The 72089-nt window shown below is 40.7% G+C and overlaps 2 protein-coding genes across 3 annotated transcripts; both read left to right on the top strand.

Moving 5' to 3' along the window:
* The first annotated feature begins 15514 nt into the window (after positions 1 to 15514).
* IFNGR1 (interferon gamma receptor 1) lies at positions 15515 to 36471 on the top strand. 2 transcript variants are annotated; one of them, XM_027888013.1, is made up of 7 exons: positions 15515 to 15607; positions 26468 to 26580; positions 26969 to 27155; positions 28596 to 28744; positions 29456 to 29627; positions 30649 to 30764; positions 35703 to 36471. In XM_027888013.1, the coding sequence occupies exons 1-7, from the start codon at positions 15517 to 15519 to the stop codon at positions 36204 to 36206; spliced, it is 1332 nt and encodes a 443-aa protein (XP_027743814.1). In that variant the 5' UTR covers positions 15515 to 15516; the 3' UTR covers positions 36207 to 36471. The 2 variants fall into 2 exon arrangements, with proteins under 2 accessions (XP_027743814.1, XP_027743815.1); XM_027888014.1 differs by having other exon boundaries at positions 26468 to 26582; positions 26983 to 27155.
* An 11445-nt stretch (positions 36472 to 47916) lies between these two features.
* On the top strand, positions 47917 to 53896 carry IL22RA2 (interleukin 22 receptor subunit alpha 2). The gene is given in 8 exon segments (XM_027888016.1): positions 47917 to 47997; positions 48314 to 48438; positions 48440 to 48515; positions 49455 to 49605; positions 50431 to 50609; positions 51612 to 51781; positions 52206 to 52384; positions 53465 to 53896. Coding segments are annotated over 6 exon segments (771 nt in total). The 5' UTR covers positions 47917 to 47997; positions 48314 to 48399; the 3' UTR covers positions 52362 to 52384; positions 53465 to 53896.
* The last annotated feature ends 18193 nt before the right edge of the window (positions 53897 to 72089 follow it).

Genomic DNA, 72089 nt, shown 5'->3' with positions numbered 1-72089 from the left:
CTTTCCCACAGTCCCGGGCAATGAGGCACAGCTCCCAGCAGAAAAAAGTACAAAAGGTACACTTACACAAGATGAAAACAAGTTGCATCACAGCAGTAATTTAAACATTCTGGGACTATAAATCTAACATCATCTAGCATCTCTCCATTGCCATAGCATCCCTCATCTCAAAAGTGGAATTCTTTTAAAAATTGGGGGGAAAAGCATACTCGCACACAAAGCCCCAACAACAGCAAGATTTTCTTCAGCTCTTTATATCAAAGTTAAAGCCAAACCAAACCAATACAAAGAACTTATGACAGAGTATTGCAAGCAAACATGATTTTTTCAGGAAAATAATATGCTCTGTCATCTGTTCTCCTTCCTACTAGAAGCCATTTAGTATTCAATATCAGCAGCTCAGGTCAAAAAGAGGCACCACAACATGGTCAGCGCTGTCAGGGGCAAGAAATAGATTTTATGAAAACTCTAAGGGTTCTTTGTCTTCTTCTCCCCGTGGTATGTAATGTCAGCTTATTTAGGAACAGAGGTTCCCTTCTATTTTTACAGTTCTGCAGACAATACAGAACAAGGGTTTCAAAACTCTTTGAGGGAAGTGGTAATTGAAATGTTCTCTATCATGTAGCACTCTTGTGCAACATGAGCCTTTAGCATTCTTTACCAGCCACAGCTGGAAATTTTTGCAGACTCTTATGTCCTCTTGTATAATTGAAGAGATGATCATGATCACTTAGTCCATCTTTCTGCACAGTGTGACTGCTTCTTAATTTCTCCATTACACTTAATAGTTTCTGCATTCATTCTAGAACTTCTGTTAAGCTATGGTCTATTTTCAATAGATTCTTGCTCTTGATTTCATATCAAGTACCAAAGATCCTGTCTGTTTTCTGCATAATTTGTTCTGACAGGATGTATTGCTAAGAAATGTATAGATAATTTTTTGCATTGTATCTGTTTAGAAAATTTCTCTATACTATCTATCTTCTATCAGAAACCTTTTCCACATCTAGGGAGACCACAATTTGCCTTCTGTCAGATAAACTGTACTAACCGACTTTGGTTTCTTTTTACCAATAGTAATTTCCAGATCTCAAATTATTCTTTCCTGGATGCTCTGCAATTTTTAAGCAATCTAGGCAGCATAAATATTCACAACATTGTAGTATCTACCCCGGTTATGTTATGGTTATAGCATAATACCCATTCTGTGTCCAATGTTCTCTTGCTTATGCAGGAGATTAACTCTCTGACACACAGCTTGCTATTGGGAGCTCACAAAACCCAGCATCCTAAGTAAAACAAAAAGTCTCTCCAGTCCTTATCCTCATGATGGCACTTAGGAAAGGGTATGTAGAAGCTCAGAATAGAGTATGTGCACATGTAGGATATGTGATACAGGGCACATACAGAGTACTCTTTTTGATAACACAGCCTAGACCTGGCCATGTACCTCCCCAGCATACTCAGGAGTTAAGTTTTCCTCATCAATCTGTTACTGGCACCATGTGATACTAAACAGGTAGAAGGTGTGATATCAATGCTTTTTTATTCACACCATAAACAACTTGATGTACACCTTGCCAACTGTAATTGATTTGAAGGAAAAGACAGAAAATATTTGGTATTGCTACTTTAAGCAGCATAGCAGCATTCTGAACATCTTCCTCACAAACAAGCTGTAATTCTGAAGTCACAGTTGGACATAGAGGAAGTGCTTTTTTCATTTTTTTTTCCCTTAAATTTGAACTTTTTTTTCCCTATAAAATAAAAGTATAAAGACATTTGGGTACAAGTAGTAAAACGATCACAGTTAAATAAAGCTCACCACGAGCATACGCTCCAAACAATAAGTTTAATGATAACACTTCTAAATTTTCCTGAATGCAAAGTGCATTCAGTTGATGGCCTCAGTCTGTTCCCATACAAAGTTTTGCTTTGACTCTGGACGGAACCAGTGTAACTAAATTTAGGGAGATGCTAGCAAGTCAAAATGTCAGACCTGCAAAGCTCATTTTGATCTGTGAATACTCACTAGCAGGATGAATCTCTGTATTTACCCACTGACTGCTCTCTTACAGAATTATCACTATGTATATTAATGAGACGACTCTGGCTCAGACAAAATAGAAAGCAAGTGATAAGAAATTAAATCAAAATAGGGTTGCTGTAATTTCAGCCAAACATAAGTTAACCTTCAGAAGACCATACAGATGGGATCTTATTAGTCTTCCAGTCTCTGGTTTGAGAACAGAATCTATTTCCTGAGAATGTTTATATGTTATTAAAATAATGACACTGTAGTCAGTCAACTTAAATGTGATGTAAAACCCTCTGTGTTAGATTTAGCAGTCCTTCAGTACTTGCAGATTTTACTATGTTAAAAAAGCACATTAGTGAAGTAGCTACATCCTTTTCTCCGTGCATATGTGCTTTTAATGCAAAATTCAGAGATACCCAGTTGTAGACAGAAATGTAATTCAATCAGTGGGTTTTCCACTGCCTTTCAAACACAGATTTGATTTCTTACACAGTTATTGCACGGCATATGTGCCAACAATAGCACTTATTAGTTACTCTCATTAGGAAGAGAGGAAACTGAGGAAGTGCTGGAATATTATCTGTAAAAAGTCATTTGACAAGGCCAGCAGCAGGACCAGAAATGGGACTCTGGTTCCTAAGTCTTGGCAAGTACTGTCATATTTCCCTTCTTCTTGTTACTCCTATACTCTCTAAATCAGGCTATTTATTTTCTATTTAAATACATTACAAATGCTGCAATGCTAGAATTGCAGAATTGCTAGAAATGACAGATGCCTCTGGGGGCACGAGTAGAAAGACATGTAAAGATGTGTTCAGCACACACTCACTCTCAGCAGCCTCAGATTTCACAGCAGGGCTTATGAATCCTTCTAAGACTAAACGGAACAGACTGCTGTAACAATCAGTCTTTCACGGCAATGCAGGAAGATGGGGTGTTAATTTGCAGGGTCTTAGTGCTAAGGGAAACAAATTTGACTTCCTTGAGCACTTGCAGCTAGTGGTGTGTGGCTGGTTAGCAGAATTATCTTGAACAAGTGGCAGTAGCAGCAAAGCAGCCCCAGAGAAAGAGTCACAAGTAGGGGCAAGATGCTTCAGCTGTACAGTTTCACACACCAGGCATGTTTCCCATAAAGAGTGAAGGTTTAGATTAGACATAAGGAAGAAATTCTTTTCTGTGAGGGTGGTGAAGTAGTGGTACAGGTTGCCCAGAGTTGTGGATGCCTATCCCTTGAAATATTCAAGGCCAGATTGTATACTGCTTTGAACAATCTCGTCTTGTGGAAGGTGTCCCTGCCCATGGCAGGGGATTGGAACTAGATAAACTTTAAGGTCCCTTCCAACCCAAACAATTTTACTATTTCCCAACCATTACATTCCTTAGTGCAGGTACATCTTGTAAGCTAAGCATATGCAGGAATTCTTCCCAAGAATGCCAAGGCACTGGAAGGATTAAAAAAACACGTTTATTTCCGATCAAGGATCCCTTTTTTACAATGCATCGCGCATCGGGCCTCCAGAGAAAAAAGGCAAGCTCCAGCCCCTTTTATCCTCTCTGTTTCTCCTCCGCCTTCCCAAGACATCTGTGCATGTCTATTAGAGATATCTCTCCTCTCACAGAGAGAGAGACTGAAAACTTCTCCTGCTACTCGGGGAGCAGGGGGCCAGGGGAAAGGGTTGAAACTGCCTTTTAGAAAGAGTTACTATTTAGGTAGAAAGCCATCCAAGTGAAAACGAAGTTCCTGATTTTCTGTTACAAATTCTTTTGAAATTGTATCTATCCCTACAGTCTAAACAACTGCTGCTGGAGATTAAAAACAAGCATGTTCCAGACATCACTACCTGAGCCCCTTGGACGTGAAGAAATAAAAATCGGAGTACTGTGTTTGTCACACTTGTCAAAGCAATGGGCTTTTGGAGCAAAAGCGGGAAACCACGGGGACTGGATGTGGTAGAAGATGCTGTGCAGGCTGGTAGCTTTGGAGGAGCAGGATGGAAGCTGGAGGGATTGAGAAGCAGTGCTGTGTAGATGAGTTGCCTGTACTGCATTAGGGATGAGGAGATCAAGTCAGATGAAAGGAGAGCTAATGAGCAAAAACCCCCATAATCCTTGATAAGTCTGTGCCTGTGATCCTAAAGTCTCTGACTTTGAAGGTCCCAGAGTCACCAGTCACCCCTTCACTTTGTAGTCAGATTCACCTAGGGATTTGCACCTTAACATTTGACACTGCTTCAGAGGGACTTGTTATCCATTTCTCCATATTAAAGCATTATTTATCCTTTCCCCTGAAGTTACAACACATGCAGGACTAAAGCAGGGAGCCAACAAAGATATCTACAGGTCTTCTCCCTTAAATTTTCTTATCGGACTGTGGCTGACATTCCTTATCTCTGGGGAAAAAATCCCCACAACCAAAGCACAAAACCCAATGAACCAAGACCTCCTTGACCGCTTACTCTCTTTTTACTGGTCATACCAGCAAGTTAGTTTTTTTACTGACACACTTGGGCAGCTCTTAAAATCCCATAAAAGATTCTGTTCTACACTATTGCTTCTGAAAGGGTGAAGCATTTTAGTCAATACCCTTCTAGCTGTTTTTATCTTAATTCTTCTGTGCACATGAGGCTGGCCTCAGTGTTACTGTTGGTTCTTGCTGGTTCTCTAGCAGGCTCTTCACAGCTTCGTCTGAATTAATTCTATTTGTCCTGAAATATATTAGACTGGCAGATGCGAATTTGAAAATTAACAGTAAATCCAAATCATTTGTCAAGTTCATAATGAAAAGAAAGCAGACATTGTGGCCAGTCATGGCAACAGCCACACAGAGACACATGTGAAAAGGCAGAGGCCCCTTCACCGCAGCCACTCAATTCTGTTTATCCCCCAAGATACACTCACATAGCAAAGCCCTAGTCATGGGAATTTTGTCTGCAAAACAGATCACTCAGTCGTGTTCAGACAGGAAAAAAAGAGTAGTTACTATGTTATACTCATTTTCCTCTGCAAATATGTGTTAGTCTGTATGTTGGTTTCAATAAATATGTTTTACCTGCTTGCCTCCCTTTTCCAACAACAAAGGTCAAGACTACAGCTCTTGGGGCATATATTACAACCACTCATTTAAATATAGAAGCAATTGAATAATCTACTTTATGATGGATGATTAAATCTAATAATCTGCTTTGAAACATACCAATAGCTAACATTTGTTTTCCAGCAGAAAACTTCGTACCTTTAGGTGTCAGCACAAAGAATAACATTCAGCCTCCTGACTCTGCTTTGCCAGCGAAGTCACTGATCTCTCAGAAAAGCAGCAACTGGATAGGCAAATGCTTGTTTATAATTTCTGTCTCTTGAAAAAATACACACTTCCTCTTAGGTCAAAATAATTCAAAGACTTGGCAACGAACACAGTCCTCTGCCACACCTCTGCCTTTAAAAACTAAGTAATTATTTCTGGCTCCCTTTTAGACCCACTCCACATTTCTGTAACCTACAGCTTTATTCATGTGTTATCAGCCAAAGACAATCCTCTCCCAGCCACAGCAGGCACAGCACAAACACCTCATGCTCTCCTCTTCAAAACTCTGAGGTATACAGTGCTTTGCTAATATATCAAGACTGGGCTTGCAGCTCATGGTGAAACATCTCAGCGCATGGCAGGCTGCCATAGAACAACAAATATCAAAACCTACAGACGCATTTTTTGGCCTCCATCCAGAAACTAGAGAAGTTAACAGAAGGTACAGGAACCATTTTGCAGGCCAAAATCGCTGATAAACTTCATTGGCCCAATGTATTTTCATTGACAAAGAAAATCCTGTGAAAGGCAGTCTCTTCATAAGTACTTTAATGTTATGGCTTAACATCTCAGGGGGCTTTCATTACATGTCTTAATATTTACCAAATTTTGCTCAAAATACATAGCATCAAGAGAAAAAGGATGAAAATGAAAAAAGGGCACTTTTTGCTTCTTACCATATTATTAGCATTGTGAAACCAATATAAAACTGAAGATTTCACCCTTGAGCTGTAATGCAAAAACAAAGTTCACATTTACTTTATGTTAACAAGATCCACAGTGTATGAAGTGTTATCTTGGGTCTTCATTGTTTATCTCACACCTGCTGTTCTTTACTGAACACAGTTACTCCTTTTGATTCTTGCAGAAACCTGTCATGATTTTGGTTTCCTTTGGGAGCAAAAAAACCAAAGATTGAGTCATATTTTCTTTTCTAACAGAATCTGAACACTGAAAGAAGCAAACAAGTAGAAGAAAGATATTTTCTATTACAGACAAGCTCTTCTTAGAATGTTCTCATTCATTGTTTTATTCCCTATTAATTATTTCTTCTGTACATTGTTTGGGTTTCTTTTTCTACTTTTTCTTCCTGTTGTCCACATGCTTCTGAGTATTGTTTTCTGCCACATGTCCCTTACTACCATGTTCACAAAACTCAGCTTCTGACTTGTATAGTGGCCTGTGTTTGAGCAGTAGCTCTGGTTGTTTCAGCTATAAAAGGTGTGCACATCCTTGGTGCACAACTGTAGTTGTGTCTGCCAGCTGCGGTGAAGTCTTGCAGTTTATAGAAAGTTGTTCTACCAAATAAAAGGCACTGGAATGCAAAAGTTACTGTTTTATTTATCACACTCTGGTAGTGTTACATCTACAGTACACACAGCCCTTTGTGATCTCTGGCTCCCACTGTCTCTCCTGGAAAAGTGATTATTAGCTCTGCAACTGAACATCAGTAGTTTAGAGAAAAAGCAATAAGAAACTGTACCTGTATAATCCAGATAAACCATACCTGTCTCGTCCTGGCAGCTTTACACTTTTTAGAGGAGTGGTTTTATCTTTACACATCATTTCAGAGATCTTCCTGTTGTTCAAAAATAGGTTCTTTCACATGGTGTGCAAGAGGATGATCCCCACATAGAACCAAGGTATTTGATTTATTTTCAGGTCTGTGCAGAAAGAGGTGCTGGGTGGCAAATCCACAAAGTCATCACAGTGACTATCAAAACTTTTCACTATTCATACATTTTAGCAAACAAAGACATTAATATTCATTGGCTACAAGTTACCTAGTTCTCTTATTAATTAGTGTTCTACCTTCTATTGGTTGAATTATTCCTCGCTTCTTATGTTAATTAGTGCTCATGCTCAGTCTGTCTCTTATTTTGAGTCGGTGGGTTTCTTGAGCTGGTGGGCTGTGAGTTGGTGGTCACAATCTCCCCATCAGAATTACCGTTTATCCAGGTGGAGCTGATTTCAGCACAGTTTCTGAGCTGGCTTTGTTAGTTTCTTTCTTGCCCTGGGAATTTGTGATAACCCACCCTCAAGGAGTAAGAGTTCTGCCAAATGTCCTTATTACCTGTAAATTTGCCATTCTTTGTGCCCACTATCAGTAGTTCATTCTTCTTCCCAAGCTTTGTTAACTTCCTGCTAGGTCTGGGGTCATTGAAGCACATCAAGCCCTAAACCTTAACAAAGAAATTGTGCTACCAAGTAATTTATTTTTCTAACACGTGGACATCACTTCCTGTTTCCTGACATGCATGATTTCGAACTCCTTGTCTTTATCTGGTTCTCCTCCCAGTAACAGAAAACCACAATAAGTTTCATGCTGTTCTTCAAGGAAAACAAAGAACTGTCAAGAGTTTATTGTCAGGAAAAATTCAGGAAAACAAAATCTCACAAAATACTAATTGGTTGGTTAGCTGCCTATTTGTTGAATAGTATGCTATGTAAGTTTGTTACAGATCAGTCTCATGCACAATTTTATCTTACAGAATCTAAACCATTCTTAACATCTTTCTTTTTAACAACTAATTTCTTAGTTGATACAGTGTATGTATGCATTCATTTATTCATTTTGCTATGTCAGAGTTGTGCCAGATCTTTGAACCGCCTAGCCTGTGTGCAGCTCTGCTGAGCATTTTGTTTCAGTACACTTAAAAACTAAACCCATGACTGGTAGAAATCAGAAAGACTCCTTATTAAAGCCAGTGGGTTTTTTCTCCTTTTACCAGGTTTTATTTCTCTTTTGGCACTACTATTTCAAATAATTGTCAGAAGACTTTTTTCTCTTATGGGGGTGTAGTTTGATTTTTGTCCTACAAAACTTTTTTAAAAAAAGGGTTGAAGGATATCCATAATACAGTTTACAAGAAAAACAAGCTCTAAAATACAATATTCTTAGCAGCTAATATTTATATACATTCTTCCAGAACACTTTCCACTGCTGTAGCAGGAAGTGTTGTTAAATAATTATTTATAACATGAATAACCTTCATTATAACTAACCACATTTTAATTCCCGTTACTTTTAACTGGAAACTGTTCCAAGCTCTAATCTCATGGAAATTAGAAACCTTCTTCTAATTTTCAGCCTTAATTCTGGCAGGAACATTTTGTATTTCTTGTTTTTGTGTAAACTTTATCTTTTGGTTTAAAAACCGCAAATATATTTACAGAGAGGAGGTTTTTCTTTCAGCCTTTTCGTTTATCAGACTGGACAAGACAAGCACTTTTAGCCTCTCCTCAGATGAGAGGACACCACTTTCAACTGTTGATCAGAAGATCTCCTTTCAGCCCCTGTTCCTGACTGCATTGTCCTCTTGGGAGACATGAGCAGCCCAGTGCAATGCTGCAGAAGGTATCTGCTTCCTCAAGTGTTGGAATTGCTCTTTCCCTCTTTCTACTGGATTCAACACATTTACGATTTATTAGCATGATAGCTGATAAAAGCCATCTGATACCATTGTCCACAGTCTTGTTAATTAGCACACAGCTCAGTAACAGCAAGTTTCCCAACAAAAGAAATTATTGCATAGAATACAGACCAGGTACTTGTTCTGATTTCAGTCAACGTGCCAGTTTCCTAACCCACTTCTAATTTATCAAAGATGCTGTAGTTATTTTTAAACAACAGAAGCTTAAGATGAACAAATTATATCTAACAAAGGGTCAAGGTAACAAAAAAAATTGTTGATAAATTTGGGAAGGTGTGTGCATATATAAAAGATATTTAGAAAAATTAATTGAAAACTAGTCTCTGTCATTTGAGATTTCTCTGAAATTCTCTCTCAGCAACACATGTTCATAGACAAGCCCAACAGCATCTGGGCTCAGGAATACCCCTTTTCCTTGTGGATCCTGAACAGAGGCATATTCCATCTCAACTTCATATAAGGGTAAAATCATAACATTGTGCACAAATGAGTATCTGAAAATCGTCATTTTCCTCTTCCTGTTGCCAATCAACTGTACAACACCTATTGCGATAGCTGTTTAAATTTCTTTGGATATTTGTGAAAAAGAAACAAAAGAAACAAAAATTAGCACCAGTATACACATTGGCATTTTAGTATATTGATGTTTTTATTTGACTCCACTTTCTTCCTCTGTTATTCTTTTCACTTGGCCTCCTCCCATTTCTCGTAATTGAGTTTGCTTTAGCAATCACGTATTCATATAACAAAACTTTTTGTGACCAGCAGAATTAATGAAGCCTAGTTTCCCATGGATTTACGTTGCTAATTCCCAAGTCTCATTCTTACATCCTGTCCCCTACAATACCCTCACTATGCAAAACCAGCATTTCAAATGGCTGATGTGAGTTACACACTTGCTGCTTGGCTCAGCACTCCACAGTCAGTCAGATATCATGTTCTTGTGGTTGTTGCCAAAGAGAATACATTGCATACCTTTCTCTGACTGGAAAATGTGTATTAGATTATTTTAGAATTAAAATAAAGAGGCCTCCAATGAAGTAAGAACATTAGTAAAATCACAACAAATATTATGAGCGTACACAAATTTGTTTGAATTCACCCAATCACAAGGATTGAAAAATACCTTATGGTTCTCACTTTTTTTTGCATAAAATACCTTATTCTGTAAAATGTGTATTGTCAAAAGTATCTGTGCCCATTCTCAGACCTCCTAATTATTTATAATTCCATTGTACTTTTGAATAGTCCCTACATAGATTTACAAGAAACAATACCTAATTTGGATAGAATGGACTAATGTTTATCCTGACTATACATGATGGTTCCGCTATGAATTTTTAATCACTGCACACCACGCAGAATTACAGTATCTCCTACTGTGATACTTTGCTAATGCTATGAAAACACTTTTTAGAATTTATAACTTTCATCAAAACAGGCAATTTCCATTCTTTAGTTTGGCCCCAGCAGTCTTACAATGGTGCGGTCCGTATAAGATTTATTTGCATCATGGAATAATTAGGGATCTTTAGGGCACTGTATGAAGTATCTCTAAAACATAGCTCATATTTGGCAATTATTTTGCATGGGACTTTACACATCAGATAGAGACATTGGATTAGTGAAAGAGAACAAAGGACCCAACATTTTTGCCTCTGAAGCAGATCATGATGCCAGCCTGTTTGACAAGGTGGGATTCTTTATCAGAAGACATTTTTGCACCCAGATTAGTCGCACCTTTTTCCAGAAAATTCCTTGCATGTTCAAGGAATTACATGTTCAGATATCCCTTCCCTACCTCTTGTGGTGGGTTGACCTTGGCTGGATGCCAGATGCCCACCAAAGTAACTTTATAACTCCCCTCCTCAGATCAACGGGGGAGAAAAAATACAAAGAAAGGTTCCTGATCAAGGTAAGGGCAGGGAGAGATCACTCACCAGTTACCATCACAGGCAAAACAGACTTGACTTGGGGAAAATTAATTTATTGCCAGTCAAATATGAGTAGGATAAAGAGAAATAAAGCCAAATCTTAAAACGCCTCCCTCCCCCAACCCCTTCCCCCTCCTAGACATAACTTTACTCTTGATTTTCTCTACTTCCTTGTTCCAGCATCACAGGGGGACAGGGAAAGGGGTTGTAATCAGTTCAATCACCCATAGTGTCTCCAGCTCCTTCCTCCTTAAGGGGAGGACTCCTCACACTCTTTCCCTGCTCCAGCATAGGGATCCTCCCATGGGAGACAGTCTTCCATGAACCTTGTCCAACGTGGGTCCTTCCCATGGGCCGCAGTTCTTCACGAACTGCTCCAGCATGAGTCCCTTCCACAGGGTGCAGCCCTTCAGGAACAGATGGCTTCAGTGTGGGTCCCCTGCAGGGTCAGAAGTCCTACCAGCAAACCTGCTACAGAATGGAGTCCTCACTCCACGGGTCTGCAAGTCCTGCCAGAAGCCTGCTCCAGTGCAGGCTTCCCACGGGATCCCAACCACCTTCAGGCATCTCTCCATGGGCTGCAGGTGTACATCTGCTCCACCATGGACCTCCATGGGTTGCCTCACCCAGGTCTTCACCATGGGCTGCAGGGGAATCTCTACTCTGAAGCATAAAGCACTTCCTCCCCCTCCCTCTTCACCAACCTTGGTGTCTGCAGTGTTGCTTCTCTCACATGTTCTCACTCCACTCTTTTCTGGCTGTAACTGCCCTTGCACAATAACTTTGCCGCTTCTTAAATCTGTTATCCCAGAGATGTTACCACCATCGCTGATGGACTTGGCCTTGGCCAGCAGCAGGTCCATCTTCAAGCCAACTGGTACTGACTCTATCAGACACAGAGGAAGCTTTTAGCAGCTTCTCATAGAAGACATCCCTGTAGCACCCTTGCTACCAAAACCTTGCCACACGAACCCAACTCACCTCTTAACCGAAAAGGTGGATTAGTCTCATTCCTGTAACAATGCTATTTTTGCCAAGCAAGGTGGTTAGCCTTTTACTCAGACTTGTCTTTGGGGATATGACTAGCAACCATACTAACACACAGGAAGATTTGTGCTTAAGGTTCACATATAAAGCACAACAGACTATTATATAATGAGAAAAAAACCAAACCAAAACAAAACAAATCAACAAACATTCACCTCATAAATGCAGTAACTGTCTCTAAGTTACTGTTTCTAAGCTTTTGCTTTTCTTAAGGGTCTCAGAATATTCAAATTTAGTTAAGAGAAGCTTCTGTTTTTGATTCCTGTACCTTATTTACAGCTCCAACTAAATTTAGGCCCTCTCCTTTTATTGATGAATGTTAATTTTTTTTTTTTCAATCCCAAACCATCAGGGTACCTGCCCCAGTTTGAGAGCAGTCTGGCTGCCATCCAAAAAGCTGGTCTGCATTACTGCCCATTATGCTAGTTTTGTCTCAGGGTGCATATCAGATCAGCCATGCATTAGACAAACACAAGCAAGAGAGCATGAGAGATCATCTGCCAATGCAGCAGCTACAGCTGAGCAGCCGTCACGCTGAAAACACTGCAGCTTTTTAGAGACTTGCTCATTGGCACAGAACCCCATCTTTCTAATCTATTCATGCTGCCTTTCTCTCTTTTTTTTCTTTCCCCTTACAATTCTAGCAGGTATCTTCCTCAGCCTCATTTAAACCTGTTGCCTTTCATTTTATGGTTGACTTATAAGTAGAGTTTGTTGTTGCTGGAAAGGCAGCCACCCTAGTAGGCTACCACCAGACTAGTAATTGGTGATACCACAAGTGTCACAGTGCTTTATTAATCTTCCTTTAGGATTCAGTGCAAGGGTAATTACAGGACATGAAGAATGGGCATTTAAAAGAGCTCTAATACTAGGACAGAGATAATTTCCTGAGTAGTGGGACATTTTCTTTCTCCTCTGGAGCGAACGATAGAAGTCTGAAAAGAGCACAGCTTAGACTGCTTCAGGGCTCATCGACTCAGTTCTGTGGCTCCTGGAACTGTGAATTTGGAAAGAATGGGTAGCTGAGGAGAATAAAAATGGGCATAAATTTGAAGTGACTGTTAGAGAGCTAGGAATGACAGTCCTGGAAGACAAAAATGCATATTTTTGCCATAGGTCTGTATGAGAAGATCAGTGAACTTCCTGAAAGATTAATGGGATGTATAGAAGCAAAATGTTCACTAATGAGCACTTTTTTATTTTATTTCTTTTGCAGGAAAAGGTGATGTCTGTTTGCTTTTACCTTTTGAAGGTAAACACAGGGAGTGCTTTTAATCATCGGGGAAAGTTCTCGTCAGAGATAACTTCTTTGTGTCTGTGATTTCTCTTTATTATGACATTTAAGGAAAAGGTGGTGCAAAGACTGTCATAGTGAATCAAAGGAGCAGGCATTTCAGACTAAGTGAACTGAAAATCCTGTACCTACTTCTGCAAGGATAGCAAAAACGCTGCTGCGGGTGCATGTGAAGGCACAATACCTGTGACACAACTAAGTGATAGCTCAAAAAAAAAGCAAGCAAACAAGCAAGCAAAAGGCTGTGGAAACTTGTTCCACAATGTGTGAAGTTGTTTATCTTGTCAGGACCTTTTCTGACAGAAAGGCACATGACCATCACTTGGGCTGAGCATGGGAAGAAGTACAAAGGAGGAAGTTACAAGATGCTTTACATAATGGCCATTTTTTTTCTTTTCCAGTATGTAACAACTCAAGACAAAGAAAAATTTTATCAAGTTTGCAATGTTTTGGTGGGGATGGACTCCACTGATTGCATAGGGGCTCTGGTGGCACAGGCAGCAGGTGTGCCAGGAACAGCTCTCATAACTGGAATTACATTTACTGTTTCCATACAAACCCAGTTTAATTTTTATTCATTGCTTTCACCTTTCATGTTTTGTCAAGTGTGTGCAGTATTGAAGTATTGCAATATTATTAAGCTCTGTTTATGTGACAGCTACCTTAGCACACTGTTAGCCTTTAAAATGACTGTTAGAACACCTAACCTCTATCCAGTGCTAGTGATTCCTTTTTCCTGCTTAGCTTTGTGTAAAATATAATTTCAATCATAGAGTCACAGAATCACATAGGTTGGAAAAGACCCTTAAGATCAAATGAAACACTACCAAGTCTACCACTAAATGATGTCCCTAAGTGCTACATCTACACTTCTTTTATACATCTTCAGGGATGGTGGTTCAACCACTTCCCTGAGAAGCCTGTTCTAATGTATGGTAACCCCCTCAGTGTATAAATTTTTCCTAATATTCAATCTCACTCTCCTCTGATGCGACTTGAGGCCGTTGCCTCTCATCCTGTCATTATGTGCCAGAAAATACATTTTGTGTTAGAAAATATCAGGCAACCCTATCACCACCCAGGAAGTTATTCACATGCCAGTGATTGGTCAATACTTCAATAAAGATAGTTAAGTTCTTGTTGTACTCAAGTTTTTATTGCACTTGTACTGAGCACAAAGGTCGGGCTGAGTGTAGTGTGAATACATAATGTCAGCGTAGTTTCACAATCCATTTTCTTCAGCCTTAGCATGGCTGGTTTAGCTCTCTATCCCACACTGATCCTACACCCCACAGCACCACCTCATCAGCTGTGGGAACACCATAATTTCTGAGGCTGTAACAGTGAGGTGCTTTCTTCAGCATCTAGTGCTGGCTTGTGATCTCCCCTCCCATTGCTGCTCATTCCTCCCCATACAGCAAACTGTGAAGTCTCCTCAGTTTTGCAAATATGGATGGTAGGTGAGAAAAATTCTGGGACAGGAAATAAAGGCAAGGGAACAGCTGACCTTTTTCCAAGAGAGGTATGAGAAACGGTAAGAGTAATAGCTCTGTTTCCTCCTGTCTCCTTGAAAGCCTGAGATGTGTGGGTGTCAAGGATCCCTCAAGGTGCCTCCAGTTTAGGTCTAGAAGAAGTGTTATTTGTAGAATATATGACAAGGGCTTAAAAGATTGCTTCATCCTCCTCACAGCTGGGGTGATGTGTAGCAGAAGAGGTTTCTACTGTGTCCATCTACTCATCTGGCCCAAGGTGGCCTCGAGTCTGAAGCGTTAAGGTGCAGAATCACCTGGCACAGGGACACTGGATAGGAGACATAGAAACAGGAGGGTGGAAAAAGTTGCAGTCTCCATTCTGCTTTTGCAGCACTTCAATTTTTTGACGTGCATACACATTTGCAAGAATAGAATAAAGCCTCTCAGCATAAATTAGGATTCCTCTACATGTATTAATTCAGAGTACTGTTTCTGAAACTTTCCACAGGGTAAACGCTTTGTGTTTTTTGTTTTTTTTTTTTTTAAATGGGGAGAGAGCACAAGTCCCAACATGACGAGGCAGAGGAGGACGATACTTTTCCAGCGGCTAGGGCTGACAGATATGGCACAGCACCCGCACTTAGAACACATCATAACAAAGTCAGGGCGGGCATCGTAGAAGGCATCCGTGTTTATCACTTCGACCAGTGGCCAGCGCCAAACCCCAGCCCCCAGCCGCATCCGCCGCTCCGCAGGCCCCAACTCCTCCTCCTCTTCCCGCGGCGCCTCTCAGGCGCTGCCCGACAGCGACCTCCGCACCGCCCCCTCGCTCCTGGCATCCCGCCCCTTCCCGGCCGGGCGCAGGCGCCGCCGCGAGGCAGGGCGGAGGCGAGCGGGGCGCGGTGGGGCAAGAGGAGCCGGGGTAGCCTCTGCTCGGTTCCTCCCCCCCCTCCTCCTTCCCCCCCGAGCCCCTTCCCCAAGCCGCCACCGGGCGCCATGCCGGTGGTGCCGCCGCTGCTCCTGGCGCTCACAGCGCTGCTGGCGTCCCGCCCAAGCGCGGCCTCCCGCGGGGAGCAGCCGCCCGCAGGTAACGGGCGGGTGGGGGCGGGGCGGGACGGGACGGGACGGGAGGGGCAGGCCGACCGACTGACCTGTGTGTGGTCTCCTGAGGGACGACGAGGCCGGCACCGGCTCCGTGACCGAGCGCTGCCGGTGGGGCCGCCGGCCCGTGTCCTGCCGCCGCCCTCTGCGGGCGCCGGGGAGTGCGAGCAGCCGGGCGGCGCCGGGGGCGGGGGGAGCTGCGCCCCGCTTTGCTGAGCGTCGCCCCCCGTTCCCGGGGCGGTGCCGCAGTGCCTCGCCGAGCAGCCCCGGCGCCGGGCCGAGCTGGCTCTCGGTTCAGCTTTACCGGAGAGGCCATCTCGTGGCGCCCGCACCGGCCGCGGGAACGCGGCGCTGCCGTCCCCTTGTTTCGGGAGTTTGGGCGTCTTGTCCCGCAAAGCCTGAGCAAGGTGTGCGTCGGGCAGGCCATGCTCCACTGTGCTTTATAATTTCGCGTGTCCAAAGAGGCAGAGAAACTGGGAATTTCAGTGCGAAAATGGGGAGCACGAGACTGGGGAGTCCAAATAAGGCACCGGGCTCGTGGCATTAAAAAAAAAAAAAAAAAAAGGCAGGATTCATTTACCTAAGATGCTTCGTGCACTAGGCCACAGAAATGCTGGCTGTGTGCCCAGGTTCCTTGGATTCTGCAAATGGAGGTTTCCTGAAGTTTTAGAGCCATGCCCACATAAAGTGACTAAACTTGATTGCCCGTGGGGATGGGCCACACCATATGGAAGTCTGCTTAAGTTTGTCTTATGTGGACTAGGAGCAGTAAAAATGGTAATCTGCCTGCTTTCTTGTCCCTTGATAGTTTACATCTTGACTGTCTAGTTTGTATGAGTTGGTGGCTGATTGTTAACCTGTAAATCTTGCGAGGGAAACTCCCCTTTTTTCCACATTTGAGTAGTAAGGTGACTTGGTATGTTAAATTTTGTCTTCCGTGATCTGAATTAACTTCTTTTAATGGTGTGCTTTTATTGCTAGTAAAATATTCCACTTTTACATTGTATTAAGCATTTTTAAGGTAAAAACCACAATGCCAGTGAATCACTTGTAAGAAAACTGCTATAATCCAGCACAACACATGAACAATTATCTCTGTGTAAGAGTACAGGCAGTGCTGTGGTGTAGATGATGTAGCAAGCTTCCTAGAAGCAAAAAGCTCATCTTTCTGCCCATGAGCGTAGCAAACCCTCAGCTCAAAGGAGCAGAATATGCTTCTGAGTTACGTTTTGAAAACAAGCATCATTTTCCTGGTGACTTGCGTATGACTGAATTGCAGACTCCTGACTTGATGGACAGAAATCGCTTTATTGCCCGTGATCCAGGGGTTTTATCTCATTCACTTTCAGCTGGGAGTGGTTAAGCAAATTAAGACAGAAGACAGCTGCAAGTCACACATCCATCACTCTCTCAGACCGGCTCATCATGCACACCACAGACACAGACCTCGGAGTTTCAAGTTACTGTTTTCATACGATTCACATGGTAAATCATAAACCAGAGTTTAGCTCTCCCTGAGCAGTAAATTATGGCTTAGAGAAAACAACACAAAGTCATCTGAACATTCTTCAGGCCTTGCTCACGCTTGACTGCTACACTTGCACTTGGGTTGGTCTCAGCCGGTATAATCATGCCCTTCAGAGACTTCATTGTTTAAGTAAAAATTTAGGTTTTCAGTGAATAAAAACATCATGAAGTGAATTCTAATTGATACTGCTGTGTGTTAGTTGAATGAAAATGTTGGTTGTATGTGTAATGACTAATACAATGTTCTTACTTCATAATTATATTGATGCAAGCAGATTTGCTGACTTACAGTGGAAGAGTTGACGTAAAAGGGGAAGTCTGAAGGATGTTTATGATGCTTTCACACACAGAATCACAGAATGGGTCAGGTTGGAAGGGACCACAGTGGATTATCTGGTCCAACCAACCTGCTCAAGCATGGTCATCCTAGAGCACGTGGCACAGGATTGTGTCCAGATGGTTCTTGAATATCTCCAATGAGGGAGAATCCACAGCCTCTCTGGGCAGTCTGCTCCAGTGCTTGGTCGCTAGCACAGTAAAGAAGTTTTTCCTCATGTTCATATGGAACTTCCTGTGCATCCATTTCTGCCCATTGGCTTTTGTCCTGTTGCTGAGCACCACTGAGAAGAGCCTGGCTCCATCCTCTTGACACCTCCCTTCAGATACTTGTGAACATTGATGAGGTTTCCTCTCAGTCATCTCTTCTTAAAGGGTGAAAAGACGCAGTCCCCTCAGCCTCTACTCATTTGAGGGATACCCCAGTCCCTTGAACAGCTCTATAACCCTCTGCTGGACCCACTCCAGGAACTCCATGACTCTCTTGTACTGGGGAGCCCAGAATTTCATTGGCAACAGTTGAATGATTTTTTTTTTCTTAAGTCTTAGTAGGGCTTTCAATATTCCAGTAGTGTAATACTTACCTCAGTGCTGAGTGTGTAATGGGGAAATGCCCAGTCATCCTCACATTCTGTTGTAGGACACCATTTTCCTTAGACAAGCCAGACAACCTAGCAGGCGTTTCCTACAGCTGAGCATCTAATGCGTCTGCAGTGATAGGGCTGTGAATCCTCAGTGAAGCTAGGCACTTGCTGATGGGAAATCTCAGTCTGTATTTTAGTATCTTGCAAGAGGAGGTCTCTGGTCAAGACTACAGTATTAGAAGCAGATTTGGATGCTGTGGTAGCAATTCAGGTGCTTTTTGCACATTGGAAGCCAGATTTCCAAGGACATGTGTAGTTCATTTGTGCAGCTGACTTCCTGTTATATGTAATAATCATGGTGGTCTTGATTTGTTCTTTTATGGTTCAGGTTACTGACAGTCATAGCCACTGTCTGTCCAGCTGAAAACAAAAATTAGATGGTAGAAAGTTATGTGTTTAGATATCATCTATTATAATGACTTCTCATCTATAATAAAAGTGAAGAATAGTTGTAAAATAGATAAAACTATATTTAGCTTCTACTATTACATCATCTTTTTTTTAGTGTCCATTCTGTGCAACTTGCTGTGGTTTTTTTAAGATGGTGATCTGAGTCTGCCCCTCCTCTCCATACAGCTTGTGGAGATTTTTATCATGAACAGATTTTTATCATAAACAATGCTTTTAAAAGCTCCATAGAAGAGCGTCAAACCTTTGAGTCCTAAGAAAATAAAATCCTGTCATAAATAGAAGCTGTAAAAATGCTCTAAATACTATGTGTAGTGTTCATTCTTATGAAATGATTTATGTTCATTTCACTAAATATTTTTTAAAAATTATAGCTTTAAATTTTATCCCTGGTCATTGTACTCCCTTCACTTGTAAATTAATTCCTTTTTGAATTTAGGATCTTTTGTGAACTTCTGGTAGAACCTTCTGCATAGAATTGCCATTTCATGCATTAATTTAAGCTCGTTTGTAGTAACTTTAAGTAAGTACTGTCAAGGTACAGGAGGGGCATTACGAGAGTAATGTATGTCCTGTGTTTCTTTTGGAGGGATTGATAAAAGCAAGTGAAGGCAAGCACATGCAAGCATTTCCATATACACTGCATGGCTTCTGCCGCTTAGGAGAAGGCTGGGCAAATAGCAGGCAGAACATTTCTTCAGCACTTTACTGCTTGGTGTGTACCAGTCGGCCAAGCTCCCCATCAAAGCTAACTGACAGGCAGTCTACTTTCCAGCAGTCTAACTAGAGCAGGAATGGGCTGTTTAGTGCCTGGCCTGCCAGAAGTGCACACAGAAGGGGTGGGGTGCATGCTAACCCAGGTGTGCTACCTCAAAGGAGAACATGGCAGAGGGCAGAGCCCCTGCTCTCTGTTGCAGTTTGTGTGGTTTCTAGAGGGTCTCTCCTGGCCGCTCTGTGAAGGTTTCCAGGGCTGAGATCACCCCCCCCACCCCCCGCCACCCATCCCTCATGGCAGGGACAGGCGGCAGAGGCACCTATGCCAGGAGACAGACACCACACAGCACGCAGGGAGTCCAGCAGCAAAGAGAGTTTATTCAAATCTCCCCCCAGCTTATAAGGGCTGGTGGGGAAAAGAGGGGATTGGCCATTTGGCTAGCCAATGCAGGGAGACAATATAATAACTATGGCAACACAGGAACCAATGATAGGCAAGAAAGTTAACAACTTCAAACCCCTGCAGCTCTCTGACAGCCATTTTCCACTTCTTGCCATGGCAGGTGCTTTGTGCTCCTGTAGCCTGTGCTGAGGTCTGACCTCTTCCTGCCTATGGTTCTGGGCAGTGCTTCTGGCTGTCTTCTAGCCCCCAGATGGCTGTGCTCTGCTTTAGTATAGACCAATTTTGTTTGATTCAGAACAGACAAAAGTGAGGATCTAAATGATTAGAGGACCATTTGTCATGGTATTAAGCCCAGCCAGGCACCAAGCCCCAAACAGCTGCTTGCTCACTCACCCACCAGAGGGAATGTGGAGAGAATCAGAAGGGTGAAAGTGAGAAAACTCATGGATTGAGATGAAGTCAGTTTAGTAGAGAAAGCAAAAGCTGTTCAGAACAAGGAATTAATTCACTGCTTCCCATGGGCAGGTAGGTTTTCAGCCATCTCTAGGAGAGCAGGGCCCAGTCACATGTAATGTTTACTTGGGAAGGCAAACATTATCACTCCAAATGTGTCCCTCCACCTTCCTCCTTCTTCCCCCCACTTTATATACTGAGCATAATGTCATATGGTATGGAATATCCCTTTGGTCTTTTGGGGTCAGCTGTCCCGGCTGTGTCTCCTCACAACCTCCCATGCACCCCCAGCTGTCTTGCCAGTGTGGCAATATGAGAAGCAGAAAAGGCCTTGGGTTTGTGTAAGCACTGCTCAGCACAAAGGAAAACATCTCTGTCACATCACTGTGATGTTCAGCACAAATCCAAAACCCAGCCCCTTGCTACCACTGTGAAGAAATTTAGCTCTACCCCAACTAAAACTAGCATATTCTACCCCATATCCATAATACCATTTACCTCATGCCCAGGTCCCACACTATCCAGTACAGCTTCATTAACCACCAGCACCCTTCTAATTCTTTGATATAATGTACGGATATCTTTCCCTTAGCCTCTGGACCACCCCTGCAAAATGTCCATAAACCTCATGTTGAACTCATTTAGTCCATGACTTTTAGGTTCTGTTAGGATGGTCACTTGGTTCAGGAAAGGTCATGCATTGCTTGGAGTTAGTGAGCACCAAAGCCAGCGCGGAGCACTGCTGCATTGCGGCTGTTTCTTGTAAGGCTTCTCCCTTGTTTCTAGTGGTTCTTGTTATAGTAATTCCTGTAACACAAATCATGGCTTAGAACAATTTAAAGGCACATTCATTCTGGTCTTCAGCCTTGTCCTTTTGTGCCAGGTTGTTGAATTTAACATTGCAATGAACTCCTCCCCTTGTCCAGAGCCTGGCTGCAAAAAGGGGTTCCTGCTAGAGCCCACAATTAGTGTAATCCACATCATAGTCCTCCATGGGCTTCATGGGCCAGCCTGCTTCACCACGGTCTTCACCATGGTCTGCAAGGGCATCTTTGCTTCCTCTAGTCCAGTATGGTCTCCCACTGACATTCCTCTTTGAACTTCTCTAGTTGTGGGTCCTTCCCACGGGCTGAAGTTCTTCACAAACTGCTCCAGCATGTGTCTCCTGTGGAGTCACAGGCCCTGCCAGCAAACCTGCTCCAGAAAAGGTCATATCCTCCTTCAGCCTCCACCTACTCAGGCATGGGGCCCTCCATGGGCTGCAGGTGGATCTTTGCTCCATCGTGGACTCATTCACATGTAACAGTACCTTCAACTCAAGTTCACATCAAAGTTCCAGCCTGTCTAGTATAAGGACATTGACAGCAGCAGCAATACCCTGGCTACCTGCCAGCCCTGGCTATTTTCAGAATGTTACCAGGAAAGAAATACAGAAAACTGATAAGCAGTGAAAGCAACGAGTACTAGACTCTGATATACTGTCAGAAAAGCAAGCCCTTTGGCAAGCACAGGGACTTGCTCATTACTAACTAAACAGCACTAACAGCTATAAATTCAACCTAGTACATCCCAATCAAGTATGTCACTATCTCAAACCCTTCAAGTCCCATACTGTGCACCAAAAAAAACCAAAGGAAATGGAGCCTCCAGAGACACACTAAAATCTTTTTATGTGCTATTTTTCATTCTTAGCATTGACTTGCTGCTTCTGAATCCACTTTTCAGAGTATTGGCTGCCTTTTTGTCGCCTTTTTTTTCTTTTTTTTTTTTTTTTTTCTTCACTGTGTATGGCTGCAGAGTCTTGCAGAAGCATTCTGGGTAGTGCAGATTTCTCTGATCATTTATCCCTTGTCTTCATTTTCAGTGGGGGTGAAAGCTAAGGAGAAGGACTTTTTTTACATTTGTGAAGTCATCTTGAAAACTACTACCCTTTCTGAGTGGAGTTAAAGTGGATGTGTGAGGTCAGGTAGAGCCCAGGGCTGGCACAAGGGAGGCACGCTGTTTTCCCAGTCGGAGGCCCAGAAGGGACTGATCTGTTAGCATTGCAGCTGGCTGTCTTTAAATGATGAGTTACCCACTTGGCATGAATCCACAGTAAAGTTCAAGCTGTTGTCCCTCTTGGCCTATTGAAGTGGCTTAAAACTGTTTTCGTATGATATATCACTTGGGGATTGTAAGGATTAGTTTGTTTTTAAGGGCAATCTAAAAAAAGAGCAAGATGTTTTTGCTTGTGGTTTTTTTCACAGTCTTTTTAAGCTTTGAATTTGTGCTTTCTATCTGTATTTCAGTGTCTAAATGATGTTTAGAAGGCACATACAACTTAAATGAACTCTGTGGCTCTTAGGGTCACTGTTGTCTCAGATAGCTGTACAATAAAGTCTGCATTTAGATTTATCAGACCCTATTCTATTACGTGTGTTATTGCACTTCCAGTTAAATTCCGCTTCCGTGAACAGTAATGATGAAAGCCTCTGAGTATACAGTAATGCCTCTGTGCATTATATCAAATTCTTCCTCTGCCAGAATGAGAGAAGGAACTTCAGAGTTGCACAAGATATAAACATCAGCTGAAAGGCTGTCTCATTTTTACATCTCTGAATTGTCCACATTTAAATAATTTTTGCTGTTGGGCAATGAATTGCTACGGCTCAATGAATAGCTAGAATATCTACATATGTAAAAAACATTACATCCTTCTGTATATACTTTAAAAATATATTTTATTGCATATATGGCTGCTTCAAACTTGTATTTCATAAATACTTTCCATAGGTAGTGTTCAGAAGTGAAAAAGATAGTCGAATTTCAAACTAGGATAGAAATCTTTCTTTATGTCTACGTGGTCTGCATATGTCTGACACCACTGAGATTTGTAAGAGATGTGCAGCCTGGTGTTCTTGACTTGGGGAAGTGAATGTATTAAACAAGACAAGTTAGACTTGTTCTTCACAAGTTACTCTTGTAGATAAAAGCAGGCATTTTCTGACTTGGCAGTGGATGTTTTTAAAGCAGAACTGCATCATATACTATTTGCAAGTAGTGAATTAGTGCTAAGTTGTTTTAGTTTTAGAAGATACCACTAGCTACGCTTGTTTCTGTTACTTTAAACAAAACCCAACCCAACATCCTCCTTATTTCTTAGCAGGCTGAAATCAAGCAGCAGCAGATACTTGAAGTAAAAAAAGTCTTTGGTGGAGTTTGGTGTTAAATTTCCTCCCACATGTATTTCCTTCATGTCTGCTGTGCAAGTTTGCTAAATATGTAAATGTGTACTTAATTTTAAATAGATTAGTTAGGATAATTGCACATTGAGAAGATGTTTGATTATTTGTATACAAACATTGCACAGTAGTCACACCTGCAGGGGTCTTTGGCACCAATATGGCAGCAGTAGTCTGGGTTGTTTATATATGGACAAATAAATACATTTATTTCCAAGTTATAAACTGATGCAGGTGTGAGTTTGCTAAGATAAACTGTGCAGTTACATTGCCACGTCTGTTTTCTGTTAAATACTCAACTTCTAGGTCACCCTGTGACCGTGCTTGTCTTTGCTTTTACCCCTCTCTTACTCCTGCCTTTGCTTTCCAGCATTCTAGTCCTTTATCCTCAAAATCCAAGCATGTGTAATGTCTTTTAGTGTGCTTTTAAAAATTGGAACTCTGACTGACCTTCTTTTGTCTTTTATTCCTTTATTTTCTGGATGTAGAGTTGCTGTCTGGAGTTCTTTCATGTTGTTTTATAATGCAAAAATACAATTCCATTTCTGTGAATAAAGTTGTTCTTGCTGCCATATCTGTTGACTTCTTGTCAGTCAACATTGCTGTCTTACAAGGCAAGGTGAAGTTTGGATGGAAATCACTTTATTTGAACTGGAGGCAAACTAGGACTTGTTGAGTGTTCTGTGTAATGCATCACAACATGAATCGCTGATCAGTTTTCTTTTTTTTCCACCCTTACTTTCTCACTGTTTGAGTTTGCACCTTGAGTGTTGCTGCATTTATGTTTATTATAAATTAAAAGCAGTTTTATGTTTAAAAGTGGCCTTTGTGTCATAGCTGATGTCATCATCTTCCAGTTTTGCCTGCTGAACAACATAGAACATGGTCTAATGTTTAAAAAAAATGAATGCTTCATCATGGGTTAAGTAAAACAGTGTTCACATAAAGTATTATGGCATTATAATTGGCATTAGGCAGAAGTACCATCTAGAAAGATTAGATATCAGAACTTTGAAGGTCTAGACTCTTGATGCTGGAAATGAAATGAGGCTGGGGTGTCCCAAGACTCAGTCTTTGGACTGGCTGGAGGAGAAACCGTTAAAAGTCAAGCAGTCTGAGTTGAGCTGCTTGTGAGCTGGACAGTAAAGAGCATTTGTTTAGATCCCTCTGCAAGGCCTCACATGTCTTGCGAAAGTCAACGGCATCTCCCATTACAGTATCACTGGCTAATTTGCCAAAGATGCATTCAACTCCTGCATCCAGATCATTGGTAAAAATACTGTACAGAACAGTCCCTAGAGCTGAGCCCCAAGGGACACTGCTGGTCACGAGCCAGGTGCAGCTCCATTCACTGCAGCCCTTGGAGCTCTGCCCTTCAGCCAGTTCTTCACTCAGTGCGCTGTGAACCTGCACATCCCACAGCTTATTCAGAACGTGGTGGGGAACACTATCAAAAACCTTACTAAAGTCACAAAAAAGTACATCTACTGCCTTCTCTTCATCCACTAGGCAGGTGATTTTATTGTAGAAAGATAATAAATCAGTTAAATAGGACTTTCACTTTGTGAACCCCTGTTGACTGTTCCTGATGATTGTCTGTAGTTTCCTGGGTCTTTCCTCATGCCCTTCTTGTAAATTGGAATAGTGGCTAGTGTCCCATCAGCAGGGACCTTCCCAAAAGTTTGGCAGATGATGGAGGGGTCCTACTGTAACATCTACTACCTCCTCCAGTGCTCTGGGGTCAACCCTTTTTGTTAAGCAGTTTTATTTATATAATAGTACACAAAAGTTGCATTTAGTAAGGCTAACTACACTGTGCCTTAAAATTGTGTGTTTGAAGTAACATTTGTGTGCTTGACACCTCTTCTGTCAACTTGTCACCTTTTTTTTCATGTGGTTGTGAATTTGATGATTGTGTTTCTTTTTTTCCAATAGCTGAAATACCACTTTTGTATGTACTAAAGCATAAACCACAGAACCATTTGCAGAGTATCTGTGTTACACGTATCAAACCTTGGTGGTTGATAGCGTATCTCAGCCTCAGCGTATTACTTTTGGTAATGTGTTATGTTTGTGGTCTTGCTCTCAAGATGTGAAAATTGTCTACTTTCTCTCAAAATATCACAGAGTGAAGTTGCAGCACTTGGTTTGTGAACAAGCAGCAGCTTAGAGCAGATCAAATATGGGCTACCTGTCAACATTTCATAAAAGCTATATTGAGAATACTAAAGATGCCAAACCAGGCATTGAGAAGCTGAGAAGTAACAGTTAAAATCAGTTGAGGGACCTTCCTTTCTGTTCTCTTCCTGTTATGTGACAGCTTTAGTAGTTAAAGGATCCTGTAATTTTCCTTCCCTGGCAACTGCTTCCTTGATATCGCTATTGATGCTTAGAAGAGATACTTGCTGCACAAGGAAAACTGTCAGGGCTGCTTTTTATTTTTGTACTGTTTTACTGCATTACCTCAGATGCTGTTTACTAAGTATACTTTGAATGCTTTCTTGTATATGGAACTACATTATAGCTTTCAGGGTTCAAATTCCTTACAAACGTTTGTAATTTATTTTTGTCATCACGTGTTACTGAAAACAGTGCTGGAGTGGTAGAAGTCATTGTTAGAAATTCATGTTGAATCCGAGCTTTCCCCAGCAGGCCTGTTGTCTTTTGGCCTTGATACTCCAGCTTTGGTGTCTCCCACCTCACCCTCCACCCGCTCCAGCTGAATTTCTGAACAGCAAGAGAAACCTACAGGAGCTGGGCTAATCTCCTCTAACTTGAGTGAACTCATACTATCTGTCGTGCTGATATATCTTTAAAATACCAACATAGGGGTGTAATCGTCACTGCTTATGAACTTGGTATGGGCAATCTCATGGGCTTGCTTTCAGTGGGCATGGGTTGTTTGACATTCTGGGTTGCAAACAGGATGAAAGCTGTCTCTGTAGGAGAGAGAATAATAAATCAGCTTACAGGGCTCATATGTGTTTGTACCGGTGACAAACTAGTTCATTGAGGGGGACGTATTTGTGATTTTTTTTGCCTACCATATTGCCTTTTCTGAATAATTTAGGAGAACATTTGACTGTTGTTGTACTTCAATAGATCTGTTTATCAAAGTGCAATTGTTCTCTTTCTTCTAGTGCCTTCACCAACAGAAATTGTAATAAGATCTGAAAATTTCAAAACTCTTTTGCATTGGCAGTACCCACCTGTGTCTGAAACTCCTCATTTTATTGTGGAAATCAAACCTTACGAGTAAGTTCTTACTATTTTGTCATTTCCTGTACCTGATATTCTCTGAAGCACATGAAAGCAGTCAGTCATTAAATTTCAGTCAGTTTTGTGTCTATGTAGTGAAGTCATATAGGGTGAAGGTTGTCCAGGTGTAAATTAAGGCAAAATCAAGTCAAGTAACAGGATGGTTGAGGTTGGCAGGGACGTCTGGAAGTCATCTGGTCCAATCCCTTTGCCCAAGCAGGTCATCCAAGACCATGTCCAGTCAGCTTTTGAATATCCCCAGCGAAGGAGACTGCACAATCTCCCTGGGCAATCTTTCACTGCCTGGCTACCCTTTCAGTTTTTTTGTTATAGGAAATGTATTGCACAGGATTGTACAATTGAAATTGTATTAACTATTACTTGATCTGTTTTACAGTTTTGGTTCCTATAAGACCGTCTCAACTTGTGTGAACACTTCAGCTTATTTCTGTGATCTCTCAGGGGAAATATGTGAGCCTTATTTGTCTCACTGGCTTCGACTTAAAGCTGTTATTGGGTCACGACAATCTGAATATGTTGAGACGAATGAGTTTATTTTGCAAAGGCATGGTAAGTTGCATCATAACCTAAATCTTATAATTTTTTTCCCAAACTTTAGAAAGTTAATAATTAACTTTTTTTGTTGTATTATTGTATATCATTTGGGAATATCTTAAATCCAGGAGTCCAGGATGAAACCAAGCCTGGTGATTGTTTAGTAGGATTCCATAGTACTTGTTAGCCTTGATGCTGTGGTATCTGAATATTTGTTTCAAAACATCTAAAGGCAAGAAGGTGATGCTGGTGGTGCACTCTGTGAATCCTTCCCATATTCTTCCCTGTTGCCCCAGACACCAGTTTAGGGCAGGAAGCTGTCACTGGACACTATGGACCTTTAGGCATGACTGAAGTAGTTAATGCTTTGGTTGACACTATAGTACCATGTACTTTGGTACTAGATTCTATCTAGAAGCTGTAGGATTTCACTGTAGCTGGATATCTAAGTTACTGATTCTTCATGTTAATCCTTTGGGCTGCTTTGGGAAAAATCAGTCTTTCACATCAATACTGTAAAAGTAAATTTTGTGTCTAGAATTCAGGCCAATGCAGTACAGTGTGGCAGGCCCTGGCATTTTGCGGGTGGTGCAAAGGAAATGCAACAGAGTGAGGAAAGACCAAGAGAATTCCTCTCAGGCTTGCTCCATTCTCAACGTACACCTTTCAGGCAGAACATGGCCCATGAAATTCTCTCTGACTTGGGCTATGCCTTAAATAGAGCTGGATTTCTGCAATACTGGAGCTGAAGAAGTAGAGTCCCTCTTTGTTTTCTGCTATGATTCCTTCCCCATCCAGTAGTCCTATGACTTGAAATAGGGGCTGATTTCTAGTAGGGACAGAAGTCATGGTGATAATTCTGAGTTTGACAGTTTGCAGAAAATTGGTAGCCATGTGTGGAGAAAAGAGAAAAAATCCTTTTCCCATTGAACAAGAAACTTGTGTTTGGTCAGATCATTAGACACCAAAATTCCACAGAGGCCATTGCCATGGGAAATCAGGTTTCCAAAGTACTGTTGCTCAAGATGAGATGTGTTTGGCTTTTTGTGTAGTCTTTGTTTCAGTACAGTATTGTTTTTAGCTGAGGTGATTTATGGTGAGATCTAGGCAGCAGTATCGTGTTTGGTTCTTGTTTATATGTATGTTGAATTGCTGTTAGTCTTTTCTGTTGTCAACTGCATTTTTATGGCCTTATGTGTGTGGGAGAGTTGAATTTCTTAACAGTGGAATTCTTCATGGACAATCTGTTTCATTTTAGAAGCCAATTCATTAATGTATCCAAATACCTTCATTACTTCTAAGCAACAGACAGGTCTGAGCACAGCTATAGACGTTAACAGCATTGAAATAGACATGTAATTCTCAAATCTCTGACAAAGTTTGGAAAGCTAACTATAAATAACATACTTTATGTTAAAAGCTTTGGCCTAATAGCTATGGTGCAATGTCTTGCAGGAAAAATAGGACCACCAAAACTGAATCTCTCAAGGCATGGTGATAAAATCATGGTTGATATTTACCATCCTTTATTCCCTCTTTCTTGTATTGAAGACATTTATTTAAAGCTTGAGTACCTGGTGACTTTTCGGAATAGTACAAATGAGGTAAGTTCCAAAAACAAAACTTCAAATTAAAAATACTTGTTTACCTTAAATGCCTAAACAAGAGATTTACTCCTGTGACAAATGGAACAAACAGATACCAAGAAAAAAGTTGAAATCCCAAAAATGTTGAGTGCATTACAGTGAGATATGTGACTGGAAGGTCTGGATTTTAGTTGTCTAAAGGAATGTAAAAAAAAAAAAAAAATTAGATTATTGCATTAGCTGTACACAAGATAGCGTTACTTGTTTCCATGCTACTGTTTCTACATATGTGCTAAAACATTGGTAACTTTACTTAGACCCCTTTCACTTGTCTAGAGAGACCTTTCATTTAAGAAATTTACCTTTCAAGGTATTGATATTTATTTAGCAATCATGAAGGGTGAACTTGAAGAAAATTACAGTAGATATGTTTACTTACAGTTACCTTTTCATATACACCCAGGTAAAAATTTTGGAAGTGAATTAGGAATGTGAATCTAGACTATGAACAGCACAAATTTTAGATCGAAAATACCGTGTTCTGGTCAAATATAACATCTTAAGGTAGCCAGTAAGCTGATAGCTGAAGTTCACCCAGCTTTTGCAAGGGATCCAGGTAATACAGGAAACATTAAGCATAGTGTTTTAATGTTTTTGCAAGTGTTGGAAGGTGCTGTAACATTGTTCTGTTGAGTCAAATCATACGATGTGTCTTCTGGTTTTTTGCAGGCTGAAGAGTTCTATGTAGACAACTGTACAATGGAAAAATGTAGCCTCATTATCCAAGTTCCTGCTGAAGGTTCCACTTACTGTGTTTCAGCGAAGGGAATTTTTGATGCACTGATGATTGGCACCCCATCAGAGGAAAGCTGCATTCTTGTTCCTGTCAAGCAGACATTGAGTAAGAGGATTTTAAAACTATAGTAAGAAAATACTGAATCTGACCAGAGATCTGATCTAGCAAGTATTTGAGTTCCAGTATAGCCATGGGATGCCTATGGGAGAATAGAAAAGAAAGGGAAGTGTGATCATTCGTTTCCAAATGCACTTTGACAGTTCTAAAGACCTTTAAAGATCACATGTGATTTTCAAGTAATCCTGACATTTTTTGGGTGCTTTTTCTGCTTCATTAGTATCACAAAACCTGTTTCCATTGTGCCTGATCATTGGTGTAATAAATAACGAATGCATCCTTCACTGAGTTATGTGGGGTTTTTTTTGTCTCTTCTGAAAACTCACTTTATGTTCAGTCTCATCACTGTATGCAGACTTTTAAGTTTGAAGCAAATATAAACTTGTGGCCATGAAATTTGTCTCTTAAGAGAACAAAAGGCAGCTAGTGACCCAACTTTATATCTCTGATAACCTCTTGCAAAGTTTTTAATGTTACTTTATTATGGCCTGAAATTTCAGTAGAGAAAAGAAAGAAAATTGATAGAAGCAGCTGTGTTTTTATTGTACACATAAGAGGTGCAGTATGAGTGGGGGGGAGGACATTAAGGAGAGTCAGACCAGTGGAATCTTACTGGTAGAAGTTAGCAATTCTGTTTTGGAAGATTTTGCATTTTAATTTTATTGTACATAAACTATGTGTAATCAGTTAATATGCTATCACAGGGAAAAAGTACAGATCTCCCCATCTCTCATGTCTTAAGGAACAAAAAATTAGTTATAAATTTCCTTTATTTCTATAAAAACATGATTATGTTTATATAAATTGAAAATCTGTCATGCTAATTTTTTTGTACGCAATAAAAGTTTAATCACTTAAGTTTTCTTGAGTAAGAAAAAGTAGTAAATTGACACATTCACATGTTGCAGCTAAGCATTTTGAGCTACTACAATTTCTGAAGTTGTTCTAAGTGATACAGCAGGGTCTTGTTTTTCCGAACTTCCTAGTAGATTTTGCATTAATTTCTTAGGTGTACAATGGATCGTCATGGTGTGTGTTGTTATTGGGAGCCTGAGCGTAATAGTGATGGTATATTTTGGCTGCAGGAGACTAAGGAAAAGGAACATAACGCTGCCTAAGTCTTTGGTAAGTTCAGACTTCTTATCTGCATCAGGTTTTTAATATCCAACTATTTAACTTGTATCACTACCACATCTTTATGCCTGTCTCTTTCTTTGTTTGTTTGGGAGTTCGGGGGTATTTTTACCATGGTGTAATAGATGTTTAGAATTTATGCCAGTCTAACCTGATAGGATCTGCAAACAGATGCCTTTTATTTTTTTTTAGGGACAGACTTCAGTCTCTTTTTGACTGAAGTAGCAGTAGTTGGTCTAGTTTGAGAATTTAGTTCTTAAAAACTCAGTGTGTGTGTGTACCTAGGCAGGTTTGTGTTCATCCTAGTAGCAGAGACACAGAACCACAAAATTGCTGAGGTTAGAAGAGACTTCTTGAAATTGTCTAGTCCAACCCCTTTGCTCAAGGAGGCTCAGCAAGAGCAGGTTACCCAGAATCGTATCCAGATGGCTTTTGAATACCTGCAAGGAAGGAGACTCCACAGCTGCCCTGGGCAACCTATTCCAGTGTTTAACCGCCCTCACAGTTTTTCTTACATTCAGATAAAATTCCATGCGTTTCAGTTTGCCCCCTTTTGTCCTGTTACTGGACAGCTGTGAGATTCCTTCATTTAGTATTGCAATGCTGCTAACTGCTAAAATGTTCTTAGAGTTATGCAGAGTAAGGGAAGGAAGGGAGTAATAGAGCTGTAGGAAGAGGGAAGAAGGACTAGAGGAAGTCTGTTCTCTCACTGAGCAGTCACAGGGAAGAGAGGTCAGCAGCTGCTCTATCTTAAAATCTCCTTGTAGCTGTCCTTAGGAAACAGTGGATGTTCCTTAAGGAGCAGAAGTACTTCTTGATTTCACATCAGGCAAGAGTGGAGTGTCTAACAAGTACTGTTATAATGTCCTCCTGGTGTCCCAGTAGTCACGGCATAACAATCACAACTTTAAAGAACTGCCATGTGAGGCAAAAGTAAACAGGAATCAAAGCAAGTGTATCTTCTCAGTGGGTGTAGGAAGTCTCAAAAGGCTTATTGAGAGAGTAGCCCATGATCTTTGATTCCATGTTCTTCAATTTCAAGACCCTTTAAAATGACTTGTCCATAGTGCAGGGCTGGCTCAATGCCTAAGATCCCCCTGTACCCTGCTTCCATCAGAGGAAGACTCAACTTTCATTTCAGGCTTATACTTAAGTCAACTTTTCTGCTACCTGCTGGTGCTTTTTCTGATTCTAACCAGAATGACAAGACTGTGTTCTCTCTTTGTAGAATGGTTACAGATATTCAGGAAACATTTGAGATTTTTCTTTGCAATTCTTTTTTTTTAGTTGTACAAGATATATTTTTCATCTGCAGAAACTGTAATTGTTCCTGTAATTTTTGACTTATACTTGCCACAAATAATTGTCATCTTACAAGAGAGAAGCTGCTTCATTATCTTTTGTGAAAATGTTTTGTTTGTTTTTTTTTCTTTCCTGTAAGCATCTATAGGGCAGTAACATGGTCTTCTATTTGTAAATTTACACATCATTAATCTGTTGTGAAATCATGCAAAGGCCATGCAGATTTTTGTCACGGTCCTGATAAGATTTGAAATGGACTTTTCAAACTCTCCTCCAGAAAATGTGCACCTGAAAATTACTGGGAATTCGTACATGGACAAGTCCTTAGAAAAGAAAGTTAAAAAAGAATCTGTTGATTACACTAACTGTTACAGATTGCTTGGGAAATGTTATTTATCTGTATTCTTGAGCCGGGCTTTCAGCAGCATATCTTACTCATCTGTTGATACAGGGAAAGTCCTGAAAGCTCAGGTGTTCTCACTGGAGACAGGAAGTTGCGTTGAGTGCCTGCACATGCCAGGAGATACTGCTGACATCCATCTTAAGCTCACTGGCTGTCATATTGCCAGTATTAGATGACGTGAAAAAAAAGAAAGATGTTAACTTACCTATGGCAAATACTTTTCTTCCAAGGGCAACCATATCTTAATTACTCTTGTTGCTTGAGATACTTTGAATGACATTCCAGTTAGTGCAATAAGATATGATTCTTATCTTTGAAGCCAGAAACAACTGTGTGAATTGCTAAGTTTTCTTGTAGTCATGACTCAGTGACTCTAAAAACCCTTTGGTGCTGGGAAATTCCCAGGAGTTTTTCTTCTGATCACTTCCTTTCATGGATGGGAATGGGAGTGTCTTTGCACCATCTTGTGTTGGTCAGGAACTTGCCAAGAGAAAAATGTGTTTCTTTTTTAAAAAGTCTTGGATGTAGTTGTACTGGGAATAGGTATTTTATCCTCGAAGTCTCTATGTATATTCACTGTGAAATGCATGCCCTGTGTAAGAGTACAAGGCAATCCCTTAATGTGATTTTTAGAGCCCTGTGAAAATCCTAAGGGAACAGAAACAAGTACTCATTGGTTTAAGATGGAAAGTTGTAAATGCAGGTTTTAGCAATAGTTTGTACAATTTTTTTTTTTTAAAATTCACATTCCTCAAGTATTCCATCTCACACAGACAATTATCTTCTCTTGTCACTTGCTGTGATTTTTGCTATATTTTTGCTACCCACCCCCTCACCTGGAAAAATATAGATGCTGGTCCCTTCAAGGTCAGTGTTGTATAGCATGAATGTCCAGTATTTTTTCAAATATCTGTATAAAGACCTTCTAGAAAAGTACAATTATCCCACCAGCTGTTCTTAGCGTTTTCAGTATCTACCCATTATTGATTGTATTCTGGTTTTTGCAACTAACTTCTAAGCATCTACATCTTACAAATTAGTGGTTTCCATGAATTCTCATGAAAATTACTCTGAATATTCTTTGTATAGGGTTCTGTCTCCACATAACAGAAAATGAAGATCCAGAGACAGTGATGGCAGAATGGCAGTTAAGTTGTAGTGTGTCAGAAGCCACCTTAAGGCACTTAGGGTGCTTACCGAGTTTTTCAGTGGCAGCCCTTGATTCCCCAGGGGTTGCCTCACCTCGGTGGTGCTCACACAGCTGTTTGTAAAACTCACTTAGGTGACAAATAACTGCTCTCCAAGGAGTGTTTGGTTTTTGGTTTCTGGTAGTTGTTGTTTGTTTGCTTGTTTTTTCTAAATTGCAAGGGTTTCCTCAATCCAGCCTAAAACACAGTTGCATCAACAGATAATCAGGGCTACTGAGGGGAAGGGTAAGGGAGCTGAAGTGAGAGATGAAAGCAAGTTCTAATGAAGTTAGCACACTGTCAAGGTATGAATGTGAAGCTCAAGTCTCACAACCTTTTAATCAGGGAGGACTCTTGAATAGCACAGTTAGATTTGATCATCTGGTTTTGATGACCCTCTCAGTTCTTAGACTAATACAGACTGGAAGGTTCTTTATGCCTGTCTGGAACTTTTCTTAACATTATCTTTTTTTCCCCATTCCTCTTCCTACTTACATCCCTTTCTTCCTTATTTACCTCAATCTGAAATTTCAATGAGATTATTTTTCACAAAGCATCTAAAAAAACGGTGATTGTGTATTTTTTTAATAAATTTGCATATCTATAATACTTGATAATCTCTGACATATGGGGAATTACAAATTTTGGAAAAGGGCACTATTAATTAATTCTTTCTCCCTAGGCATTCTGTTATCTTTAGGGAACACCATCAAACAGCTGAAAATTTAGTGTACTTTGGTTTTCATATGTATATATTCTTGAGAACTCATTAAAAAAAAATTAGAAGAATCTAAACAGCCTGAAGGCATATCATAATTGCTTAAAACAAGTTGGAGCCTGACCATTGAAGGAATTCATATGATCGTCCTGTGGAGGGATTTCAACGTGAAACATTAAAGTTTGTTGCAACATTTGAGGGAGTGCTTAGTGACTCTGTGAAATAACTAGGAAAACTTTGTCATAGATACAGTTACTGGGTATGTTGTCCTGAACACAGGCTCATTACTTGGTGTGCAGCACCAATTCATGCACTGAGGTATTTCAATTTTTTATTCAAAGTTATGCAAAAGTAATGAGCTAGGTGGTAACCCACAAAAGGCTGGCTCACCGATCATCAAAAATTTACAGTATTTGTAAGTTTTAACAAAAAAAGGCATCAGCAGTCATTGGTTACGGTTACATAACTATTTTATTAATTAGTACTTCGCCCCACGTTTGCTAGTTCTCTGTCTCCCTTCTCGTACTAATTAATCTGCATGTGCAGTTCTTCCCTCCATGTGATTTTGGGGTCCGTTTTGAGTCGGTGGTCACAATCTCTCACTGCCGGAATTACCTTTCCCCCAGTTACTGCTCAGCTCTGCTGACCTCAGTCCTGGTGGCTCTCATCCAGACAGCCCAGTTATTTTATGATTGTCTTCCCTTTCCCTTAAAACAAAAGATTAGCTAAGCCTACAATGTTCACCATGCAATTGCTTAATCATACCTGTCCAGCTACGGCTACTGAGTAACAACTAAAGTTTTATTCAAATCCCGAGAGGCTCAAATCTTGAGGGGCTTGATATCAGGTACACATAAAGGTTCTTGTGCCATTTTAAATCTCTTTCTAAAAAGTTCACTCCCCTCCCATTTGAGACAGTTGTCATAAATTGTTACAGTCGTTGTAAGTTACACTCATTAGCTATAGAGTATGAAAGGTTTCCCTGGCTAGTTGAAGAATATTATGTCTTTTTCTTCTTTTGCAATTTTCCTTTACATTGAAAACTTCAAATGATTTAAAATACAGTGGGTGACATGAAATGGATTTGGTTCTTGCAAATGTTTTTTCACAGAGAAAGCGTTTTTCAGAAATTGCATACAAGTTTTAATGAAACAGTTGGAAAACATGGATATGGGCTAATGACCATGCCCGATTCTAATTTTGTGATTTCGTTTTGGGATTGGTTATAATGACCTTAAATTTGTAGGATCGACTTGTATCTTTTTTAACCTCTAAACTGAAGGATTTTGTTTTTTGCTTTTGTTTTTTTTCCATTTAAGGTCAGTGTGATGAGGAACCTCAACAAAGACACCTTACTTTTAGGGCCAAAATCGGAGGGAAAGTATATATCTGTAATAAGCTTCATGTCAGGCCAGTCAGCATTGCCAGTGAATGGTGAAGTAACCTTGCTGGAGATAGAGCCAGAAGAAGAAACTGTTAGTCCTAAGAATTCCGGTGATGGAGAATCTTCTGTACTTACCCTGGAGGCACCAGCCAAAGCAGAAGAGGAGTTTGTGCAGGAAAGCACAGAGGAGGTATCTTATGATGCTGATGAACAGAATTATAAAGTAAAAGAGAGTTATTTCGTTTCTGACAGTAGCCAAATGGATATATGCAGTAACTCTTCAGGTACAGAGGTTTCTGCCACAGAAACACAGCAAGAAGTCATTCCAAGCAGCTGTTTGAAGTTTTCTGGCTATGACAAGCCTCATGTTCCATTAAATATGTTGATGATAGATGTTGGTGAAGAACAGCCTGTGAATACTTACAGGCCAACTGAGTAACCAGGATAACAAAAGTGTTTAACCAGAACTCAGGAAAAACAGCATTACTGAAGATTATGGAAAATCTGGGTTAAATTGTGAACATCTGCAAGTTGTACTTGTTCTGATCCAACCAAAGTAACCAGTGCACAAGTGAGAGTAGTGCCTGAAAACTGCATAAAAAGTGTGGGGAAATTTCATAATAACCACTTTTGAGTTTTTGTATACGATATAATTTAGTATTTCCTATTTGAAGTAGCAGTGTGTGTTTTTTAACAATACAGGAAACATATTTCATGGACTATAAAACAGCAACTGTGCCATTAGTCACTTCTGTTTCAGATCCTTTTCAAAATTAATTTGATGAACATAGTAGTTAAGAAGTCCTTTATTTGTTTATGGTAGAGATATGCAAGAAATGTTTGAGAGTTTTTGCCATTATTGGAGGTGCCCTCTTGATTGCCTTCTTCTCTTGAAGGTATTTTTATATTAAATTAAATGCTAGTGTTTCTTTTAAGGAAGAGTATGCATATAAGCTCTTCCTGTATAACTTAAGAATTTGATTCCATGTTAAAGAAGTAGGGAGTAATGGCCATAAACTAAAAATGCCCGAAATTCCACCTCAACATGAGGAAGAACTTTCTTACATTGAGGGTGGCAGAGCACTGAAGCAGTCTACCCAGGGAGGTCGTGGAGTCTCCCTCTCTGGAGACATTCCAAACCCATGTGGACACATCCTGTGACTCCTGTCCTAGGCGACCCTGCCTTGGCAGGGGGATTGGGCTGGATGATCCTTATGGGTCACTTCAAACCGGATTTCATAATTATGGGAAAGAACCAGTTACTTTTAGTTTTTCCTGTGACTAGAAATATGTTATTAGAATCATAAAATACCTTGAGTTGGAAGGGACCCATAAGGATCATCGAATCCCAAGTCCTGGACCTGTACAGGACACCCCCAGGAATCACATCATGTGCCTGAGGGCATCATCCAGACGATTCTTGAACCTGTCAGGCTTGGTGCTGTGATCACTTCCCTGTGGAGCCTGTTCCAGTACCCAGCCAGTTTTCTTCTGGGTGAAGAACGTTCTCCTAATATGCAACCTAAACCTCCCTGAAACAGCATCCTGCCATTCCCTCAGGTCCTATAACTGGACAGCACAGAGAAAAGATCAGTGCCTGCCCCTCCTCTTCCCCTCACAAGGAAGTTGTAACTGCAGTGAGGTCTCCCCTCAGTCTCCTCCAGGCTGAACAGACCAAGTGACCTCAGCTGCTCTGCATACAGCTTCCCCTCAAGACCCTTCACCATCTCTGTAGTTCTCCTTTGGATGCTTCAAGGACCATCACTTTGTAGATTTCAGTTAATTAGCAGGAAACCTTTTTCTTTTGTAGCTTAAGTCCTGTAACCAAAAAAAACCTACCTGTTTTTAAGACTGTTGTTATTTGAGTATGGCTGCATCAATTTGGATCACCAAGATACATTGTATAACCATGTCATATTCTGGATAACTCTGGAATGTATTAGCATGCTGGCTGATCATCATTGAAAAAAAGTGTCTGATGGCTGTTGCACAAATTCTTAGGAAAATTTTTTCAGAATTCATAAGCCTGTTTCTTCTGGGGCATTTTAATTGTAATTCTTAGAACAACATAATCCTTAAACAGAAATCAATAGGACTTCTTCCAAACATGTTTTCTAGCAGGTTGAAAATTACTACCATTTTTCCCCTTTTTATGACGTAACTCAGGAGCTACAACGAAATCACCTGCCTCTAAAAATACATCTCAAGACAATAGAAAAACAGTGCGGTAAGTTGTAGTTCATAAGCTATTGTCATCTGACAGCCCTCTGAATTTTGTAGCATAGAGATTGTAGTTTTGAAAACTGTAAGATAAGGATCTTTTTATATTTTTTGTTATATTTAAAATCCATTCAATCCATTTATTTCCTCTTAGTCAATATTTTCTATTTTTAGGATATGTTTTCTTCAGAACAAAAGAATGCTGTACAGACACAAGTTGATCTATTCATACAGAATTGTATCTTTGTTTTAAAAGATATTTTTGTAGGATTATCAGAACTGTTAGCATGTTAGAGCAGATGGTTTTGAAAGAAAACCAGTGTCATAGTACTTCTCTCCTTACATTTCTCAGTGATATGAGTATTCGTAAGATGAACTTACACAGCAGTTTCTGGACTGCTTCCATTCCTGCATATATCAGATATTGACCACAGTGGTACAAAAGATTTCAAGACAGTAGCTATTTTTCCCATCACAAGCCACAGGAAGGTAACAGATTGCTTAGCAGGATTTTGATAATTATAGGAAAAGCCAAATCAAGCATGTGAATTTTGTATTTATGCTGCAGTGGAAAACCCTACTCAAAAGACTTGAGCATTTGTCAGCTGGCTGTGATTTGTTTTTGCATTATATTCAAACACAGTGAGACCACCTAGCAACTTTTTCAATGTCATGGTCTGGGCTGAGTTCCTAGAAGGCAATGCTTAGTGACTTACTGCTTGGGATCCATTAATGTGTAGGTATCTCCATGGCAGAAGTGCAGAAAGTAACTCTGTTAGTATTACAAGAAGCCTTTTTGAAAATCAGCATTAACTTGCATTTGAAACTGCAACTGAACTGACTTTTCAATTAATCATAGAATCATAGGATCAGCCGGGTTGGAAAGGACCTCTGAGATGATCAAGTCCAACCCCTGATCCACTACCACCACAATTACTAGGCACTGAGTGCCACATCCAGTCTCATCTTAAAAACCTCCAGGGATAGAGAATCCACCACTCTCTGGGCAGCCCATTCCAATGCCTGATTACCCTCTCTGTAAAGAATTTCTTCCCAATATCCAACCTAAACCTCCCCTAGCAGAGCTGGAGACCATACCCTCTTGTCTTACTGATAGCTGCCTGGGAGAAGAGACCGACCCCCACCTGGCTACAACCTCCTTTCAGGTAGGTGTAGAGAGTGATGAGGTCTCCCCTGAGCCTTCTCTTCTCCAGGCTAAACAACCCCAGCTCCCTCAGCCTCTCCTCATAGGACTTGTGTTCAAGTCCCTTCACCAGCCTGGTTGCTCTTCTCTGGACCTGCTCCAGCACCTCAATATCCTTCCTTTTAGTGATGTGGTTCATATCTGAAGCTTCTAGCTGTCTGTCTGCTAAGGAGGTGAGCAGCTGTGTCTTGTGTAGAGCTTGATGTAATCGCTTTCTAAGTTTGGAGGTTTGTTGATAAATATGAATTGTAATAAATACCTCAGGACTTTATAAATGTCACATAACTGTTTAGGTTAAACTTGACTCAGAAGGGATAAATAGAAACTGTGAAGTTGCCTTAGTTTTGGGAAGAAGTTTCTGATCAGACAGTTTGCTGAGTATCTTCTTTGCAACTGCTCAGAGTATTATATCTTCTTGCAATTAGTAGTTTGTTTTCCTTCTGTCAGTCTTGTCCAAAAAAAAATATGTTGATATTCTCCAAGGTGGTCATGAATTACCTGTAGCAGGCATGTGATATATCTGCCTCAAAGCCAAGATCCTACCAGAAGTATCTAATTTCGTGTAAAATTAGATTTACATTCTTAGCAGTGCATGTGGAAACCCTGGTGCTGTTAAGAGCTAAGACTCAGCATCTTAGATTTGTGTGAGCATAAGGGATCACTGTGTTTTATGTTCTGGAAGGTTCTCCTTTGCTGCCACACTGGAAGAGGAATGCAGATAGATGCATTTTAAAACCAAGTGACTGTCTCAGATTGTTTTCTCTTCCCCTTGCAATACATTGTACGTTGTTCTGAATCTTTCAAGTTACAAAGCACAGAAATAAATCATAAACATATGGGAAAAATTTGGCATGGCAGATAGTCACATGTAATGGAAAGGCGCTGTTATCTTGTAAGCTGAAAATCAGGAACAGTAACATTGTTACATACAATAACAGTGCTTGGTACTGGACCACATATATATGTATACATATGCACACAACTGACCTCGTCTTGTAATATTACAAGGTTAAATGTATTTTTCAATGAAAATTCCTGAACTCTAACTACAAAAGCCACTGAATTAGCACCATCCGTGCAGGTCTGTCTTCTGTATGCTGTGTACTTAACAAGTAGCCAATAGCACAAGGATAGTTTAGATGTTTAAATTGTTCTAGCCAGCTTACAGGTTTTTAAATTGTGAAATAAAGTTTAAGGGTGCACAAAGCATGGGATTCTTTTATTAGCTGTGACTTCCCCAAAATGTGAGGCCACAGTGAGACAAGGATGTCTTTCCCGGTCATTAAGCTCTGTTTCTCCCAGTCCTGTTTTTAGCAGTTGCCAGTGGGCTACAAACAGGGCAAGTGCCTCATACTATTTCTGTTAGAATACAATCCAGCAGATTGCAGTGTGAGGACTTCGTGGGACAAGGAAATGGAAATGTCCTTCTAGCTCCAGCTAGTTAGCATTGCTTCTGCAGTTCTGTAATACCAAGTACCTAAGCAATGTCCATGTAGTTGGGAGGCTGTCAGGGAGTATTTATCTCTGCGTTTTCACTTAGTTAGTTAGTTTATTTTAATAAATTAATATTCTTGTGATTAAGAAGTAGTTTGCTTGAGCTTCTGGATATTTGTGCACAGCACCTTGACATAGGATATGAAAGTGCCTAACAGTTACACATTCAAAATAATTTAATATTCATGCCTTTTACAGACCTATCAGCTGTTCAGTATGACACACTTAAAAGGTTTCACCACTTCAGACTTTTTCAGGTGATTTTTACTCTTGTCCTGGCTTCTCAGCGTTCCTCCCTTCCTCCCTCCTAAAGGCAATTTGGGAAATGATGTAATATATGATTATATCCTATGTAAATATTATATCCTATGTAAGAGAAATATTATATCCTATGCATTATATAGTATATTATTATATCTTATATAATAGGATATTATATATTATATAATTTAAATATATATATATACAATTTCTCTTACATAGGATAAAATATATAATTTATATATAATATATATAAATTATATATTTTATCCTATGTAAGAGAAGTTGCATCACAAAAACTTGGCCTAACACTTGATGACATTTCTAAGAACTTCTTTAGTTCTTGTTCTTGAGTAGACATTTCAATTTTTTATCATTAGATCTGCAGTTAACAGTGAAGTAATGTGGCAGTACTGCGTGCTGGCAAAGCATCAAATCTGCTTTTATGTGGTTTTCCACATAAATCAGCAATGTAGTTTAAAAAAATTTTTTTTTCATGAAATCTACTGATGTCTGGAAACAAGACACCATGGAGGGTCCCAGTTGCCTAGAACAGACATGCACATTTATCTGTAATGCTTCAGTAGAAGATTACAGGAAAAGAAAATTGCATGAGAAGACCTGTTTTTCTTAGGGATAGGAGTAACCAGTTGCTCTGAAGTGTTGCCATCTAAATAGTTGAGTATTAATAAGTAAAAGATGTTGTACTTGGTTCAAATTAATAGTTTCAGCATGCCTAAAAAACCCTCAAAAAACCAAAACGCAAAAACACGCAACCAAAACAACCAACCAAATACAAAGCACCTTTCATCTCATGAAATGACTTGCATAGATTTCTCCATTATTTTTTATAATTCAGTCCTCTAACTATGAAGTCCTTGTTTATTAATACTCTATGTTCTCTAAATGGATGCAATCATTGGGCTGAAGTGTGTAATTGAACTGTTGTAAATACTGTACATTTGAAATGTTCTTATGTGAAAATATAACCTCAAAAGAAGAATGTGTCCTTGCCTCTTTATTACTGTTAGCTTTTGTTCTGAAGAATAAATCTGCTTTTGAAGATAGCTCACTTCATGTTACTTACATAGTATATGCTTGAGCATTATTGAAAATCAAAACACTGTTTGGGGGAGATGTGTGTGGCAAATATGTGTGCCTAATTAAATGTAGCCAGTTACTGTACTCTGTTTACCAGCTACACCATCAGCTTTGCAATTTCTTTTTTGCCCTTTGACAGTGTTGATGCAGCCTGCAGTAACTTCAGTCTAGTTCTGGTGCTTGAGCCCAGAGACTCTCCTTATGTTCTATTTTGAAATTATGGACAAGGATTATAATCAAGTGGTTGCACCATTTGAATGGATTAGTTGCTGCAGAGTAAGGAAAGTTGACCTTCCTTAAAACTCTTACTGATTAACGGAAGTTGAAATGATCACAGAAGTCTTATTTGTGTGATGTTTTTATTTCTACTGTCCAGCCCCACCTTGAAAGAGGAAAAGCATTACAAGCAGAGCAGATGATGAGCAGGCAAACCAGGTGGTTCTGCCAGCCAACTCGCTATGTGTTCTGCAAAATTAATCCTGCAGTTGTCAAATACTTGCAGTATGCACAGTAGAATGTCAGGTCTGATCTGGCTTTTTCCTGTGCTGACATCACTCGAATAACAGACTCAGAAAGGCTGCTTAAACAACTTACAGCCCTTCAAAAATACCCTTCCACGGAGACAATCCTTTCAGACTGAAAATAGAGAGTGAGAAGACTAAAAATAAATACACTGTATTTTTTTTCTGGTTATGGCTGTTTTGTGTTATGTTTTGAGTGTTTTGTGGTGTATTTTGCAAATTAATAGCAGCTCATTTAATTACAGGAAGGGTGGAGGGCACATGCAGTCCCATTCCAGAAGACAGGAACCATAACTAGTGTTGTGTGCTTTCTGTTACTGGGTTTGGTAGAGTTGAGGCCTATAATAATGACCTGCTGCAAATGCGATGAAATGTGAGATAAATTAAAATGAGTAAGGAAGGGTAGCAAAAGCTTGCCTGAATGGCTAGAGGGCAGTGGTAGCAAGGAGGTAGAGAGCACCTTTGCCCTTCCTAAGTCCTTTCTTCCATGTGGATTCATCCCTGGTACCAATCTGGCCTTATATCAGCTTTTAGTATAGTACCAGTTCCTACCTATCCCCAAAATCTGAATGTAAGTTGCCATAGAACACTGTGAATTTGGGTTGTGAAATTACAAAGAATTACTTAATCAGTTGCTTCAAGTTGTGCAGCAAAACTAGCAATTTTATTTGACATACACAAAACTTCATTTCCTCTAAGAAGAAGAATATGGAACAAAGCTTTTTGTCATTAAGAATCACAGCGTGATCAAAATTTTCAGGTTAAATGGTCATGTTGCAGTAGACTCGAAACTAACACCTCTGAGAAGTGTGAAAACCACTTCCGCTAAGTATGGAGTGTTCTGTCCCGAAAACCTCAGCATACTGATTCCTGAATGTTCAGGAACCGTATCTATACAAGATCTGAAACAGTGTACATATTAAAAAAGGCAGGCTTGTAAAACTACGGTGTTTATACAAATTCAGTAGTCATTTGGAGATAGTGGTGGTAAAGACTTGTTAAAATAGACTTCTGGTCTAGAGTTAGTGCTCCTTGGATGATAGAGAAATGGTACTGAGAATTCAAAAGACAACCACAGAACTGAGCCACAGGGTAGAACGTGTGATGCTTAAAAACTTTTACCTCCAGAAGAGATGAGTGAAAGGCAGGGGGTTTTTTATTTCTGGGTTTTTTTTTCCCTTGGTCAGGGAAACCCTTGGAGCTTGGATCTTTCTGGGATTCATTGCCCAAAGTAGCTACCAGAAATTTTGATTACAGATGTGGAGAGAGCCATTCCAGTTCTTCCCATCTTTTTCTCTGAGTGCATACCTTCCGGCCTCTTGGCCTTCCTGTGCTGTGTGGTGAGCCAGCCTGGTGTAGTCTGTGAACTAGACAGGACTTCGGTGGTCAGGTACAGAGATTTCCTGTAGCCACTGCCCACAAAAAAATGAATGTGTGAGTCATAATCCTGTCCACCCTACTAATGTATCAGGAGTTGCCTCAGCTGCCTCGGGTGGCAGTGTGTCAGAGAGAGCAAGAATTTGCACTGCCAGGCTTTGAGCCTCCCTTTCTTTACTTTGGTAGGTGGACCAAGAAGGCATTATCAATGTTTGTGTTGTACCTCTGCAGACTTATCTGGGGTTTTCGCTGGCTGAGTGAGCATCTGGCACCTTTCCTATACTATTAAGATTACTTAAGCAAACCAGACAAATTGTGGAATATTAATTCCGCTTGTCTCCAAGTTGGTAGTCTTTTTGTCTGCACATAATTTGTGGAGGGATCCACAATGTAAAGAAAAGTGGATCTTTTCTCAATGGGCTCAAACAAACTACAGCACTCCTTAGAGGTAGAAAAAATACAATCATATGGCTTTGCAAATGAGAAAAACTGACAATTTTTTAAGGGAACCTGTCATTTAAATAAAATGTTTTGAGCTATTGTGGGGTTTGCTGTTAATTTCAGTTCCTAATAAATGTTAAAATTGGTTACTAACTTCCTGGTGCAATTCAGTGTCTTGCACATTCTTAAATAAATAGTGCATGTGCAAATAATGACTTGCTATTTGCAAGCCTTCAACAGATCTTCATCTTTAATACGTTCAGATGTCCTGTTATCTAGATGCAACTACAGCATTGGGAATTTCTAACTGTAGTCTTTAAGATGTTGACTCAAGCCATTTAACAGTGAGAGCTGAACGGTTTGTACCTGTGGGCAGGAAGCAGGGAAAGCACGCACTGTGCAGTGAAAGTCTACCTCGCTTCCTCAGAAACTTCTCTGTGAGAACTCATGTGATGCAATCCCTCTTCCCTAAAGAGGAGGGAAAAAAAATCTGAAAAGTCCCTGCTGGCTGACTGTGGCTGTTTGCTTTCTTTTTTTTTTATCTTGTGTGTAGTGTAGAGATTCATTTTCCCTGTCCCCACTGAGCTGGTGAAGCCCTGCTGCACCTGACACACCAGAAGAGGCTGAGGGAGCTGGATCCCTTCAGCCAGGAGAGGTGGCACTCAGGAGAGATCCAACTGCAGTAGCCAACTATAACAAACGTTTGCAGAAATGACGGATTTTTCTCCCAAGGCCCCCAGTAAAAACATATAAACCAGCTGTCATAAACTGCAGCAGGGGAATGCCACTAGGATATGCAGGAGGAAACTCACACTGAAAGTGATTAAGTGTAGGATAAAATTGCTATTAGCCCTGTGCTGAGCATTAGGCTGGACTGGAAGACTTCCAGAATCCCCTCCTAAGACAGGTTTTCCTGTGAGTCCCCACTGGCTGTTTAGAAAAGATTGAAAGCTCTAGCTCCAGTTGTGAATAGTATTTAGGTCCAGAGTAATGTGAACTACTCATTTTTTTTTATTTTTGTGTGAAATGCCACACCAGAGACTTGCCTGGCCTCTGACAATTACTACAATGTTTTGGGAATTTCTCCCCTTTTTTCATCCTCCTGCACCCTCGTTCAGCAAAACCCACCGTCATATCCACTGCAAGTATCAGAGACTCACAGCCAAAGGTGATGCTACAGTAGCAGTTTCAGGGTTAAATTATCTCCTCTCACGTATGGACAATAACTCATTTAAGGGAAAAAGAAAGAAAAGGAATAACCAAGGAGATGGTGCCATCAAGTGAGATGAATCAGGCAGCTTTTCATCAAGAATGTACTTAACTTTTACCTCTGTATAGCAATAGTTTGTCTTCAAGAGAAAAAAAGCTGTTTTCACGGCATTCTGGTAGGTTTCTGTTCGAGGAATGGAAAAGATTCTCATGCCCAGAGTTCTATAGTGGTTCACAAAAACATCGGTTCTGCTGTTTCACAGCAGTTTGTATCAAAAAGATGCTTCATTGTAAGTGAGGATGAGGTAGTAGCATAACTACTTATGTGAATTCTGCTGGAGAAAGTAATATATTTTTATTTTCGATTTCTTCATAAAGTTCAGAGCACTCTTAATACTGTTTTTAAAAATTCTTTTATTTTAAATAGCATTGCAGTGCACTTCATTCTGTAGTGTCCCTCAATCCTTTTTAAAATGTACTCTATACGTATTCTATGAGACGTCGGTGTATCTACATATCTATATGTGTGTGGGTGTGTGTGTAGCTGGTCCTTGTTTGACTGCAGTAATTTTTATCACAGAAAGCCCTGAAGCAGCATGATTGAAGCTGGTGAATAGCACAACATTACAGGTGCCGATAACCTGCTATTGAAACAGTGTCTGTTTAAATAACAACCAAATTTATGTGAAGAGTTACCAATTAATGCAGAAAGCTGAGCTCAATTGCAGATAAAGCGCTATCAGTGTGCAATACACAGGAGACCATGAGTTTTTCCACGTGACAGAGCAGTTTCACCACGTGGCAGAGCAGTCTTTTCTCAGCAAAACCGACTGGTGCCAGGCAGGCTGGCCCTCAGTTCTGCATTTGTAGGAGGAGCCACCATCAAATGCAATTTTGGCAAAGGTCCACGCTTCAGCTCCTGGCAATGGGCTGTTAACGTGATGTATGGGAAGGTGTGTTGTTACTATTTGAGCAAACAAATACATGACCTGTGACTAAACTTTGATGACTTTTAAGTCTAGTGATTGGTTTGTAAAAGTTCCCTATTCCCGCACTTGAGCTCATGCAACATGATGAAATACGAATTGCATTTGATGTGGGGAACTACTTAAAGGTCACTGAATTTTGAAAATGTGTTTGGGAAATGGACAGATAAAAAATTTACAGCCAGGGTAGACTTTCTGCCTTCTGCCTTCATTTTGGTAGGTATTTTTTTTACTTCATTTCTTCTCAATTCTTTAATTCCCTTAATTGTTTTCACTAATTAGTTATTCAAAGCTACACAGTTATCCTTTTAGTGTATCTGTTGCAGATTTGGTGCTTGTATAATGAGGTATAGGTGATCAGCTGAACTGAGAGCCTGTGCCCATCTGTCTGACCAAGGTCAGCTTCTTGATTAGATGTTGTCCAGTTTGCTGGATGAATATAACTGAATATAAATGGTTGCTTTTAAATAAAAGAATATCTTAATTTTAACCAGAACTTAACACTGTTTCAATCTTACAAGTGTTTTGCCTCCACCTTTTCCCAAAGCAAAAGTGATTCTCTGATAATTTTTTTTTGTGTGCAGACAAGTGGTCTTCACATCCATTACTCCTTTGGTGGGGGTTGTTACACAGTGCAGCGTTAAGTCATACAAAATTTGCATTTTTCTCCTCTTGCTTGTCATCATGAGTTTGCAGAAAGATAATGAATCCTGGTTTTTGCCTAGTTGCACGAGTGCATGAGCAGTGAAGCACCGGTGGGTGTCAGCACCGGGGAGCTTTCAGAGAGGGAGGCGTGAGGGGCAAGGCCAGGCAGCAGGGCCAGCGAGCTCCCAACTGCCCCAGTAGCACCACGTTCACCACCAGCAACTGACTTGGCTGAGTTTTCCATACGCCCCAGGAGCACAAAACTCCCACCAGGGAGGAGTGCATGTGGCATTAAACATTAGTAAGCACAAAGTGAGATTTTTTTTTTTTTTTTTTTTTTTTGCCTGGGAGCCCTGGCATCTCCAGCCCTGGGGTTAAGCTTGTAGGGGGATGTACATATTGGGAAGACAGGATTCAGAGTACAGCATCAACAAATGCCAATATTTGTGCAGGCAGTGTTGCAGCACAGCTGCACCAGTTGTGGCATATTAACTGGCAGTCTGAAAGTCCAGCCCAGAGAGGCACTTTGGCCCAGTGGGCTGGGCTTACCTTCTCATTCCCTGTTAGGAGGTTGGTAGTCTTGCAGCCTCCTGTCATCTCTCCAGCAGCCCGTGTGGTGTGAATGTGCTGCCCAACAGCCAGCAGCGATTTTGCAGACCCTCATTCTTCCAGTGATACACTCCTAGATGGTGTCCTGCTGTGAACACACCTGCAAACTCCGTCTCATATTTGATCCAGAGACAGTCTGTCAAACCAGAGGACAACCCCCGGGTAGGTCTTTTATACATTTGAAGCAAAATTTCTTGTGTTCTTCAGCTCTGAGCAACTAGTGAGCTGAAATATAAATAAATAAATAAATAAATAGATGAATTATTTAATAGATAAAAAGGATGGCAAGCAAGCTTCTGTAATAAATTTATAGGATAAAGCAATACTGACAGATGTCATTTGGGAATTAGTCTCTTTAAAAACGGGCCTTATTTAAGAAGGTTTTCTTCATAATTAGTTCCAAACTTCAGCATGACTGGAGCTGCCAAGTTGGAACAATTGCTCATTTTTAATTTAGAGCAACTCATATGTTTTCCAGCTAAATTAAACCAAACCGGGGAATTTGGAAAACCACTGAGAATAAGGGGAAGTCTGGAGTGATTAACAATTACTTCCTCATAAGACATGCCCAAGAGGAAGAGAGGTGCTTTTCACTCATGGAGCTGCTCTCCTAAGGATGAGGAGCATCATGCTTTCCTTCCTCTGCTTACTGATGCACCTGCTTCAGGATGAGATAACTTGTAAGTCAGGGCTTTTTGTTCTTTTCCTATGTGGGAAGGGGGAGGGGGACAGGTCCTGTTTTTGAATCTCTGGATGAGTCAAGAAATCTCTAGAGCTTTTGCTGGGTTTCAAAAGTCCAGTCACTTTCAAATTAGTCTGTTATTTTATCTTTCAAGGTTCTGAAATGCAGATAAAACAAGCATGTTACCCATTAGATTTATTCATGGCTGTATTATCAGTTTCAGTTCAGCCCATTCAAGTCTTACTTGATTCTGCAAAACCCAGAAAAATACTAGGATTTGGATGTTTCAGAGAGGATTTTAACTGATTCTGTTATCAGTAATATTGCAGTTTGAAAACAGATAACCTTAAAAACTGTCAGACAGCTTTTCCAGTAGTGCAGACAGGAAAAGCAGTGAATCTCAGGTTATTGCTTATTAGGCAAGAGCTGATAAATGCAACTGTGGCAACAGTTAAAAGAGCTGTAATCTCTTCAGGTTAAAACTGAGATGCAGAGGAAAGAGCATTTGACTTTTAACTACTGATTGGGCTGCTTACTGCAGACTCTGTGGACAGATCCAAAGGATTTGTTTCCTGGGATGTGCATGAGGCATCTTACACAGCAGTTAACTTACTAAGGAAAAAAAAACCACAAAAATTAAAAAAAAAAAAAAAAAGAACAAACAAACAAACAAAAAAACCCACCAACAAAAAATCCCCACCCAGACAGTCCACATAAAAGTGTTCCTTTCATAATACTAAATATGTTTGTTCTGTAACTACTAAATCTCATGACTTGGAACATTTTGATCGTGAGATCCAGAAGATTTAATTTTCCCTCTGTGGTTTGCTAGTCATGAAACCAAATATAGGTCTATAGCAATACCCCCACGATTTCAATACAGAGGAGCGTGTCTGGGACAAACATGTTATGTTAGCATTCCTTATTTTATTTGCAGCACTTTCAGTTATGGAAAACCAAGACCTGCAAGACTCAATTAAGCCGCAGAAGGTAGAGTTTCGTTCGTTAAACTTCAACAGCACTTTGCATTGGCAGCCTGGGTGGGCCAGAGAGGCGAGAGACACACTCTACTTTGTGCAGTACAAAGTGTAAGTACCAGGGGAACTCCAGCGTCCCACTGTGCCAGGGCCTATCCCTGCTGGCCACATGAAAAGGAGTTCTCAGGTGACATGGGATATTCTCCTCATACCTGGGGAACAGCCACATCCCGCTTGGCTGCCAGCTCTCAGTTGTCACTGCACTTATCAATTAATATCCCATAAGGTGCAGCCAAGCAGCATGAGGCAGACAAGGAACAAGCACCTCCAACAACTGTACCCTCATTGCACCACAGAGTTGAAGGAAAATGTAGTTTGCAGGGGAACTGTGAAGGTCACTGGGTCCAACAGCCTGCCTGAAGCAGGTCTGGCTAGGTGAAGTTCTTCTGGAATAGGACATTTAAGGTATTTCAGTGGCCCACCTTGCCCATGACAGTGTCTCAGGGTGCCTTGGATGGCAAGCTTGAGGCAGCACTAGGGGCTGGTCCTCAGGGTCTGCTCCCATCCCTGTCACACTTGGTGAGTGCCTGAAATCATCATTGCCCTTGAGAAATTACCTGGTGAAATCTGGCATTCTGCTCCTTGTTGAACATGCTGGCTAAGCCAAAGCTTGCCTTCCTCTTCCACGGGACAAGAGGTGGCTTCCTACAGGGCTGGTGACCCATGTCTCTGCTTTAAGTTTCTTTCAGAAAAAACAGAAACCAGTGGCATCCAAATGCCCATGAAATCAACCATCCCAGTCACCAAACTGAAGGCAGTTAATTTTCACAGCAGAACACCTGTCAGTGACACCGAAGTAAAACAGAGGGCTAACAATCTGCATGGACCCAGTCGGTGACAGCTGAAGTTTACGTCCTTCCTTCTCTTTCTCCACAGTTATGGGCAGACCACGTGGCAAAACAAAGATGAGTGCTGGGGAATTCAAAGCCTTGTCTGTGACCTAACACATGAGACCTCTGACATCCGGGAGCCTTACTACGGAAGAGTGAAAGCCGCATTGGCTGGTGTCTATTCCAACTGGAGCCTCAGCTGCAGATTCACTCCCTGGCGAGAAAGTAAGTGCAAACATATGGGTCTCTCAGAAAGGAATTTGAGCTTACAAGGCATGGAATGCATAATTTCTGCCCACAATTTGCAAGCGTCGTTTTCTAGCTACAAGGCTATACTTAAAGAAGTTGTGATTCAATTGGCCCCAGGTGTTATACTGAAATAATTTTCCCCACACTTGAAAGACAACCAATTATGGCTAAATGGCCACTTACCAATGGCTAGGAGATCAAAAGTGCCCAGATCCCTTTAATTCAACTTCTTCCTCAGGGCGTGGAACTACACTAATTATTTTCAGCCAGTTTTCAAGCTGCTAGAAGGACAGGATGCAAGATGGAAAAAAAAAGAAACATTCCCTGCTTGGGTCAAAAAGAGAGCTGAGTGCTGTGTGGCCACCATTCTCTTCATATTTATGTGTTTTCCTCACTGCAGGAAAGGACATAGAACAGACATGTGCCAAGCTTTTAGTTAGTTCTGTCATTATAATGCCATAGGATGGTAGAAGTGGAGGACTGTCCAAACACTGAGCAGTGTCAGTCTACCTACCTGAAAGTTCCCCATGAATTAACCAATTTTCCCTCAAAGGTCAATGCGAAATTGAATTGTCAGTGTGGGTCACTTCACTGCTCAGAAGTGCAAACTACCTTGAGCCTCCTGCATAAATGCATCCTTGGCATAACTGAAATTATTCAAATGGATGTTTTATGCAGTCCAAGCACACAGACAAATATGAGGGAAAAAGAAAATCAGGGCAAAGGATCCAGAACATTTTGCTTGACGAGTCAGCACTCAGCAACATGCAGCTCTTAGAGATTTCAAAAAGACTGTTTCAAAGATAGCAATAACCAATTAATAACCACCAAGAAGTAAAAATTCATAAAGTGGCACTTTAAATACAGCATAACATATTGTTGGCAACATGAACATTTGTTGAACAGATTCAAACTGCATTCTATGAAATACTATTAATAAACTAGAATTGTGTTTATAGCTTTGGGTTTTCTCCTTAGCTATGATAGGACCTCCAATAGTAACTCTGGTTCATAGCAACAAATCCGTTATAGTAAAGCTCCAGGCTCCACGTTCTCCATTTAAAAGGAAGAAAGGCAGCAAGATACCAATGACAAATTATTATGATCTACTGTATCAAGTCTTCATAATTAACAACTTGCTAGATGAGGTAAGTGTATATTCAAATATGAACCCTTTACCATTGAAAAGCCAGGAAAGTATGGGCACACCCTTCTTGTTCTACAGCTGAAATAGTCTTCTGGGATTGTGAGAGCATTGATGACTGCATGGGCGTTTGTAAACAGAGTAGGCTTACTTTTCAGGAATCAAATTTGATTGAACTGAGTTGTAATTCCTCCCTGTATTATTTCTCATCAACGTAGTATTTCGTACTCTAAGATCTAGATTAAAAAATTGAGACAGGAGGGGAAATTGAGGGGAGGGGAAGAATTTTCTTTCAAAATCATAAATAATTATTAATGCCATGGACTTTGTGCTGTTCTGCACCCTCTGTTGTTATTAAACTTTACTCACAAACACATTTGCCAGGCAAATGTGTTTGACTGGCTCTTTTTTCTCCACTGTATCTGAAGCAACACAGAGTCCTGGTGTATGAAGGAAAAGAGAAGGTTATTAAATTAAAAGATTTGAGGCCTGGAGTCAGCTACTGCATCGTGGCTAAAACGTACGTGCCCATGCTGGACCGCAGCAGTGCCTACAGCAGCAGGCAATGCACCGTGCTGCAGTGACAGGGCTGGCACCTCTGTGACGGGTAAGTCAGTAGCTGAAACTGGAGATGACTCTGGAAGTCAGGATCTATCCCCTCACAAAGGCAGATGTTCTCCAAAATGAGAAAATAAAGTGTGGCATAGAAACTGCCATACCATGTGACAATATTAGCTAAAATTCTTACATAATCTCAGTTAGTTGCACACCAGGTAAGAATGATAAGGCTAAGGAGATTAGAAGAATGGGATAGAAAATTATTTGCATGCTGACACTGTCCTCAGAATTATCTCTGTCCCTTTCTTTAAACAGTTATAAATAGTATTTCTTTCATAATTTTTTTCTGTTAAGTAGGAATTAATCAGGAAAATGAGTTACCTGCAACTTTATTACCATGCAGTTCTCTTGCAAGCTCTGCAATCCTATTCTGTTCAGAAATTTATCTGATGGATTAATTAAAATGTGCCTGTCCCCTTTTCATAGCCACTCTTCAGTGTAATTTTTTTTTAAATAAATCAGTTATCAAATTTTGTGAGTTCCTATGGACCAAAATGCAAGAGGTAGCTCCATTAGCTGATCTGAAAATTTGTTTTTTTACTTCATCAGTAGACTATCTGCATGTATTGTATGCCCAGCAAAGAGATTTACTATCAATCCTGTCTTGCAGGTGCAAAGTCATGGAGTGTACAAAGACCTAGCCCACAGTTGACTTTATTGGAATTGGCCTTAGCAACCTCATATTTGGACCCTTTCTAGGGGGAAACTGGAAAAGCATCAGAGTTTGAACCTGGGCTTCTGTTCTACCCTAGTTGTAATACCCTAACTATAAAAGTTTTCCTTTCTTCTGCTTCATGATATGATGCATAACATTGGTTTCTCTTGAGTCTCGGTCAGTGGATTTAGGCTAAGGGGGGAGCCAGTTTCTAGGGGACTTTCCTGCAGTTTTGCTCACTTTGCCAGTACTGTAAAGAGCTGGAAGCTCAGATTAGAGCTGGACTTCTAAACAACCTGCAGAGGTGCAGGAGGGATGCACGAGAATGGCATGTGTTCAATGTCAATTCAGTTTAATAGCACCCAGCTTAAATGCACATTCCAGCAGCAATTATCTTTCTCTTCTCAATTACAGGGATAATGGCAGAAGATGCCTTCCATCACAGATCCAGTTGTAAATCAGCACCTGTTGTCTATGTCTGGAATACATACTTGGACACTTTTTAAACTAACCTTTGCTGCAATAAATTATTTGATTCATCACAATTGTTTTATGCTACATGAAGGTCAAGGATTGTTTTTATGTCCTATATTACAATTTATGATGGTATGTATTTGCATTTTCAAAGGAAAAAGCCTTGTAATATGAAGGAAAAACCATGCAAAAAGCATTTGTGGAAATATTCCTAAGATTCCTTCAAGGTTTTTTCTATTTTATGCCTTGGACTTAAAATACAATTTATAAAACAGAAATTTCGGATATTTTATGTCTTCTAGAACAATAGTTGCAACAGAAGATGAAAAAACTGCCCTCTCTTTAAAATAAAAAATGTCCAGTACAGGAGTATGCCCATGCTCACAGTGTCTTCCTAGTACCCTCAACATAACATTTCTGTCAGTGAAAACAGTATGTGATTAGCCAGGAACTAATTTAAACAAAAACAGGAAAGATCCTTTCTTTTACTCGATGAAAGACAATTAAAAGGAAGAGACTCTCAGCAAGTTTGCTGATGATACAAAACTGGGGGTCCAGGTTGATACCCCTGAAGGTTGTGCTGCCATTCAGTGCAACCTTGATAGGATGGAAAATTGGGCAGAGAAACGTAACAAGGGCAAGTGCAGGGAACTGCACCTGGGGAGGAATAACCCCAATTACCAGTACAAGTTGGGGGCTGACCTACTAGAGAACATCTCTGCAGAGAAGGACCTGGGAAGTATTGGTGGATTACACATTGACCACGAGTCCACAGTGTGCCCTTGTGGTCTGGAGGGCCAATGGTATCCTGGGGTGCATCAGGAAGAGCACGGCCAGCAGGTCGAGGGAGGTGATCCTCCCTCTCTACTCAGCCCTAGTGAGCCCCCATTTGGAGTAGTTTGTCCAGTTCTGGGCTCCTCAGTACAAGAAAGACAAGGAGCTGCTGGAGAGCCACAGCAGAGAGCCACAAAGATGATTAGGGATCTGGAGCATCTCTCTTTGGAGGAAAGACGGAGGGAGCTGGGCCTGTTTAGCCTAGAGAAGAGAAGACTGCGAGGGGATCACATCAGTGCATATAAATATCTGAAAGGCAGGTGCCACGAGGACAATGACAGTATTAGTACTTAACTACATTCTCTTACTGCAGATGAAATGAGAGGAGGTGAGAGTGGACCAGACACAGAAGGGCAAAGCAAGCCCTGGGAATACTGGAGCTCACTGCTACATAATCACTATCTACTTTTCTCTTAAATCGCATACACAAAGGTGGATCGATTCAGTTTAAGTAACTGACTTTGAGTTCTCTTAAGCCACATCCAAAGCATTTTCCATGGGCTGTCACTAACACCTCAACTGGAGGCATCACAGCTGAGAGCTGCGTCAGGGTGCTGGCAGTACATGTTTGGGAAGAGGCTGTGCTTAAGGAAGTGAATACTTGTTATACTCGCCTTTACCAAAATGAAAGAGATCGTTCCAGAAATAAATATTTCCACCATCTGATTTTAATACATGATATATTTGAATGACTAAGTTTGCAGATGTCTAGCCATGTGCATATATCTAGTCCATAACCCCAGGTTTCTTTCACCACACTTCCTTTTTCACTCCTTTCCCTGTTCTTCCAGTTGCTTTCCCCATCCCATCACACAGTTTCTTTATTTAGGTTAAGTTTTTTTGGGACATGAGTCTTATTAAATCTCTGTACAATACCTAGTGCCAAGACAAGCCTCAGATGAAGCACTGCCCTGCTGCCCTTCTTGCACTGGCCAGAACAACAATAAAACTGACCAGGCAAACTATTAAGAAAAAGCCTGTCTTGTATTTCAGCATTGGTGACTTTGTCCATTTGGGAGTTATCACAGCCTGAAAGTAGTATCTGTAGTAATCCAGGTTCTTTCTCAAATTAACTTCTTTCCTTAAGGCAGCTCATATTGCCACTGTTACACAAAGATAAAGCTTTGTTTAGGTAGCATCTACTCACCCTTAGTCAGAGAAGACAATGCCTAATACTGTACCTATGTCAGATGCAGAGGGTGAAACTGTCTTAAAGAAAATATTTTTTTAAAAAAAAGAAGAAAGAAGGAAGAATCAGCAGAGCCACAGGGACACCTGAAGCATTCAGACCTGGCTAGAAATATAACAGCTGCCATGCTACAGATCTATGGAAACATTTGAAATCTGAAAGTTTTTCAATTTGATTAAATTATGAAAAATGTGCAGCATGTATACTCGAAAAAAAAAAAAAAGATTTGAAGAAGTCTTGCACAGTTGTGTTGCTAAGCAGATTTCACTTCCTCAGCAACAACACAGGCTTACGGAAAGCAGTGCAAGAGTTGCAGGAACCCACTTCCATTCTGACAAGTACCATGATTTATTATTGCCAGACCCGTGATGTTCTGCAAAAGCAAATTTTCTCTTTCCATTTGAAATGCAAATTTCCTTTCAGAGCTGTTCTGACATGTAATTTTACCAGGGAAGGGTTTGGTGCTGTATTTTTAGTACACAAAGGTTGAAGGATCTGCACCCACAGCTTCTAGATAGCCTTGGCAGTGCTGTAACTTTTTAATTAAAAACAACTTATTGTGCCTTACACTGTATGCTGCATGGTTGCTTATGACTCCATGAGGGTGGAGAGGAGAGACTTCTCTTAAGTACAGCTGGAACTTTCCTGCAGGCAAGTCAGTTTGGAAATACGTGGAAAAGTGAGCTATACTCCTCTTTTCTCTTTCTCTTCACAGGCACAAGCAGACCATCTCCTGGGTTGGCACCCATCTCCACAGTGGTTCATGCACATATACACACCCTTCAGTTCAGGATGCTTTCACGTCATTGGCTTGGCTTCTTCTGGCTAAAAGTTTGCAAGGCCCAGCTGAAAACACCCTTCTCTTGTTTTTTTTAGTCACTTACAGAGCAGACATTTCCTACCCAAGTGCCAGCTTCTATTTCAGGAAAGAGATAAATAAATGCTGACATTTGGGGGGTATGGCACTGGGTGGGGAAGACCAAGCAGCGTAACAAATGCAGGACTTGGGACTTGTCCAGCCCATTCTGTAAGCTCTCACTTGACACTTTGCTGAGGGATGTCTGCCTTTCAGAGTAGCCTCATCTGGCCAGGTCCCCCTGTCACAGCTGAGGGTCCCACTAATGAGAAATAGCCACTATGTCTTTGAGAGTTTGCGGTTATGGATTTTGTTGTGAAGTGGAGCCCATCCCTCAAGGATCTACCCTTATTTCTTTCATGACCATGTTTGAACATTATCTTATCTGTTGGAGTGAATAAGTGCTTATCTCCTACAATAAATGGCTTTATCTTCCCATTCCACTGGCATTCACAAGAGCAGTATTCGGCTACCAGAAATTCAAGAACAGGCCTCCAGAAAAGCTGATAGAGAAACAGCAATGGACCAGATGCTTCAGCCCTATAAATTAGGAGAAGATTATGCATAGCCAGCTGTACCATATAAATGCCCATTTTTATATGATGCCATGATCCTTGGTGTTTATCATATGATGTAGCATCTGGCCAGTCTTGTTCACACCTCCCATATATCTGCTTTAATCAGATGTGAACTTGGGATTTATTTACTTGCATGACTTGATCTCAGCTAAGAACCGCTTCATGGCACAGGGGTGGGGCTCTCTTGTGAAATGACATTGGCTTTTGCCACAGATCTATTAGATGTTATCAAGTATTCCCACCTGCAGAGAATTAATCATAAATAGGTGGGGTTTTCTATGGATTTCAATGTTTGCTACAAAGATATTAATCTGTAAAATCTGTCTGATAAAAAAAAAAAAGCAGAGAACATACAGCATCAGAGCAACAAGCATTCAAAATAGGAGCAAAGTGATTTGGCCAACAACACAGACATTAAGCAGTTTCTTTCTCAGAAAGGGAGCCATATACTTCTATGAAGCAAAACTATTTCATATGTGTCCATAGTCAAGGAGAAGATACACCTATAAGGACACAATATTGATGTCTTCTGATGAGAGAGACCTTTTCAGCTCTTTCAGCAGCAACCTCAGAGAGTGAAAAGCCATTACCGAGAAAAAACAGAGAGAGAAATCTATGCATGTTTGGCAGATACAGCGAGGGATCTGTATGAGACCCTCACATCCTGGGGGTGGCAGCTGAAGTCATGAGGGGACGTCCCACAGTTATGCACGTGACACCTATGCTTTAGTGACTGAAGCTCTATCCCAGTTACTGAAATACTACTATAATGTACTAATGGGATATTTACCACGTATAAGGTGGACCCTGGAGTCACATGTATATGATTTGTAGAGTTACATTAATAAAAACGAAGATAAAACCTGGTTATTGGGGTCAAGCACAGATGAGAAAGCATTGATGTGTACAATGGAGTTGCAGGGTGCCTTGGGTACGGTAGCCTTTCTAATGCCAAAGGCCTTTTCCTTGCCTTGAATGATTATGTTTGAATTGTCATTTTTAAATTTGAATGATCTTGTGGAAAATGGAGCAGAGTGAGTGAAACTCTGAGAAGTGAATGTGAAGAGACTGCAGAAATTTAATGAGATCCCAGTTTGGTACTGCTTTTTGGCACATTCATTCTGAATACCACCTTGAAGCTAATTCTCTCACCCAATGAAATATTGCTCCGCTCTCATAAATACCATGAAAAATTATGCTAACAGTACACAAAAATACTAAATAACTTAAATCCTTTCAACTGCACAAGCTGCATCATTATGCCATCCCTGAGCACGCAAGCCCATTATCTCTTTCCAGTTTGCTCCTTAATGGTGTTTGCCACAAGAAGATAGATTTCTAGAAATAACAGGAGACACAATGACATAAAATGTAATGTACTTTGAGTGCTTCGGTTTTGAAATGAAAGAGGCTAGGCTAAAGCATAAGCAATGAGAAGAGCTGAGCAGCACATCCCCACAACTAGGAAGTACAACTGGGAGGCACAGGGAGATCTGTTATTCTTCATGTTCCAGGCATACATACACCTCCTTGCGCTACAGGCTGTGCTATGACCTCAGAAAAGAACCAGAGCCACAAACAAGCAAGATCTACTGCAGCTGTGAGATCCTTGCAGTGTGTGAAAACACAGTATCTGTGACGCATTGAAGAAAAGCTGGCCAAAATGTTTTTGGCTGGGAAAAGGTTTTTTCCATAATTTTCATGCCTGCTGTTTATTAAAGACAGCTGAAAGCACCAACTCATACTACCATTAGCCATCTAAAGAAACATTATGCTGTTCATTTTACCATGACCAACCATTACGACAAAAAGTATTCTGTTACTTCCAGATGAAGCAGGAAAAGTAACATTTCAGAGTGAGGCCATCAATATGACCAAACAAAAGAGCAGAGCATTGGTGAACCCAACACCTGTGGCAAGAAACATGACCACTCAAGGTACAACAATAGCCTGTCACGTTATGGGATAAGCTGGAGAAATAAGACAAACAGGGGAGGGCAAACTGAATAGTGGAAAAGCTTCAGCTCATTTTTCATAAGCCCTCACAGTGCATGTGAATAGCATTAATATTCCTAATGAAAAGCTGGAATTTTACTGAGGCGAAAAAATACCACTTATTAAAATATCTTCCATAACATTATGTTTTTCAAGTGAAAAAAACCCAAACAAAAACCAACCAACCAACCAAACAAAATAACAAAAAACAAACAAACAAACAAAAAAGATTCTTTTCTCTGGGACAACAACTCTGTGTCCTTAATTTTCCAGGCTGTGAGATTTCCAATTACGTGTCTGAATTTCCTGGAGTAGGACAGGAAAGGAAATTATCCTTGACAATTCTGTTCAATCTTTACCTAACACAGCCAGTCAGAGCTCATACTGCAATCAGTGACCTTTGGGAATGCTTTTAGTAAGGTGCTGGTTCTCTGAAGGCAATATAATTCAATATATAATATTGAATAATAATTCAACAATCCTGCCTGGAATGCAGCATATACCCATTATCCAAGGTAGGAAGTAAAAAGAGGACATTGGTCTGCACAGTCATCAGTCCTAAGAGGGATGCTTACTTCAGGAGCTGAGGTCACATCAATCATCCTCAGCTTCTTCGTGATGATAACCCTGTGATTTCACTAACAGAGACTGACATATCATCATTATACATTGATGAGAAAACAAAGAATCTCCCCTGCATTGGGTCAGCCCCCTTTCCTGCTGCAAGGACTCTGCTCCTGCTCACTTTCTGCAAGTTTCACAAATTATACTTTACATCACCTCGTTTCCTTGCTGTGCTGGCTAGAAAAGGAGAAACAACACCCAAGAAATTTCTCCTATGTAATCATGGGGGTCCAGACAGATTACTGAGGTTTACATGCAACAAACTGAGTATTTACAGAATCACAGAATCGCAGAATATGCTGAGTTCCACAAGGAACATGGAGTCCAAACCTTAGCCCTGCACCGGACCATCCCCAGGAGTCACACCATGTGCCTGGGAGTGTCATCCAAGCACTTCTTGAACTCTGTCAGGCTTGGTACTGTGACTGTTTTCCTGAGAAGTCTCCTCCAGTGCCCAACCACTCTCCAGGTGAAGAACCTTTTCCTAATATCCAACCTAAACCTCTCCTGACACAACTTCACTGGACAGCACAGAGAAGAGATCAGTGCCTGCCACTCCTCCTCACCTCATGAGAGAGTTGTAACTGCAGTGAGGTCTCCCCTCAGTCTCCTCTTCTCCAGGCTGAACAAGTGACCTCAGCCACTCCTCATATGGCTTCCCCCCAAGGCCCTTCATCATCTTCGTTGTCCTTGAGGCTCTCTAAGAGCTTAATGTCTTTCTTATATTGTAGTGCCCAAAACTGCACACAATATTCAAGGTGAGGCCACACCAATGCAGAGTAGAGCAGGACAATCCCCTCCCTTGACCAGCTGGCAATGCTTTGCCTGATCCCCCCCCCCAGATACAGTTGGCCCTCCTGGCTGTCAGGGCACTGCTGACTTGCCGTTGATCAGGACCTCCAGGTCCCTTTCCCTGGCACTGCTTTCCAGCATCTCATTCCCCAGTCTGTACATTCAGGGTTGCCCCATCCCAGGTGCAGAATCTAGCATTTTCTCTTGTTGAACTTCATATGGTTGGTGATTGCCAATCACCAGCTGTGATTTGTTGGGGGTCTCTCTGCAGGGCCTCCCTGCCTTCAAGGGGTTTTCTCCCTGTAACTGCTCAGCACTTCATTTCCCCTGGTGAATAGTACAGAACGGGGTGTACCTCCATAAACAGTCAAGATTAAAAACATCTGCTTAATGTTTACAATCCAAATTCCAGTGCTAGTATTTCTAATGGATTTCAAGGGTTGAGCAAGTTCAAGACTGAAGTGTGACCAACCAGCAGGCTGAAAAGAAGGACTGGAAGACATTACAACCACATTATGTATGTGGTTAGCAAGCTGCAGGCAGGCACAACAGAACAGAGAAACTACCTGCTTGTATTATTGAATATACTGTATGAATAGCAATATTTATTAAGTAGAAGCAAGTTTTGAGGCACTTTTGCAGATTATATCCCTTCCAGCCTTACAGCATCTTGATTAACTGGAGAATAACATGAACAAGCTCAACAAGAGAAAGCCAGCCAGTCCGGTGGGTTAAAATCCTATGACATCCTTGGGAGATGGAGAACACAGAATTCCCCAGAGCTATTTACAGTTCCTTGCTGGCAAAGTAGAAGAAAAGAGTGAGAGGTTCACTATTCCCTCTTGGCCATTTTTCATTTGCTGTCATTGCATACTTAACCTCTCAAGAAATTTACTCATGTGGTTTTAGGCAAGGATTGAGCAAGTACTGCTGAGTGGTACAGGACATAATGGGTGTGGATGACCATAAGTCTGGAATGGTATCACAGTTATTTGGAGAGGCTGTGAAGCAGAAGTGGGTACAGATTCTTTGCTTGCTATAGGCTGTTCAAAAATCAGAACTAGCTTTCACAGTCAGAAGGCTAACTTCACACAATGACACAGGTCATCTGTTCACTTGCTTAGGGGCAGCATTTTAGCCATGGTCTGCATAAAAACACAAGACATGAATATTTCATGGCCATAGAAAAATCAGAATTACTTGGTAAAGAGAATCCCAATTTAAATAATACAAAGAAAACAATTCTAAACCACAGTCATAGGTATAACTTCTTTTCATTTGCTAAGTGAATCTAGCTTGTCATGAGCTGGTCCTGGAAAAGTGCATTTCAGAACTGAGGCTTTCAAGAATGCTTGCACTCTATTTGTTTAAATAAAAGCATAAAAAGGGCACATTTGTTCATTTCTACTTGGTTCATGCAGCTATGACATCAGAGATTGGAAAAAAAAAGAATGGTAAAATTCCAAATCCCAAGGGTATATTTTCTAAATAAACCAGGGAACTATAGAAAAAAGTCTGGATGAACCATATACAGGATTATACTGACATACTGTGGCAGGACAGAAGTAATGCAATGCCTTAATCACATTCGTGACCATCAGCTACTCTGCTATTCTCCACCTTATGGCTGAAGTGAAGAGAGAAGTCTAGGGTCCTCAGTCCCAGACTGAGGACAGGGACAAGGAAACTGAGAAAATAAAAAACCAGACCACATCACTGGATCCTTCCAATGCTTCCAACCACGGTATATGGAACAATGAAGTAGTTTCCACATCTTGGCATAGTGAAAAGTCTTGTCTAGATACAGAGATGCAGAGCAAATTGCTTTCTTGTCTGAATCCAGAGCTGAAAGACCTACACCCCAAACAGCTGCAGATGTGCATTTGTAGGCCTCCAACCTCTGAGCTTTCATCCAGCCAGAAAGGTCTTTATTTTCCAAAGAATTATCCCTGAATGACTCAGTTGAATAATCTTTCCCATATCACTGATACTTTGGGAAAAGAAGTTCAGGCACAAGCTGTGCCCTGAGTCATGACATTTTCAGAGGAAAAAGACCATACAGAAAAAAATAATTAACAGAACTGTGGCAATGAATAAGCTCTCTGGACTGAAAGTCCCATTGGGCATGGGAACAGGCAATCAGGCAGGACTTCCTCCCCCTGCAGAGCTCAGAATCACAGTTTTAACAATTTTCTAACCCTTTCAGAAAAGACAGCCTGAAAATATATTTTGAGCATGATCACTGTGTACTTCTCTTTCCCAGTGTGATCTGGTCACTGACTCTCTGTTTTCACCACAATGCCTTAGATCATTCAGAAGAAAGTACTGACTGCTCCTTAATGACTTTTGACAATAATTTTTTCTCAAGTGTAGACTTATAAAGCCTTTTCATCCATGGAGTCACAAGAATCAATCTCAGGGCTGGAGAGCTACAACTCATCCTAACTAGTGAATAGTTGTGGTAGGGAGGTAAAGGGTAACACGAACTAAGGTTGACCAACCACAGTTCCGCCATACCATCGGTTGCACAAGCTGGAAGACCTCTGCAGAGTTACTTGGTGCACCTTATTTCTGGGCTATGAGAAAAGTTTGAAACATGGAACATCTTTGTAGGACCATCAAGAACACAGTTACTTAAACAGTAAGGCAGCTAGCAGAGCTCATCTTTCCTAGGTAAGAGACAACATATTCCTATGAAGAACAGATTATTCAGAAATTACTGACTTCAATCAGAGTTAGTAATCTAAATACCCCTAGTTTCAGAGTGCCTTCAACCCTTTAATGCATTTGTCTTTGCAGTATCCACGTGAAATAGGGAAGGGCTCTAATCTGGTCTATAAAGATATCAGATGTGTTTGTAAAGATATACAGGCAGCCAATACCCTTTGAACTAAGTGATTTGCTAAGATTACACAGAAAGGTTGTGGGCAGTGCAGGGAACTGGTCCTTGTTTTCTCTGCTTTGAGGACCTCAAATACTAGACTGCTGTGGCACTGTCTATCACTCAAAAGCAATTATCAAAGTAGTACATGAATGCCAAATTTGAAACCTTCCTTTGCAATAAACATCTATGCCACAGTCAACAGGCTCAGTGGTTAAAGGTCAGCCAGGATCACAAGTGCAACTTATTTTGAGGGGATATATCCATTCTGGCAAGCTGTGCTTCAGAAGGTGTGGTAAGTTACAGAACAGCTGGCTCAGCAACAGAAAAGACGTTCCTTCCTCTCAGTCAATCCTAGAGTGAGTAAAGACCATTCCTTTTTTTTGCTACTTGGAAAAAAACAGCAAAAAAAGCAGCAAGATTTTTTTCATTGAACAAAAATAGTATGTTCTGCGTTGCCACAGAAAATGCCAGGTTCTCAGGCCAGCAAAAATGTAGATCCTCAAACTACAGCTTGAAATGTGTTAACCACTGCTACATCCTGACGTTTTAACCTCTGTTGTAATTTAAAAACACACTCCTATTAATGACCCTATTATGTACATAGGAAATTGCATGAAGCAGCCACACTTTTGACTATGATGAACCTTACATTGAGGTGAAATTATTTTTGTTATTCCCTGTTACCTTGCACAGTACTTGTCTCCTCAGGCACAGAGGAGCATACGACTACAGAAGAGCTCTGATTCCTTCTGTAAGGAACTTGCAGTCCACAGAAAACGTGCAGGCAGTGCCTCTGGTTCCTACTGAGGAACTGTTTTCTGCAAGTTAAATACATGTGGAATTATTATCTATAGTATAAGGGATATCTATACTAAAAGGAATATTTTTTCTCTGTGTAGTTTCACATCCCTACCACTGTCTCCTGTATAATTCTCCTCTCTGTTCTGACATAACTGTTAGTTATCAGAATAAATACAGATAGAAATACTAAATGGCTTACTCACAAGAAAAATAACAAGCGTTATCTATAAACCACTCAAAGTACAATAGAGGTGAGAGGGTTTAAATTAGTATTTCTTTCATATACTTATAACTTCCTTGGTCAGAAACAAGGAAGTTGATAAAAGCTATTTCACAACCCAGTGCTTCTGGTGCTCACATAGCACTGTGCTGCCTTGCACTGGTAATTATTTTGGTATTTTATGTTACTGCAGATACTAGAGAAAGCCATTCCAGTCAATATGCTGGCTATCACAGCCCAATTCACCCTCCTCCCTCTCTGTACATGCCACTGCCCACATCCCAGCGGAGTGCACTGAGCCACTGTGTAAATGGGCTGCCCCTGTCTTGGAGGAGCCCTGCAGGGACTGGGGCAGCCCCCTGGCACACACCACTGTGCCAGCAGCCTGATTTTTCTGACACCCATTCACCTCTCGAGGAGCTGTACAGCTGCCAGCAATGCAGAGGCTCCTCTCAGACTGTGCTAAAGTCGGTACCTGTAGGGGAGCAGCAGCATCTGTCCGGCATCCGTGGACTCCTGGTCCTGTAAAAAACATGAGGGAGATGAAAGCACTGCTCTGACCCCTTTCCCTTTCAACAGCTTGATGCATAGAAAGCTTCAGACTCCCTACAGACTCTCCAGCATACCAGGAAGGCAAGGGCACGGCAAGAAAGCAGCAGTCAGGGAGTATCGACGAGGCAGATTTTAACAAGACAGGCAAGACACAGAAGAATTCCAGTGTGGGATTACGGCGATAAGAAAGAGACGATGACAACAGTGAGACTTCTCAGCAAGTGAGGTGCTTTACCTAAGATTTTGCACTGTGCTAGTCACAATGCCTAGAAACTAAGTATTGCAATGCTGAATGGCAAATGTTGCAGTGCTATTTGTTTCCCTACCCCATGGAGCCCTGTCAAAAGTGGAGAAGAGTTTTTTACATAAAGGCTTACACAAGCCATGTGCTGACTAGCAACCCTTTGCAGGAAGCAGACAGGAGGAGTTCAGGTGTCTCCAGATGAGTCAACCCACCCCACCACCGCTCAAAACAGACCACATCAGAACATCTTGTGATTTGTCGTAAGGATACGTGTGTTAGCTTGAAAAACATATCATTTGAATGCTTGAAAATGAGAACCTGCTTTGAAAATTCTATTAGCATTTCAAATCTGGCCATTAGATACAGTTTACATGATCTTTCCAGAGAAATCTGAAGAGGCAAAAAGCCTTGTTTTCCTTTTGAATTTCTGCATTTCTTCTGAAGGTGGAGACCTCAGGAAGTGAAATTGTGGCAGTCCTGTGATTTCTTGACATTCACACCTTACCTATGCAAGGAAGTTTCCATGGTTGATCTGTGAATTTTAAGCCTGACAAAGTTTCCCCATACAGCTAGGTCTAAGCTCTGATTTTTTTCGGTTTTGTTTATGGAACAAGCTTCCTCAAGCTTCCTCAATTCCTCCCCTGATACACTGAAATTAACAGTACAAAAAACAGAGGTAGAAGCTAGAAATCTGATTTCCCAAGAGTGAAACCTGTTATGCTATGAGTACCCATGCCAGTGACAGAAGATAACTGGTAGAAACTCAGATGCTTGAGTTGCTTGCTGCTATTTAAAAAATTTGCCTTTACGCTCTTAGTGAAACTGCTAAAAACTTTTCCGCAGCAGTAGAACCAGACCAGTAAGGATATGATTTGAGCATAGTACAGAAATAGAAAGCTTCTTGAGGGGAGATTAGTCAGGTGATTGTCAAGTGGCAGCATACCTGCTCTTGAGTGGTAACAAAGCTCAGGAGCCGTATAAAGGTGGGCAGGGTTAGACACGGAAAAGCTAATTTTTTAAATAGAAACCTCTACCTAATATATTCCCAAAGATGTAATACAGGGTTTTGTGAACATGCACACAGTTCAGGCAGCCAATTATCTGGCTAGATACTTGATCACCTCTGACGTAGGCAGCCTCAGCAGTCAGTCTCCAGCTTTGGTCCACCTGTAAATTCCCCGCTTTGCTATGTGATTTGCTGGAAAAGAGGTGTCACCGTGCCTAGAGACAAGTTTATGTCTCTTCTCAGTTTCTTTAAAGTCAGACTGTTGCTCTGAGCTCTTGTGCTACTGCTGCTTGTCAGTAACATGCAGTAAGAAAAGAGGAAGTACAAAATATCATGGTAAGATTTCCATGACATTGCTAATGTAAGGTGTAAGTCAGCTCAAACTGACACACTTGCTACCTTTATCATTATTTGAAAAATATCACAGCATCAACCAAGCAGAACACTTCTCAGATATTTTCTTACGTTTTAGCATGATCCCAACAACATAATGTAATGGGACTGTAATTTCTCTCTGTAGGCAGATGGCAAGACAACACACAAAGCATTGTAATGACCAGTGTAGGGTGTTGTTAAGACATGAATTAAAGCTCCTGGACCATAAAGTCTTTTTTTATGGACTTTATAGAGATGAACTACATTATGGACATGTTTTCAGAATGGGCTCATCAAAATTACCAGAAATGAAGAAGATGCTTAGCTGGTACTTTTGAGGTTGATCTCATTATGCGTCACTGATGTAGCTTTGTCTATATCTAGCTGCTTTCTCTTGCAGAAAACCCTGTCAGGCTGAATCAAAGTGTTGAAACACATCCTATGAGGTAAGTTCCAATGAAATGGAATTGAAACTGTACTTTTCAGCAGCCTCTTTCACACTAAACATCCATCAAGAGATGAGAAGCTTTGTTTAATTTCAACGTTTAATTTCATTTTAATAGGACTCCATTGTTAACATACATCTATGACATAATGTAAATGCCTAAATCAGGGAAGCAAGTACATTTTAGGTGCTGAGGGTATCCTGCCTGGCCTCCAGCTGCCACTGGGACGGCATAACCCTGGCACAGTGAGTGCATAGCTCTGGTCGTGCAGTGTGGAGTAAGCCACTGCACTGAGGACACACACGTCATGTCCCTGTCTATGTTCCTGGGGCCTGTGTACTTCACAGCGCTGTCCCACTGTGGCTGCAGTGCCACTGGGCCTCACAGCAACCCTTTCTCATGACTCCAGTCGGCAAAATCTTTCCCCTTCCCTGCATCAACCACTCTGCTATTGTATGGAGATTTTTGCTTACTTGAAGCAGCCATGGTAGGCCAGTTTGGAAGCCAGGATACCAGACTTAAAAGGTTAATGATCTATCCATTATGCTAAATCCTATGCAGCAGCACTAATTCTTCCTATTCAATCATCCTTTTCCCAAGAGCTTGGGACAATACAAGAGACATGGAAAGCTCACTGATTTATTGCTGTCATGCAAAAGGTCAGACTAAGGAAGACCAACCACCAGAGTCTTTTGCCCTGTAAGTTTAGTATATGACAAGCCGTTTGTTGGCTTGTCTTCAAAACATCCTTTGACACGGAACAGCTACTATAAAAATAACACTTGGAGACTTTCAGTAACTTGTACTTCACTTCTCTGTTTTTCTTTTTTTCCCCAAAAGAAATGAGAAAGTAGGTTCTGTTGCCTTCCAGAATAGCATACTCACTCTGAAATGGAAGATGACACTGATTTACCACGTCAGCTTCACTTACATCACATGTTGGTGTGAATTGATCATGAGGGGTGAATTGAGGAAAGTTATCACAGAAGACAACCCCACAGTAAGACTGTAGCCAAGGTTTCTGTTATTGATTCATAAAACTCAGAGTAAACAAAAATAAGTAATACATATTTTTTCATCAAAACAAACAGGCATATCTCTCACCTATCATCTCCAAACTAGAGTTTAGGACTACTGAGAACAAAGACATCAGTATACACACACCAGTACAAAAATGTTCTTATATATTTTTCTGTGAATACAAAAACTTATATGTATGTATTCTACATACATATGTAGATATGTATTTCTTATATATGAGCATGTATATTCTCTGCAAACTGAGAGACACAAAAGACCCTAAAGCTACCACTTCTGAGCTTCTCTCTGTAGGAGAGTTACCTTCTGACAGCAAGATAAATGAAGCGGCAGCTGTGTTCATTCTCTAGCGCTCATGCTTGTTTAGTACTCTGATTAATGATGAGTGCTTTACTTAGTCTAATTTATCTCTCACAAGTCTTTATATGCTGTTCAGAGCCCAGTGTAAACTTTATGTGCAGATGCACCCACACAATAAAACAATTCCATATTGAAAATTACTTTAGTTTAATTTCAAAGTGAGTCCCCAAGGACTTCATTGGTAGGCATGCAGTATCTTGGTCTGCCTTGAATTTAGGCTTGTATTATGGGTCTGTGGGCCACCCACAAGAGTTGGAATATTGCAGTAAAAAGGTGCAGTAGATACTGAAAGAAAATGGTGACATGCAGTTGCTACTTTGGTAAATTCTCTAGTTAATTTGGACATTTCAGAAAAAGAGGAAAAGAAGCAAGGACTCTGATAGAGCAAAAAATCTTTTATATTAGAAGTCCATCCTTGGAAGACATATCTATCTAAGCAAGGTAAGAAATTCTAACTTTTACTCTAAGACTCCTTCTGACTTAGAAAGTGATTCCATCCCAGGAAAAAAGTACTAAGCATGATGACATGAGCCTTCTAAAGAAAAATATAAATTATGAAGTCCTGCTGTGTCTTTATGATTTTTAACTACATTTCCACTTTCAGCTCAGTAAATATTTCATGAGATGAAAGTAATTGATATAATGGCATAATGTGGGATGATCAGAAGAAGTTTCAGTACCTATTCATGGACTGGTTTATTGCAAACCTTTGCATTGAGAAAGAGCCAGGTGAGCTAACTCCATATACAGCTGCAGAAGTTTAGAAATAGCCAGTGGTGGGTGAGTGGGTAACAGGAAAAAAAATGTGCATCATAGAGTCAAAGGTACATATTAAGGCAGATGTGAACTCAACACCATTCGCTGGCTTTCACCAAGTCCAGCAGAAATCAGGAATAAGATTCAAAATAGCAGGTAAGCTCTTAAGAAAAGGAGGTTTATTAGCCAAAAAACAAAGGTTCCTCTATGCGGAAAGGCAAAAATGAAAAACAAATTATAGACCTTCACATCATAACAACAGAGAAGCCAACTTAGAACACATATTCATTCTCTACATTTAAGTAATTCTTGCTTTCTCAGTGAGATGAATGCTGCCATCTCTTCAGCAGGACACTTGAGACCTGCAAAGGGCTTGCACATCCTCATCCGTTGGCTAATTGGACATTAATTTTGACACTAATCTTACTCAGAGCTGTAACGTTAATTTTGAGTGTGTATTTCCTCTTTGTTTGGTATTTAATTATATATGTAAACTGATGTATTGAGTACAACTTCCCTAAATAACAGCGATCTAAGGCAATTAGTACCAGTTTGCTTCTGTTAAGTTTTTTTTTTTTTTAAATTAGAGCTGGTATAGTAAGAAAACACAAATAAAAATTATCTTTAAGCTCTTTGAGATTTTTGTAGCAAATACAAATTTAGCAGTTATTTTCCTGCGCCTAAGATGCTCTAATGTGTTTTGCATGGCATTGATGTTGATAAATGTAATGTAGAAGTTGCAGCTTCCTGTAAAGGATGAATTGCTGACATTTTAAAAACCAGATTTAATAGAATTTACAGTGACTCAAGTATTTGTGACATCAAACATTTGTGTGGTCGTATTGACTTCATCATTGCATGGAAATCAAGTAGCAAGGATACTTTTTTTCCTTCAGAAGTTAACAGTGAGTTATAGCTAAGGCTTTCAAAATTATACTATTATGGCTTCTCCATAGGCTGTTTGCTCCTTCTTTCAATTTCCTAAAGCAACAAAATACTTCTGATAACTTTATTTCAAGGGTTAATAGTCTGATGCTGGAGTTAAGCAGGGAAGATGAAATCAACAGAAACTTTATTCAGAAGCTATGAAATTTGCTCTTTTTCTGAACAACTATAATGAAAGCAAAATTTCTGTTTAGGTTATTGCTGTTACTTCTATATATGCAAACTCATCCTCAAGCCTATGAAAAATAGGGCTGTGATTTCTATAAGTAATTTCTAATTGGTAGCCTCAATAAATTTTTGCTGTGTTAAACTTCATATGCACACATTCCCTGTTTCTGCTTCTGTGAGCTTTAGAATCACATTCAACTTCCCTGGGTTTCAAGGGACTTGTGTGCATCATAGTAACAATTATCACATGCAGTGGCAGTAGAATACAGATTATTAATTAAGCCATTAATTTATTCTAATTTCCTTGTTTGTCCACAGTAAGATGCCTATGATCATTGTCAATATGTTTGCAAATTAGCATCTGTATTCAAGAAGTAGTGTGTCATGTCCTGTTCCTAGGAAACATGGCCATGATGTGACTGTCCCAGGACATCCTTCATGAGGGATTGTACCAGATGAAAGACTGTAAATCACCTCTTTGAACCAACTCCAAAGAATTACTGGAGGCAAAGCCTTACTACAGTCAGGAAGTTTGATGGTAAAGAAAAACAAAAACGAAATAAAACTCTGGGGAATTATTTTATTAGATCTCTAGGCCCACTAGCACTCATCCAGTTACTTTAAATGCCCTACCTTCCTGTTACATCCAGACATATTTAATGCAGGCTGGACTTGGGCAGTAATCTCAGAAAGTCTACATTGCAGAGGAGGTAGCCATCAGAGTATTGTGCTTCATATCATTCTTTTCGGGAACTAGCACAAAACACATTGTTACCTGTTCCTTTGCATTCTTCAGATGTTGCTGAGACACCTCAGAATCTCCCTGGTCTCTTTTTGCTGCAGCAATGAGAAAACCCTCCACCTGGTAACCCTGTTCCAGCCAAGGACCACCCTCCAACATGCTTTTAAATCTTTTCTTTTTACTGCTGTCCTCATAAATGACCTACTCCAGTTTCCTCTGTTCATGTTGATTAGTACTTACTTACAGCTACAGCTATCCACAGTCCAGCCAGACCTTCCACCTGGCAACCAAGGAGCAGTGCACAGTCAGGAAAACAAGTCAGTCTGACTTGTACAAGACAATGAGACATTTGAAGCAGTCCAGTTCTACCCCTGCCTTTGCTGACAGGTGATGCCCAAGCACATATTTCTTACCCAAGACTATTGGGAATGTGTTCTCAGGAGGAGTCCAGGCAACAAAGTGTGTTCAAACCATGCCAAACCTGGGAGAGTGGACCATGCCAAGGCAGGAGCTTTGATAAAATAATTTGGCGGTGGACTTGACAGTGTTAGTTTAACAGCTGGATTCAGTGATCTTAAGAGTTTTTCCCAGCCTAAATGATTCTATGAATCTATGATCTAACTATTTCCACTAAGCCTTCTGTTTCTGTAACAATCCTTGATGAGTTCAATTAAACAATTACTGCTTGATCCTAGAAGGACCATATTCAGTTAAGACATGAGGGACTTAAATTCCTTGATCCAGAAAGGAACGTCTGTGGAGGTGTCAAAGGCTCTCAGCAGGATGTGTATGTTTCAGTGGTCAATGCTTTATTAACCATTATCCCAGAGGGTCTCACCTCACTGTACCTGCCAAGTGGAGGTGCACAGATCACCCCTAACCCTGAAAGAGGCATGAGTGCACCGCCTGTAGCAAACCCATCAGCCCAGGCCCCAGGGCCCTCTCAAGCTGCTGTGAACCTCAGTTTGGGTACTCATCATGCTGCAACTCTGAAAGAGAGGACAAATTAGAATTGGGAAGTAGTAGTAGTAGTAGTAGTAGTAGTAGTTGGGAAGAATTATTATTAAAGTATTACGATTTGGGAAGAATAACCCCCTGCACCAGTACAGGCTGAGGGCTGACCTTCTGGAAAGCAACTCTGCAAAGAAGGACCTGGGGGT

This window comes from Empidonax traillii, unplaced genomic scaffold (genome assembly GCF_003031625.1).
Source record: "Empidonax traillii isolate 1590-97213 ecotype Southwest subspecies unplaced genomic scaffold, ASM303162v1 scaffold229:size1690559, whole genome shotgun sequence".
In the NCBI taxonomy this organism is placed as follows: domain Eukaryota; kingdom Metazoa; phylum Chordata; class Aves; order Passeriformes; family Tyrannidae; genus Empidonax; species Empidonax traillii.
This window is presented reverse-complemented; position numbering and strand designations above follow the sequence as displayed.

Coding starts and splice junctions, on each gene's coding strand:
- IFNGR1 (XM_027888013.1), top strand. CDS start 15,517: ATGCCGGTGGTGCCGCCGCTGCTCCTGGCGCTCACAGCGCTGCTGGCG. Junction 26,581..26,968: donor TTGTGGAAATCAAACCTTAC/GAGTAAGTTCTT, acceptor TAACTATTACTT/GATCTGTTTTACAGTTTTGG. Junction 29,628..30,648: donor TCCTGTCAAGCAGACATTGA/GTAAGAGGATTT, acceptor TTAATTTCTTAG/GTGTACAATGGATCGTCATG.